At 39.9% G+C, this 60,948-nt stretch overlaps 1 long non-coding RNA gene across 3 annotated transcripts; it reads right to left on the bottom strand.

Annotated features, from left to right (window-relative positions):
* Positions 1 to 26,599: 26,599 nt before the first annotated feature.
* LOC111922945 (uncharacterized) lies at positions 26,600 to 48,779 on the bottom strand. 3 transcript variants are annotated; one of them, XR_015284123.1, is made up of 5 exons: positions 48,659 to 48,779; positions 40,573 to 40,668; positions 31,303 to 31,391; positions 29,766 to 30,005; positions 26,600 to 29,331 (listed from the first exon to the last, which is right to left on the bottom strand). It is a non-coding gene; the product is annotated as an uncharacterized LOC111922945 (long non-coding RNA). The 3 variants fall into 3 exon arrangements; XR_015284122.1 differs by lacking the exons at positions 40,573 to 40,668; positions 48,659 to 48,779 and adding an exon at positions 31,922 to 32,209; XR_002860831.2 differs by lacking the exons at positions 40,573 to 40,668; positions 48,659 to 48,779 and adding an exon at positions 32,141 to 32,193.
* Between the last annotated feature and the right edge of the window lie 12,169 nt (positions 48,780 to 60,948).

The following is a 60,948-nucleotide window of genomic DNA, read 5'->3' on the forward strand; positions in this document are numbered from 1 at the left end:
TGCATGTGCCTTCAGGTACCCAATAATCACCTTTCAAATCATACATGTGCTGCATATCACATTTTCTTTTTTCCCATTTCTAGTGGGTTTCCTACTCATTACAGTGGGATTTTTCTATTCTTGTGTCCATATAGACATCAGGTCCAATCCTGTGATGTTCTTGCTGGCCGACTTTGAAGGCAATGTTGTTAAAGACCTGTTACTCAGATCTTCATCTGAATCCAGCCTTCAGTGTGTTAACCATTAGAGCCCTTATTGTTGTGACATTCTGAGTCCATTTATTGGAGGTGGGTGGATACTTGACAAAGCTGGCAAAAAAAAGCAAAAATATTCCATGAATAATGATTCACATGTATGAACAAATGCACTTTCACTGTGTTACCAATTATCCATCTCCAGCCCTGAAAGTATGCACACCTCAGGAAGACTAAAACAGACTGGATCAGATCCCCTACAGATCTGTGACAAAGGCAAAGACCTTTTACAGAAGGAGCCTGACATTCATATTGCATTTAAAACTCTCAAGATGCAGCTCATGGACACTCTCATGGGGTAATATTTTCAAAAGGCCTCAAAGCTGATTTTAAACGTAAACTTTCAGATGCACACATCTAGGAGAATTAAATCTTGCAGGGTAATTTTTCATAGTGCTTGCTGCAAAAAGCAATGAGAAATAATATGCATCAATATAGGCATCTAAATTCCAACTTAAAATCCACCTCTAGTTAGTCTAACAGCAGGTCCTCCTGTCCAAGTCACTAGGATTCAAGGCTTATTATCTCTGGGTATCCTGACATTATATCCTATAGACCAAATGAGATACAATCTCCTAAATCAGTTGTGTGTGTTTCAGTTATTTTATATCTATAGAATTTAAAAAACCAAACATTATCACTTTTCTTTAGCCACAGGGAAAACAATGTCATAACAATGAATAAACTCGATCCTGCAACTAGACACTGTACGTCACCTTATGGATGATACATAGTTCATATAGAGTTAGAATCAAAAGGGGAAAAGGTCTATTTCCACAGCTTGAAGGAACATCACTGGTAAAGAGTCTGTCTGCCTTTGCAGCTCCCCTGCCAAGCCTCTGCAGGGTCCTGCCCAAATGAGCGCCTTGGTAGGAAGCACTGGTGGGCTGATAGGAAAAGAAAGGAAGAGCTGCTTCTGCAGTTCTGCTGACCTATTTTTCTTCAGGCCTTTAAGCTGATCTGATACTCCTGAGCTTCAGAATGTCATCTGACAAGACAGCAACTTGGAAACAAACAAATGCACATTCATTGTCTGAAATTGGTAAAGAAGTTGTCACAGGATTTGGATCTGATTTGCTGCCCTTAACTGTACCTACAGTGGAGGCCATACAACCTGCTCAACTTGATATAAAATTCAGTAATTCTTTAAAATGCCACACATTAGACATGCTGTCATTTGCCATAGCTAAACACCACCTCATCTGATAGTGCAAAATAACAACTGGATGACTTCTCTGGTTAATCACTTGGAAAGAAAGCAGGGAGGGGAAGAGGGATGAAATCCAAAATCATATTGAAATCATGCAAAGATTGAAGTTACCTCTCAAAAGGAAAATTTATATTTCCCTCCTCCTTTGTCAAACATGCACTCTATATTGCTATTGCTGGACAGACCCATGTTTGTTTGCTCACGTCTCTGCCACTTAGACACATTGCACTAACCACAAAACAAGATGTAGCAAGGTGCTCTGGGAATGGACAGAAACAGAAGTTTCCCATAAATTCACAACAGCTCTCCCACTTACAGCTTGATTTAAAATCATGCTTTAAAGAAGGGAAAAATAAACTGCATATTAGAAAATGAGGTTGCTCAACATCAGTGTGCAGGCAGGTGGAATGAGATAAAATACTGTGCAATATGCATTTTTCTCACTGCAGAATTAATGCTGAAATATAGTAAAATATATGTATGAGAAAATCAAATTGCTAGTAATTGCAGCATATGCTCCAAGTGAGTGATTTTATGCAAAAGGAAAAGACAATTGCTGGGAAATCTGGAAAATCTTATCCAACACTTACAAAGATGTTGGTAAAGGCCAGAAGGCACCAACCAAGAAACAAAAGCTCTGGATCCTGCCTCAGAGGAAGCCTGCCTGGAGCATGGCCACTGTATATCACATACCCTGAGTGCAGCCCCACCAGGCAATGTTGACAACATACGTGATGGTAAAGGGATCAAATTTGTTTGTCCGAATTATGATTTGATGCACTATTCAGCTGGACACAAGCAGCACTATCTTCTTCAGTAATATGAACATAACAGCATACAAAAACATCATCATTTTTATTATCTTTTTCTTTGGAAAAGTGTCACCACCTTACCTGGAATCAAAAGCTTTGTATTACCACTGTTTCTAGCTGACATTAAGATGTCTCAGGAAGCTCCTGATGAGCCATGAAATATTATCGCAAGAAGGAAATCATATTAATGGAACTGCTTAGGTTTGTGGTGAAAAATTAGATAACCTAATTTGTAGTTCAATTTCCAAGGCACCTATTTGTTAGCTAAGTAATTTACCACCATCTTTCATCATTTAAGTCCTTTTCCTCTCTGAAGATTTAATTAGTTTCCTTCTCAGTCTCACACACAATTTTCTTGAACTGTTTCAGGCAGTCCCAACAACGCACAAGAAATGTCCCCATTTCACACAGAGGACAAATCAATAACTTCCATGCCTGTTCAGTAAAAGAACACAGCATTTTCTGATAGCTGCAAACAAGATGGGATTGAGGCCACAAATGTTTCCCAGTCAAGCATGAAAGGAGCACTGATACCCTGCTGGTAAGTAGCCATGCAGCCTGAGAGTGACCAGAGGCAGAACACATCCAGATTCAGGCCTCTTGAAAACAATTTGTCCTGAAGAAATCCCATAAACAATCTAATATGAAACAAAACCATGCATTTCATCTCTCATAATAAGCACACAGCATGACATGTGAGAACAGCTATCAAACTGCTTCCAAGATGAGAGCTCAGTTCAATAAATACCCTTGCATTTATCTGTGCTTTTTTTCTTCTATTATACGTTATCAAGTTTCACTATACTGCCTTATGAATATGTCTCTAAATTAACCTCAAGTCTCCTTCTCCCTTTCAGAGAGGTCAGTGTAAATCTGTCATTAAATTCATTAAATTCATTATGTCCTATCTGTCAAAAATCCATAAAATTCAGCAGGGATAGGTTTGGGTCCAGAATGAGTCACTGTGGAGTGCCCCCACCCAAAGAGGCGGGGATTTGATTTTGGATAGGCAGTGTTAAAGTGGAGGCGTGGCTTTAAGCCCGGGAAGAGTTGCTCCACCCCCAAATCCCTCGTGGGGTGTCAGCCCGAGGTGTTCTGCCCTTCTTGTGCTGCTATTTGTTATAGCAGCTGTTATATTTGTTATATATATTCTGCTGCATCAACCCCTCCTATTGTACCCCTATTGGTTTGTTCCCCTGGGATTCTCCCTTGGTGTGTCCCTGTTGGACCCAGACCCTAAACTCCACCCTGGCTCGACCCATAAAACCCACCACCCTGCTTGTTTCAGGGTTCCCCAGCTCCGGTTTATGCTGGGTTCATTCCTGTGTTGGTAATGCCTCAGTAAATGGATTCCTGAGTTTAACCAACCAGAGACCTGTCTTGTTGATTTCCCACCTCGGTCACCAGTGGCTGAACCCTCCCTGGACATGGCTCTGTTGCAATGAGATGCAACAAGTAACCTTTCCTTACTTTCCTTGTTTGCTATCTTTATTTCACCTTGGCCTAACCTTAATTACACAGTAACTTAATATTATCCTTCCTATTCACACAACCAAGTAATTGCCCTCTTTCTGTCATCTCTGCTATTTTTAACACACCCTTTGTTGTTTTTTGAATACTAATACAAACATTGATACCAATCAAAGAGTATGCAAACAGGCTACTGGGTTTGCACTTAACATTACTAGAGAGGACAATAACTGGGGCTTGGGGGACAAAGTGTCATTCCCTACTCCTTTACATGGTACCCAGCACACCAGCCCTGGTGTGATGAATGCTACCATCTCTGCCTAAAGGGATTTTTTTTCAAGATTCCCATTAATTCAGTCTTCAAGCATCTCATGTCATTTCCTTTCTGTGTGAACCAATGAAGTTACTGTTTTCTCAAGTATTTAAGACATTACAGACTGGGAATGTTTCTTTTGACTTCAAAAAAAGAATCACTTATGACCTATTTATATCTTTCATTTCTACTGGAAGAAAACATTGGTAAACAAATTAAATGAAGAGTCAAAGTGGGTTTGACACTATACACCCAGCTGTGGGGTAGCTCTGGGTTATGGCCTCTTCCATGAGTTCTGCTTTACATTTATGCATAGCACTTATGCCTTGGAATGGCTACCTAGAACAGAGGCTAGACAGAGTTAGAGAATAAATTAGATATTTATTAAAGGCCTTCATTAGATACACCTTGGGCACTGCAGGAGCCTCTTAGAGGCTGCACCAAAATGGACAATGGTCACAAGGTTTTCAGACAGATATAACTTTGATCTACTTGCTTATCAGGGGTTAGTTGTCCAATTATGGCTTCAGGTAATGAAGTCATATTCCCCCACTGATTCACTTGTGTTTGTACTTTTCAGGGCCTGAGGCTGAGGATGTCCTTGGTTCTCAGGCTTAGAAGGATTGTTTAGTCTGACCAAACTGTGAAGAAAACTCACTAACATTCTATATGGAGTTCAGAGTTATAAAGTAATGCAGTACAGGATCTGAAAAATATACAAGCTAAAAATTTAAGGCATCAGCACTCATTAAACATATCAATGGTTATGCATGTTGCTTCTTTTGGATCTCATCCTTGGGCACTTAACTATGCCTTGGCAGGTAGACAAAGCTTAGAAACTTATATTAATTGCATATATTACATTAGGAGAGATATTCGAAGTCAGTTCAATGATCCCTCAAACTCATTCTCTGAGGTTTGCTGGACTGCCATGCTTAATGAGAACAAGACGTGTGGAACTTTGGTTTCATCTTGCTCTTACTCAGCATTCAGAGGATTTTGGACTGTTCTCTGAGCTGGCCATGTAAAAGACAGTTGTTTTGGCACAGAGTACTAAGTACTAGTGTGCTTAACCCTTTCATCTTGGATAGTTTTTGTTCAGATGGTAGAAAGAATCTACAGAAGGATGAAACTCGTACTTGGTACAGCTTGGGACCAGCACTCCCTGAGTTACAGGTGTGGCTGTGGGAGCTTGTCTAGACTACATGAGCTGGTGAGTGTCAACCTGCTGAGATGCATGCTGCTTTCCTAAGCCTGCCCTGTTAGCCTCTGAGTCTTGCTACAAATTAAATAAAAGTGAATGGCAGCTAACTATAAAGTGCCACATGGAATGAAGCTATGGTCGTTATGGCAGGTATCATGCCTGATGTAGAGCAAATTATTTTGGTAAGGGCTGTAAAACCTTCTCCCCTGGGAATGTTCAGGCATGGTACTGCCATCAACACGATTTATGGGCTATATTAACACTCTGCTCATGAGCCTTACTCTCCCCAGAAACTTTTGGAATTGGGAAGGTGGAAAGATGCTCATAAAACAGCAATATATTTGACATGCTGTTCAGTAGGATCAGAAAGCAATCTGCAGAGGTCTGACTTCTGACAAGGAATGCTGTTTAAAAAATCACAGTAACTGTCAAACTTATTCCTTCTACCATCCAGGATACAAGGCCAATTTACAAAAAGACCTTGAACAGTCATCAATCAACCAACACATCTGACAGTCACATCAACTGTATAGCCTGGGCAAGCATTTTGTGTCCTCAGAGGCAGCTTGATGGTTCAAGCTTCAGTAACAGCAGTAGTCAGAGAGGCCACCAGTCTGTGGCAAGAGATGTAGAGGTTTCCCTACATGTCGGGCAGCAGCTTGACCTTCTGGTTTTTCATTTTGCTCCCTACCAGCCTTCTAACACATCAGGACTCAGTTGTGATTTTGCCTCAAGTCCTAATGAAGGTACTTGTCACATGTCCATGTAAAAGACAATGTTCTGGAAAGGCTTTTCTCTCCAGAGTACTGCATGTGATATTGGAAAGTCCTAGGGGAGTCTTCAGATGTTTCTGGTGCTCCCTAAAGGGATGTGCCACAAACACCACATTCCTTCCTCTGCCAACACAGAGGCTGTGCTGTGAGACCAATTTGAGCTAGACAAAAATGAAATTCTTCCATGGCATGTACCTCAAATTGGAGATTCAATGTCACAACTCCTATTTGTTAACCCTCACAATGGCTTGCTGCTTTTCATTCTCTTTCTATTTTTCTTTTTCTTTCAAATTGTAAAAACAAACTTTGCCTAAGAAAATTCACATTAATTTTGTAAGACATTGTACAGAAAGGGGGTATGTCCAGGGAATAAAGCCATTCCTGCATTTGAGATCATTTCACTTCAGCTAGAGAGCTCACATCCCTCCCCAACTCTTTTCCTTTGTTATTGTTTTATTGCTTTCCTTTGAAATATTACTACCATTACTCATGCATCCTCAAAATAATTTCTTCGATGAGCATGCTCTTAATACTTTTTCCCTTCTCTGTAACTTCCTCTCCCATATATCCAATATATCCATATATATCTCATATATTCCATACTACAGGACAGAAGTTTCCTGTAGTGCACAAGCAGGGAATGCCACAGATCTGCTGCAGTATTCCTGAATGCAGCTCATAACATGTATAAAGCCTGTTAATAAGTTCTCTTTATACAGCTTTTGCAAATATCCTTATATGCAAGATAGATGCAAATGTATGATCATACACTAGGTCCAGAAAAATCAATGACAATGACTTGTAGATTTTGGAAAAATTCCATTTCTCCTTCCCTTTTTTATTAAAGTTCCCTCTGAGATATTTGTACAAGGCTCATTCTTTTTAACTGTCTCCTTGCAGTCTTGGAAACACTTTGTCTCAGTCCCCTCACAGTTCCTGATGTATGAGCATCTGACAGGTTCTCAACACACCTGCTCCAGCAAAGGAAAACTATTTCTTCTCAGGGTGAGATTTGTTCTTAGCTATTTCAGGTTAAAGCCTCTGCTAAGCTTGTATAACACTTGGAAATAGAGCAACTTTTTAAAAGGTGGGGGAAAAAAGTAAAACTTCCACACTTTGGGAAGTATACCTTCATCTCATTCTAGGTCAGTACTCTGACCTGAACATACATCCCCACCTTTTGCTTCTTCTTTGCCTTAGCAATGGGATGCTTAATATATTAAAGCATTATTTTTCATCCTCCCTTTACTTGTAAAAAGTTGTCCTTTGTCTGAAAGGTCACCAGCATTTACTAGCAGCTATCTCTGAGCAATAGTAAAGCCAAGGCAGTATTTTTCTATTACTTGTGGTGCAAAATTCTAGTTCTAAGATGTAATGCCTAAAACCCAAGTGACTTCAATATACTGTACCCTTATGATATTTTCTGGTATTACTGTGTGGCAGGAAGGTCTAACCTGCACTGGATGGAAAGAGATATGCCTAACTATGTGTGCACATGCACTTGCTTTTAAATAAACTCATTGGGCTTTTCTTCCTTTTTGAAATACAGCACGCTTCAGGTCCACTTTTCTCTTGCCAGAGATGAAGTAAGCACAATTCAATCCATTTTTCACAAACAGAAATGTCAGGGTCTGCTTTCTGGCACACAGCTACCACAGACAATGCTGCAGAAAAGGCACAAGGCTTTGCCTGTGACACAGGCTGTTGGAAAGGGCAGGAATAGCAGCTTTCCAACTCAAATCATTTCTGTATAGCTGAAAGGCCAGTTGTACTCATTAAGACAACTATACCTCCCAAGGAAAGGAATTTGAAAAACTATATATCTGCCTGATTTCAGTAGAGTCTGGCCAGCTTTATTCCAGTACACTAGTTTCACTCTGGCACAAGCCAATGCTTTATTATTGCATACATACCCAATACTGACCTTTTGAAGGATGTGGAAGCCAGGTGTCAATCTCATGTGAAGATGCTTAGCCATGATTAACATAACATAACATGATTCTCTTGTTGCTAATATATGATTATATTATCATGTGAAATCTCACTGTATCAGAGGAAAACAATTCCAAAATTGACATTTCATCAGCTCACTTGACAGGGACAAAGACAAGGAAGGAACCAGGTGCATCACTGAGTTGTTGCTTCTACAATCATATGCACAGCATGATTAATTCAGAGGGATCTATACAGCTTTTTAGCCTGGAATACCTATAGAATCTTGTTCATATTTTTCATACACTTCTTCCAATTTTCAGAAAAATATAAGTTGTTCCTGGGGTGTTATAATTTGTATCCAGGAAAGATAATTTTTAATAGCCACAGGTACTTAGCTGTTAAAAAGGAAGACACTCTTGGGTTTGTCTGTAGTCTGCATATTTCCCAGCCCTACCTTATTGGGATCACCTGGAACTCTCCATTTGAGGTGTCTGGGCATGACATTCTCACCCCACAGAGATCCATCAATATTAAATTTTTCATTAGCCTGGTATCAGTTTTCAATTGGTAAGAAAAGACATATGAACATTGGTATGACTTCTAAGGAATGTCATAAAGCCAATGGTAATCTTTACATGTGTGAGGCCATGCTCTCTGCAAACACAGCATTTATCAAATACTAACAGCCACCGGCCTCTATTTTACCAGGAGGATGAATATGTTTAGAAGACCAGGAATTTCAAGGTAGCTTTATAGGTTAATATTTTGCAGAATTAATTCTAAGACTTCTGCACAATTCTGTGGTTTATGGACAATTCAGGAAATTAAAGGCCAAAAGATTGTCAAGAAAGAATGAATTACACAATATTTTCAGATATTAGAATGAAATTTCCATTCCCTATCTGGGTACCTGCCCAATTTCTATGGCTGTATAACAGAGAGTACTAAGAAGCATTGCAGGCAGTTTAAAAGTGAATTTCCAGCCTCCCTTGAATTCAAGGAGGTAATTACTCATAACATTAAAGTTGTTTTTAGAAAGACACACTCTTCAATCTTCATGTGTTAGGCCCAAGGTTATTAACAGGCTTGAGTTTCACAACAGGTCCTTTTCCCAAACTCTGCCTTTCAGAGGATAATTTTCTGTGAGGTAAGGCAAAATTCCTCAAACTGCACAGGAAAGTTTACAAAAAGAAACAACTCTACAACAACATTACTGGAAACACTCAAAACTACACATCCCTTTAGAAAAAAAATAGCTTTCTGGAAGCAAACATAAAGGTCTGAAAATCTGGTGCAATTTGCAAATGCAAACCAGGTTGGCAATAGAGATGCCAACTTTATGAATAAATACCTCTAGCAGTAATGTTTCACCTTCAGTACTCAATAGGCCAAGGCAGCTTTCTAGTAGTGTGAGTTCTTCTATGTTTTTTGATCTAAAAATATCCAAAGTTTCAGAAATAGAGTGAAAAAAAAATTTCTAAAGATGGAAATCCTGTTTTCTGCCTAGAATAAAAAATATCAAATGTCTTTCATGAAAAACAGCTTTCAGAAGGAAAAAGATCTGTATTCCCCCTCCATTTTTTTCCTTCCCCTTTCTTTTTCTTCCACTCTACAGGGAAGGTTAATGCTTTATCATGTTGCCAGGTAAATAGGTGCTTGCCCAGGTAGTCAGAAAGAATTAATGGCATTCTGGAACTATCTACAAAATCTAAAGAGTTTACACAATGTTTTGCACATTTATATTGATTAGAAACAGCAGTAACTGCTGCCAGTGATGTGCTTTCAGTAGAACATGACACAGAAGTTTTCCTTTGTGATTCTGACTACAGCACTGCAAGCAGTATTATACTGGCTCCAGTCCATCTCATTTCGTTTTGTCTGCAAGTGCATCAAAATGTAACCACCTAGTCTGAGGGAAAAGAAGGAGAAAATATTTCAGCCTGTTGGAAATAAGTAGCTAATTTTCTTATTCTGTGGAGTGAATTCCAATGAGACCTCCAGAGGCAAGGCTGTCAGATATCAATGTCAGATGTTTGCCTCGCTCCTCCAGCACAGGGAGCTAGGGAGAAGCACTGGATATCTGCTTGGAATCCAGCCCTCCTCCAGGCAAGGCGACCTGTGCAGCAGCGTTGTAAGGCAGACTGATGGCTCCCCCAGAGCCACTGAGAACACTTCTGCACAGCTCAGACAAGAGGAGTGCTGCCTGGTGCCTTTCCTCAGGCTGCAAAGGTTTGATGCTGTTTTTGCTCTCTCAGAAAGGCATCCAAACTAGTCACCTGTATCCAACTCCTATGGAAGCTGGATCCAGGAATGTAAGAGCTACGAGTCAGAAGGTGAACAGATCAAATGGAGCTGGACTCTCACCTGTGGTGGGCAGAAAGAAAGCTCCTAGAACTCCTGCAGTTATTTTAAAAACTGCCTACAGTTACTTTTAAAAAATCCCAAACTGCTGCTGCTCTACCATAAAATGCCTTTGCATTTCACAGAATAGGCTCAGTATCTCCTTCTGCCCACCTAAGTGTGCTAATTAAAGGCAAGCTGGCTATTCCCCTTCAGGTCCCATGGTGTTTGCTCCTTTAAGCCAACAGCAGCACAAAATGAACAGAAGGCACCAGCAATACTCTGCAATGCAGTGAGGAGTTCACTGGCTAGGGCCTCACCCTGGAACTTGTGCTGATACACAGCCAGATCACAGCTCTTACCAGAGGTGATTAAACAAATAGTCTGTCTCTGCTGCTCCATCTCATTCCAGAATAATGTGATCTTGGTTGGAACACCATTTATAAATCAACATGGAGGAGAACATTTTAATAATTGAATTTGAAATATATAAGATCACATATACACACATGCATACATTTTCACACACCTCTGCAGTGACCACCAGTTTACAAGCTACACTGGAATTTCAAAGGCCAAAGTTCAGCCTGTCTCTAAACTGAGGTCTCATTAAGCAATTATTCCACTCCTGGGCTGCCCAGGAGAAAAGACTAGCAAAGTAAAGCCATGATTAAGTAACACCAATTTATAATGCTGTCTTCCAACACAGATTTACTGACTTATTATCCACATTGGCTATTGTTTTTCTACATTAAGTGCAATCTTGCACGCACAATCTTTTCAACAGAAAGCAAGTGACCACATATAGAAAGCAGAAAGAAGACAAAACCTAAAAAAACCCCTAAGGAAAACCACATTTAGACAAACTAGAAAAGAGTCTGAAGAAGGAACAGGCACAGCCAACATAGTTTCTCCAATTAATGATGCAGGCAACTTTGGAGAGAGTAGTTTCATTCTGAAACCCCATTGCTCCCTAGTTGTTGCAGTGGGTGCACTGGCACAGTCCTGTCTTGGTTATCTTATCTGGTGGCACTGATGTCTTGGAATTGTGTGCCCTGTCCATATACTCACAACTAATTCAGGGAGAGATGGTCATTTTTCCCCTGGCATGATGAGAGCACTGGATGAAGATTTTTGCCCTCATTTGGAAGATGAGGAAAATCCACTTGCTAAGATCTCCTAATATTTCATCAAGGCTGTTACTGAAGGAACCTGGGGCTTTGCCCTTTACCTCTTCCTGAAGCACAACTTGGTTGGCATTTTATTGTATTTTAGGCCAGTCCATAAGCTTGCAAACATTTGGGGAAACATTTTACAGCCTTTTCGTGAATTGAGCAGACATTTTAAAATTAGATATTTTTTCATGATTCTCTACAACTTCTTGGGACTGAGATGAAGAATTAGGAAGCCTCACATGTTTTGTTTGTGCTTCCTACTCCTTGGTGCCTGGCTGGTAGATTTCCCACAGAGCATCCCCCAGCCTGCAGAGCAAGGCTATCCTTAGGCTTCCTAGGGCTTAAAGCAACCACTGCAGGCTGCACCTCATCTCAACTACTTCCACCCTCCCAAAAAAATTGTGCAGGCCATGAAATACTAAGGTCTTGGATAGCACACTTTCTGAAATCATTCTGTAACTCTAGGCCTTCTCCACCTTTCTTTCCATACCTCTCGAGAGCTGCTGCAGACCAACTTCTCAATAGTAACTGAAAGAACCAGTGTAAGGACCATTTCTGTGTCATTCACTCACCTGGAACAGTCACAGGCAGGACTCTTCAATGTCTTTGAATGATGAACACAATAGTTTGAAGGATTCTAAGTAGGAGGACAAAAGAATATTTCAGCCACAGCTGAATAATACTAAGGAAATAGCAGATTTCAATCCTGGACCATCTAAGGGAAGGAGAAAAAACTAGGAAAGAAAGCAACAGATGTACTATTGGATAATAATGATTCAGAATTATTTAATGCATTGTTTTGACAGACTTCACATCATAAAAGTAAAATCAGACCTTCTTAATAATAAAATATAGATAGAGACAGAAACACAGCAGAGCAACAAAGAACATAATGGAAGATATTTGAAGCTATTTTGACATTCTTTTTCTCTTTAAACAATAGAATTTACGTAAATTTGTAAACTAGTCTGAATATATTCATGAGATCTGGAAAAATAACAAGAAACACTTTTAAAATAAAGGCTAAACGAACTGTTTCAGCCATTTCACACCAGCACTAATAGAACAAGGACCTGAAAATTGCTGTATAGCAAATATTGACTAATGGCTATCATGTGATCTTCAGTGTCATTGGACAGCATCCCTTTGACTTCTGTAGGATGAAGTTATATTTGAATAATTGTAGAATGCTGGTCTTCTGCTTTTTCTAGAAAATATATTCATTTATATTTAAAGATGACTGTTGTGAAAAGCCTTGGAACTTGAAACACAGCTTTCTGAACAGAAGACTAAATGTGAAAAACCCTGCAAATTCAAGGTGACTTTAGTCAGCCAAGATTCACATCTCAAACTGTGAAGCATCATGGATACCTCCTGTTTAACACCCAAATTGAGAAGACACCCCAACATACACATCTATAAACTATACATCTTTCAGATCTGCAGTACTTAGACTGTCCACTGAATTCTCAACTGACCTCTCCTTTTCATGCCAGCCATCTGCTGACCCACTGCACAGGGAGTCCTTAATGCCACCCACCTCACTGTGATTATTCCCAGACACTGACTGGAGAATCTACACTGCTGGGAAAGATGGAGCAATCAGGGTCCCCTGCCAGTATAAAAGTACTTATAAAAATATATTTAATTCAACCTTGAGTTTATCCAAGTGCAGAAAAGGGCAGACAATCCATTTGGCAGTCTGTATTCCAGGAGTGGGTAACATTAAGATGGGAGTTAGGAAAGACACCAATGAAAAAGTGATAGTATGGTTAATAGGGATATCACTGGGCAATAATAATAATTTGGCCAGAGAAGGGTTAAGCAGCCATGAATGAGGACCTGAACTACAGAATCAGGGGGAGAAATAGGCAGAATAGACCGAGAACAGGAAGGCAGAAATGCACGATGGTGCAGACAGTGGCAAGTCTGGATAGCAGCTACCATATTCTCACCAAATTCATACAAAAGCAAGGGTGACTTCAGAGGAGATGAGTCTGCGTTTCTGAGAAGGCAGTAAAGCCTTCTCACACAACATCCACATATCTGTGCTACAGCTTCCACAATTGTGTATACTCAGACCCCAACAAGCAGCATCACCTCAAACTGATGCCACACATTTTTATTCTTGGAGGCCATGGGAATTGCACAGATATTAACACCATGCCTGCAATTGGCATGAACATTTAGCACATTAACAGCAATTTTCCCCAGCAGATCTGCCCTCTAACTTAAGCCATTTTACTGCTTCCAGAACCAAGATAGAGGTGTGGATGTTTTTGGATGGCGTTTGAAACAGTTAGCAGTTTAGCAAGTTGTCAATCAGTTCACAGATTCGAAGTGGCTGTAGTGGCTGTGTTACATGGTTTAAAGTGATGAAGCTGGAGATCTGGAAGGAACAGTGAAAGTAAAATTTGGATATCAATGGAGATGGCTGACCGAACAGTAAAGGGAGCAGTGAGCAGGAATTAAGTCAGCCAGAGTTAAAAATGCAACGTGCAGCTCTCTGATATGGAATAAAGGACAGGAAAGGTTAGCACATGGAAGAAAAGCAAATATAGGTTCTGTAGGGATGCCTACTGGAACAATTTCTGTGTCTGCACTTCTGGGTTAAAGCAGCCCACCCTAAGCAGCAAGAGAGCACCAAGAGGTGATGTACTGGCAAGGCTTTGAGAGCTTGTGTCTCTTCCCATCATTTTCAGGCTTTCCTGTATCTCAGAAGAGGGCACTGTGGGATGGAGAGCTACTAAACACAAGAAAATTCATCCAAGTTCCCAACAGGAATTTCTATCACCATATAATTTCCAATTAATTGCTTCTTTTGTTTTTATCCAAAGAACCATGTGTGATCTATTTGCTCAAGTCCATGAGCATTCAAATGCAGAGCTTGTTCATTCTCTAATGCTGAAGGAAGTTCTCTACCCTGTTGACATACATCATCCCCAATCACAGAGATATTTTCAGTTGCTGAGGGGGTTTATTACCAAAGGGATTGCATTTCCTTTTTGGTTTTTTTTGCACTTTATTCCTTATTAACAACATACAATGAAAATGGTCTTTATTCTTGCTGAGACATAATGTCTCTTTAGCAATTAAGGTGAAAACAGATGAAATGTCAAAACAGATGAATACCAGATATAGTTCATGGACAATTAAACCCAAATTATATGAATTCAACATATTTTGGAATAACACAGATATTGCACCTGCCTCCCTAATGCCTTGTTCTTTATATAAATATACCTGTACTGCATGGATCTAAACTGCATTATGAATTGCACAGGCCTGGTTTTGTGTGTGTATGTTTGTTTTACACTTCCTGTGCATAAGTGTAAATGAATGCATAAGCACAAAAAGCAGTAGTAAATCAGTCACTGGGTTTTCCCTCTGTACTCTCTCCTTGATTGAATCAATAATAATAATAATCAGGTCAGCTCCTGATAAAGCAAATTTCCACTGCTGGCAAGTTGAAATTAAATATTTTGTAGAAACATGGTTCTTCTGTGAACATTTGCTTGAACAGGGAAAATAGATCATTTTTAAAGGGAATATTTTGGGGTTTGTTTGAAAATTGATTTTTCATTTAATTTCATTTTTCACATAGTTGAAAGTTTCTTACATCCTGTGATACTGTAAAAATCAATAACATAAACATTCACCTGAAACATATCAGTCTAGAGGTAAAAAATGTTAGAGACTGTAGCATACCACAGAAACTTAAAATTTGACATCTCTGTTTCAGAGTGGAAGAGAAATATCAGTCACAAAATTGGAAGACATGCTGATTTAGAGCTAGCCAGGTCTAAATAGTACTCCATCAGAAACTACTAGGATCCCTTTAAAACAGAAATTATTTGGGATCTTCAGTAGGTCTCCCACTGTCACTGTTTTGTTTAAAACCCTGCATTTTCTGGCTTTCTCTTATCTGGAGTTCATGTTCCACTCCATTCCTGGCTTGCCAGCTTCTTATATTACTAGTAGTAGTAGTAGTAGTAGTAGTAGTAGTAGTAGTAGTAGTAGTAGTAGTAGTAGTAGTAGTATTTATCCTTCCCTTCTAATCTTTAATTACTGATAAATCCAGCTTGGATTTCTTTCATTTATTTTCTATCCATTGTGACCTATGTCTCATCTTCCTTCTTAATCCACCAAATGGGAATTTGTTTCCTTGAACATTTAAGACACAGTCATATCCTACCTGCTTATCCTGCAGCTGCACTGTCACATAGAGTTCTCTGGCTATAGCAGTGTTGTGGGACCTCTGCTCCCCTGGGCTCCTCCTCCTTAGCCCACCCCTGTTCAGCCCCTGCTCTGTCCTTAGCCAGGTTTGCTCCTGGTAAAGCCATGCAGGCACGATGGGGGTGCTGAGAACCCGGCTCCTTCCCCAGCATGTAACCAGGAAACTGCAGGGATTGGTGCACGCAGACAGGCAAAGCCATGATGCCAATTCCTAACCTTTCAGTTTCTGGACCAGAACTTGGTCCAGTTTCTGGAACATTACCCAGGTGATGTGTGGCAGACAGAGGAGCTATAGACACCACAAAAATGCAGCCACCAAGCCCAGTTCCCCTGAGGTTTTTGGCGATGCACTCATGGTCCTCTCTCCTTCCTCACCTCAGGATCAGGGTCTGACCCATGGGGCACCATGCAAGATCCAGTCTCCTTGAGCTGACAAAAGGTTCACCCAGCTTCTGGATCACAGCAAAGCATCTGCCTTTTTGGCACTGGCCCAAAGGGTGGGTTCAGAGCTTGGAGAAGTGCAGTGGTGTCTGTAAGGTGACCTCTGAGAGCAGGCAAGAGCAGCTGAGAGCAAGAGCAGGGCCTGAACTGGGAGGAGATTTCAGCTGCTTTGTAATGCTCAGCAACAGCCATAGCTCATTTCAAAGCCTGCTGCCTCTCCACAGAAATTTCTTTGAGGATGCATGTTAAAATTATGAACAAAAAAGGAATACTTGAGTTTCACTAAATCCAAGGAGCTTGTATGATAGTGTAAGTCTGTAATGAATGTTGCAATTAAGGCTGAGGACTGCTGCTGCTTTGGATAATTTATGGGAATTTTTTCAATGGAGCTGTTTTTTGAAGAAAAATAGACAAAGCTTAATCACACCTCATCTTACAGTTCCATTTATAAATGGCTAAGAAAGAATGAATAACTTACTAAGACATTTTGGAAGGGACTATTTAAACCAATAGGACAATAGGACAATCTATTATTTTATATTTACATGATGTATAAGTCTGAAGCCTCAGGCCACCTTCTACCTAAATTAACTTTTATTTGAATTTCTCAGAATTCCTGCATTCCTACTCACAGAATTCCCCTGGTACAGGATTTCTGTCAGTAGGAATGCCAAGTGTCACGTACACCTTGACAGAAACAATCATCTCAGCAGAGCTCAGGTCTGCACACAAGCAGCAGTGACAGTCTGCCAGATTTCAGCAGCAGCAGCAGCTCACCTGGAAAATGCCCTCAAGCTCCTTCTAAGCCTGTTAAAGAGTAGAGCCTTACCTCATAATCCAGTCAGCAGATTACTTGTTTAGGAAGCAAGCAGACAGTTTGACCTCCTGCTCCTGTGGGAAATAAAACTAACCCACAAATCCATCCCCAAGAGACCCTAGTGGAGGAAGAGCTGCCCTCTGCCTCAGAATGAGAGCTCAATGGGGTGCAGAGGCAATCAGTCTTCTCCAGAGGACAGGGGCATCTGTGAGAGGGCATTCAGCTCTGAGGCTTGGGGGAGCACATGGCACTGCAAAAGGAAAAGCGAGACCCAGAGTTTGATGTGAAAGTGGCAGCCACAGGAAGCAGTGACAGAACTGCAGGCACAGCTATTTGCTAATTCAGTCCCAGCTAAATCCCATGCTAGCTGTAGGAATCATCTCACTTAGCTCTGGGCACACAAACTGAAGTATCTCTTCAGACAGTGAAAAGCGCTGTGTCCCTTTGAAAGGATATCTATCCCTTCTTAACCTACATCATCACTGTTCTCCAGCTTAAACTGCCCATATTTACTGTGAAGTAAAGTACAAGGCATGTTCTTGGCCTGATCTGTACTTGGTATTTAATCATTAGGCTGTTACACCAAGGAACACGAACCACAGGATTTACAGGAAATGTCACTTTTCCGACAGCAGTGCTAGGTTACACTTTGCAGAAGTATATCATTAGTAGCCTTCATCTAATTATCTGCATCTTGCTAAGCAATCTCCACATTAAATGCCTTTGATCAAATCTTCAGATGGTTTAATTAGCAGACTTCAGGAGCCCATGTCAGTTGTAAGATCTAAAATTCTGCCCTTAGATTATCATTAATAAGTACATTTTTCTGCCTTTTTCCATCTCACCAATATTACCCTTGACTTCACAGAAGGAAATGCAGCTGAACCCTTCTAACCTACACGCAATAGTTAATTGGCAATTTTCAACTGCATATATTTTGTCTCTCTTAGTTGGCTTTAAAAACAAATATTTATGTCAGGAATGGTGCCAGTGGCATAAAAAATATGAGCTTCCATAATCGTAATCCAAAACTCATACGGCTGCCTCCCCCATTTCTGTACTCACGGTGTTTTGTCCATTGGAAGAGTCTCGGGCCAGTATTTTGGACCTTGTTTTCCATAATCTGAGTTTTGTGTATCTGTGTGACACCAGACAGAATGCCTCTATATCAGATGTCAGCATATAAACCTAAAGTTGTCCAAAATTGGGCTTTTCGGAGGACAAATCTGTTTTACTTCTGTGGAAATTGTCACTCCATTTAAAGCAAATATCTAGCCTGTGTTTGCTGGTTAAATTCACAGAGGTTTAGTCTCTCTCCCTCCATAGGCTAATGAGAGAATTTAAGTGTGAGAACTTGATCCCTCCAGGCCACAAAAGCACTGGACCCTGCAGCACCTCCCGGGGTGATCTCACAGCCACGTCCAGCTGCATTGTGGCCAATGCTGGAGACTGCAGAGCAATCAATGCCCCCTCATCATCCATGCCCTGCTTTGCAGAGGGAAAGCTCAGGCAGGCAGCAGGGGAGCTTCCATCCTCTCCTGCAAATCCCAACATCTTGACAAGAAGGCATGGAACCTCTAGAGAGAGCTTGTCTCACAGGTTAATCTGAGACGCCCCTAATTTAAATACCTGGCATTGTGCAATACAAATGCTTGAGAACCCCACCTTCCTTCCTGCCTGTAGTTTCCTTCTTTCCTAACATTCCCTCTGGAATTGCACACTGTCACAAATATTGTTTTATTTTGTTAAATAAGAGATAAATCAAGGCCTATTATTCCCTTTGTGCTTATTCATTAGCCCATGTGAGAAGTTAAGCACACAAGTGAAATCACAGTCAGAAGCTGATTTGTGTCTGCAGGTTTTATCAACATATATAAAACTGACATTCAAAAGTGTGTCTTACTCTTCCATTACAAAGATTTACCTATCTGCTCCCTTCCTCTCACATCCAACAACAACAACAACAGGGAAGAAGTTTTCTTAGTCGAACAACATTTGACACTCCAAAGTGCAAAATGAGCTTGTGAATGATACTAATTTACCCAACCATCACAGCTCAGGCAGTTTTACTTGCCAAGCAAGTGTGACAAAGAAAATGCAATTGTTCAGGGAATTGTGCAAGCAATAAAATGTTATTTTACTGTACTTAAAGAAAATTAACAAGAGCAGACATAAAATAGTTACACTGATGTCTTTAAAATTACCTAAGTGCAATAAGTGAACAAAGATTGAGATCAAGAAAAAGACTCTTTAAAGCTGATTACTCTGATGACCAATTTTGTTCTTCAGCCCATTTGTTTTGGATAAAATGTCTGTGTTTTCTCTGTGCTTTATTTTCCCATATTACAGAGGTACAGCAATTTTCTACACTCATTTGTGAGGATGATGTGTTTTGGAGGATGGAAGATGTGTCAGGGTCTTGCTTTTCAAAATGCATTGCTCAGCTCAGCAGTGCAGTGCCCAGACTTCAAATGTCTCACCTGAGTCTTCAGCCCCAAGATAGGCTTTTTGTTTGCCAATAAAGTGTAGGAAAGGACAGAAAAACCCAGATGCTAAAGCAAAGCCAACCATGTATCAGTGAGTATGACTGTCTCTCAGAGACTCAGCCCATGCCTGCTCCTATTTAGCTCAACAGCCAAAGATTCCAACAAATGGTTGTACAGGAAAGCAACCGTCTTGTTTACTTCCGTGCCTGTCAATATACTGATCTGACACTGCCTATTTGTCACTGACTTCTCCTGATATCAGCTCACCACTAAATACCCCAGATGCCCACATGCTGGCACACAAAACTGGTGATCTACTGGTCTAGCAGTCATACCACATTTGTGTTAGTGCCTGTGTCAGAAGAAATTAATCTTTAATTTAAGTGAAAGAAGTTTAGACTGCACCCAGTCTTTTCATGCTTTTCATGTATATTTTTAATGTACTTCTTTTCCCTTCTCTTCCCTTGTCTAGTAGTGACATAAATAGCAAATATCTTCATAATTCAGAATGGTTGAAGGATAATGTATAAAAGGTAAATCTACTTGCCCATGTCATATTCCTTGTCTTCACTGGACATACCCTTAAATAACTTCAAGTGGTCCGGATGAGTGGATTCATGCTGAATTCAGTATTACTGAATTTTCTATTTCCAAAGCCAAAGCAATTCTTCAGCATGTAATAACAAGCCTTTTTCAGCCAGAAGCCATTTTGGTGAGTGAAAGAAATTAAGTGCTTTTGTAACTATAAAGGGCAAAAAAATAGAGACATGACCTCTACATTCTGATTTTCCTAAACCTGAAAGGCTTCCTGCTGACTCCAGGTAGCATTCAGATCTCACAGCCTGGACAAATACATTCTCTTTCAAGTGATTGTCTCTGAAAAAGGACAAAATGCTCCAAATCTTTAAAAACATATATATATATACAAATAACCCCCTGATAAAGAGCTGCCAGCTATTATTTTCCAGATGTCAGCACTTCATATATGGCAGGCTGCAGGGCATCCATTCTCTTTCAGACAAGGCAGAGCAGTTACCCCAGTATTTGCAGAAGTGTCTTTACCTCTGCACTACCATTGTCTGATATTGTAGATGTTGGTATAGTCATGTAAAACACACAGCTACAACCTATATCCCCCACACTATATCCCCGACATGTTTTCTGCCTGCTCAGTTGTGTTTTGCCTCATGATTTGCAATCAGCATTCAAGGATTTGCTGCAGAGCTCCTTGGGCTTTATATTGATGGCACAAGTGTTTCCCTTTCTGAGGGACTTTCTTGTCTATCAAAATCTCCAATTACTCCCCAAGAAGGAGATGCATGTAAAAGTATAGTTCAGTTCTTCCGTTTCACTTCCATTACTCTTCATATTGGGAAACTTTCTTCACATAAAATCACACTGGAACACATTTCTACCCACCAGTCCTGGAAACACCTAAAGGTGAAAGGCCCTGTGCTCTGTTAACAACAGATCCTGTAATGTTACAGGAAACATTGGAAGTGGAAAGCTGCTGTGTGGAGTCTAACATGACAAGTTATCAAAGCTGCCAAAGGAGAAAAAGGGCCAAGCAAATTTGCAGAAGTGAGGGACATCCAGCTGGACTTAGAGAAGAGTGGCCAGTGCTCTGCTCCCATAGTGACCCCATGGGCAAACCCCCTGTGGGGGTGGCAATGGAAACAAACCAACTGGCAGCACAGAGGTTGGCAGCCCCGCGTGGGCTGGTGCCAACACATCAGTTCCTGCTAGGTATGATGCAAATGATCTGCGATGAAGGGTGGAGATTGTACCAGGTCTGGCTGGGATGAACTTTGTTCACAGCAGTCAGTATGATGCTGTGCTTTGGATTTGTGGCTAGAGCAGTCCTTGTAACACACCAGTGTTTGGGCTACTGCTGAAACAGTGCTTGCATAATATCAAGGCTCTCGCCTCCTTCTCCCCAGAGTAGGCTGGGAGTGGGCAAGAGGATGAGAGAGGGAACAGGCAGGACAGCCAGCATGAAATGACCAAAGGAATATTTCTCACCATATGGCTGCATTCCCAGCAATAAAAGATCAAGAAAGAAAGGACAGAGGGGAGACATTTGTTGTTATGTTGTTCATCTTACTAAACAAACAATTTCATATGCTGAGAACCTGCTTTTCTCACAATGACTGGACATCTGTGTGCCTATGGAAAGTACTGAATTAATTCCTCCTTTTGCTTTGCTTGTGCACTCAGCTTTTCCTCTCCTGGTTAAACTGTCATTATCTTGACCCATGAGTCTTCTAACCTTCCTTGTGTTTCCCCTCTCCCCTACCCCAATCCCATGAGACAGGAGATTAAGGGAAATGTTGGGTGGGTATTTATCTGCTGGCCAGGGTCAACCCACCCTAGGAAGAGTAGTAAAAATTGTTCAGTCTGGCCTCTTATAACATAGGAGAATTCATACATGGGGAAGATGCTGCAGACAGATTATTAAGCAGCATGAATCCTGACTTCTTGAACCAAGTGGTCAGACAAGACAATTCTCTCTTGTCAAAATTTTAACCCAAGGCACAGTAGCTGCCCCATGACATCAATCAAACAACCACCCTAGGGTAGTAACTGCAAGGTACATATAGATAGTCAAAATACAGAAATCTCCTAGGAGCATTTCATTCAACCTCCTAGGAGTACTTCCTTTCAAAGAGGGGAGAATGAGAAGGTTACACAGAAGGTAGTTCAATGGACTGGCAGAGGCACAAAACATAGGTAGGAATTCTTTACAGATTGCCCATTAGAGACTCAAAATGCAGTGCCATGAGAAAAGAGAAAAGGTTACCATCTGACCACAGTAAAAGGCAAGAGTGTTCAATGGCAGAGAAAAATGCTGCCATTACAGGTAAAAAGCAACCTTAAAAAAAATAAAAAGGCCTAAATGAGAAAAATTTAAAAGCAGCTTGAATGTTAAGAAGTTGTCTGAAAACCTTATATGTGTCTAAATTAGTAGGAAGAAAGATTTTTTCAAGAAGTAAAAAAAATAAAAAATACTAGCTTTTCCAAATAATTTTACCTGGAAGTCTGGCAGTGAAGAAGCGAGGCTGAAAAGTCCTACTTATATCTAAAAAGAGCATGCAGAGAAGACAAATCTGAAGGAAAAAAGCCTAGCTAATTCTTCCCCAGGGTGCTCCTCCTGTAGGAGCTATAGGACTCACTGACACCAAAGCCTTTCCTTATGAGGATGAGACCAGGGAACAATCCCAGCCCACAGTGTGATGAAGAAATTGAAAGAATCAGAAGAAATTGAGAGGATCAGATGGTCTCCAGAGTGAAGGAGCAGAGGTACAACACTGCTAAACTATGAAGCTTGGTATTTAATCTCTGGTCTAGAAGATTATCTGTAGAGGAAAAAGAAAAGGCGCAGCATGGCACCATGATTTCTAAGAGCTGTACTGATGGCGACAGCTCCTGTGCACTGAGACTGAATGGTACAGTGAACTGAATAGTTGTAGTTTTGTCATAAATAGCACATAGATATATTGGAGAAAAGTCAGATCCAACATGGCTTTTTATGGGAAAGAAGTACTTCAAAAAGCTAGAGGTGCTCTATTAAGAAATCAGTGAGCATGTGGAGAGGAGTGACAAGGATATATCATGCACATGAATCTCCCAAAATTGAAAAGTTTGAGCACTTACCACTCTTAAAGATATTAAGCTGTCATGGAAGAAAAGAGACAGAGATCCTACTAATTAATAATTGTTACTTTAAAAGCTGAGCAGTCAAAAATTGTGGCTGGTCAGTTCTTACAGTGGAGGGAGGTTCTCCCACAGGGAGTAAGTTTCAGGGCTACAGCCAGCTCTGTTCACCCTATATTCATAAATCAACTGTAGAAGTCTGTTTGTCACTATTAATGCAATAAATCTCTTTTAGTGAGATGGCAAATATTCAGCTGCTAAAAAAGCATTCAGAAAAATCAAACCTAAGACTGACCTCAAAGACTCACAGAAAGCTCTCATGGCAGAGTAATAAATGGCAGAAGAGATTCAATGTCAATAAATGCAAAGTAATGCACATGGCAAAATTATGATCCTAACTATACATATGCAATGATGGGCTCTACATTAACAATTCATGAAAGAGGTCTCAGAATAACTCTGGATAATTTCCTGAAATGTCAGCTCAATGTTCAGTAGACAGAAAGGCAAAAAAGACAGTAAGGAATAGGAGAAAGAGAATGAAAGCAAGCAGAAAACATCAGTACTGCATAGCATAAAACCACTGTTCATCCACAGCTCTCCCAACCACTGCATCCCAAATCAAATGGGGCAGACCCCTGAAGGGGCAGAGCTGTTGAGAGGCACAGAGACTACAGACCATCAGCTGCATCCTGAAGGACAACAGGTCTTTGCTTCACACCTGGGCCATCCCAGCTGAGCTGCTTCTTTCTGCTTCCTGTGACAAGGAACTCATCTGCTATGTTCAAAGCAAGGGCAAAATAATCAAATCATTAAACTGCACAGCAATTGCTCATGGTTTTTGTGCCCTCCAGAGCTGTGTTGTAAAATACAAATCATCCACCAAAAATGTAAGCATTTAAGAGTCGCTTTCACTTGATGAACTTGCTATTCCCATTAAGTCCTTCATAATGTTTCATGTTGAGATGGAAGGAGAAAGGGACAAAGATCAGAGAAGCTGTAAAATGAATTACAAGTTAATGAAAGAGGGGGAAAAGATAGGAATAACATTTGTATGATGCATACTTTTGAAACTGTAAGGCCTTTCCTTGTTTTAACTAACATAACGATTAAATTGTATTTTGACACCCTTGAAGTAGTTCTGAAGTTATCTGCAAGCTATGAGTTAATCTTGTACCTTTTCTCTGACCTCCTCCTACTACAAATAGTCACAAGATATTAGTTGACTGAGTGACAGAAAAGACATAACATAATCATAATCTGAAGTAGTTCTTTGCTGAATATATGTGACAGTTCTTTGCTGAATATATGTGACAGTAGAATGCAAACCAGAAAGCTGATGTTGAAAAATACCTTTGATCAAAGAATATGTACCTGGACAGTCCATAAAAATTGCAACACATACAACTACATGAGATGGACCCATAAGGAAAATATCTGCTGTTGAACTTTCTATGTGCTGCTACTGTAGATGGCAATGTTGGCAGGCATGGTAAATCTATACTCAGAGGATCATCATGGAACTGCCTCCATCAACATTTCAGAAAAATAAGGCCAGAGACAGAGAGGAAAAGTACTGAATTGTCTCTGCTACATAACAATTTATCTATCCTGTTCACAAATGCTTTTCTTTTTACTTCATTTCTGCCTTCTGGTCACATGTGAGTATCAGCTATTTTGATACTGAAAACAAGAGGACTCTATCAGAAACAGCACGGCCAGCAGGGAAATGACTGTTCCCCTGTACTCAGCACCTATGGGGCTGTGCCTCAAATCCTGTGTCCAGTTTTCAGCCCCACCCTGCAAGGAAGACATTGAGGTACTGGAGGATGTCCAGGGAGGGGCAATGGAACTGGTGAAGGGTCTGGAGAATGAGTCTTATGAAGAGCAGCTGAGGGAGCTGGGGATGTTGAGGTGGGAGAAAAGGAAGCTCAGGGGGGGACCTTATGGCTCTGTACAGCTGCCTGAAAGGAGGTTGCACTGAGATAGGGGCAGCCTCTTCTCCCAAGTAACAAGCAATAGCTCAAGGGGAACCAGCCTTAAGTTGCACCAAGGGAGGTTTAGACAGGGAATTGAGAAAAATTTCTCCACCCAAATGGTTTTACAGCATTGAAACAGGCTGTCCAGGGAACTGATGGAGTCCCCATCCCTGGAAGTGTTCAAAAAACACATGGATGTGCCACTTGGAGACATGGTTTAGTGGTAGATTTGGTAGTGCTGTGTTAACAGTTGGACTTGATGACCCTACAAGTCTTTTCTAAACTAAAATATTTTATGATTCTATTAATCATGATTTCTAATATCTGTCAGTCTCATTTCTACAAATTAATCTTTGTTCATCCAAACAGTCTTTTTTGTGGTTGTAATTCAGGTAGCACCATACTTCTGCACAGTTTCTGGGTTTACCAAGTCCACAGGTTTACCTAACCCTTCAAAGAAAAAATAAAAGCTTGCCTTCTGGAGACTGAGCAAATAACCTAGCCTTGAATATGAGAACATTAGCACTGTATTCATTTCCACATGACATTTAAGACTGTAATCCACGCTGTGCAGAGTCTGGGGGATCCTCCTTTCCCCATGACTCATTTTACTTCCTGCTTGGCCTCTGAATCTAATTGACTCTTCTAGTTAATTTCATTTGGATTGTCATTATGATTATGACATTTAACAAGATTCCTTTCATGTTTAATACATTTAAATAGTAAATTAAAACAAGAGCTAGCCACTACTGACATTTGCAGAATGTAGGCATTTGCAGTCATATTCTATGTACTATGAATTCAGATGGTTGGAGAAGAGTTTTTGGCAGGGGAGCAGTACATTTTTTCGGTTTGTTTCATTTCTTATTTACTTTCCCTCTGTAAATAACTTATAGGCAGTGTAGGAGTCTAAAGCTGAGATGACCCACATACAATTTGTTGATCTCATTAATCACTGAATTAAGTGATTGAATCCATTTGATTGCAATTACAGACTCTACCTCTCTCTCATTAATCATGGCAATAAGACCATGATTTTCAAAGTTACGTGGGTGACTGACTTTTTCTAAAATCAGTGACAAGAGTCTTTTCCTATGTAATTTATTTGAATAACTTTCAGTCCTTTTTTTGTTTCCACACAATTCAAACCTAACAGACACAGGGGTTTAGCTATGGCTTACTGACTCTGCACAGTTCAAGAAATCTGAGATTTATGTGTGTGTATAGATGAGAGGCTGAAACAGAAAAAGAGAATATCTACACAAAACGTACGTCCTAAAATTGCTTCCTCTCAGGAATAATATTTTGACTGCTAGATAAATTACATTGTGTTTGCACTTTTGTGGAGCAATCATGACATCCAGTGGGCATCCCCCTTACTGCAGGGCACCAGTACCTTGACTTCACTACAGGACTGGTGATGATGGATGGGTCATGAGAAGAAAATACCAAAAAAATTTCCAGGGAAATAATATTTTCACTTCTTTTCCTTTCTAATTATTTTTGTGTGGTTTCTTTTTGGGTTTGGTTTGGGTTTTTTTCTGAATGCTTTCCAAGCATTTCTAATTATTACTCTTGCTAATTGCAGTAAGTGTTAAACAGTATTTCAAGACCTAAGGACAACGGCAAAGCACAGAATGCTGATTTGCATGCTGATCCATACAGACCAGTAGTTTTGTCACAAGCTCAGAGTAAAGGGCAGCCAAGTCAGCCCAGAAACGAATTCAGCGCTCACAGGACTGTCACAGGTGCTCCATGATATTCTAGTCTGCTGTGAATTGGATGCAATAGCTGCAGACCCTTTCTTGTCTTTCACAAAACTACTTTTGAAGGCTTATCAGCCTTCATGCAGGGGCAAGATAAAGAAGAGGGACAGAGAGTCCAGACTTGGGACAGACAGTCTCCTTCTTCATGGCAGCAGTTTGGTAACATCATACATCATAATGGGGAATCCATCATATATGGTGGCTGGCACTGTTGTAACAGAGGGATCAATTAAACTGGCAGTGGGTGTGCTGATAATTGTAAAGGTCTTTAAACCTTAACTTTCTGCTTTTGTTATTTACAGCACCATTTAATATGTGCACACATTTTTCTATCTACAGCTGTTGCTACATCCATCACTTCCTACTCATTTCCCCTCCAAAAGTTCACAGCTGCTATACCTGTGCCTTTGCCAGCTGTTCTGCAGCACACAGGTGCCTGCAGTCTGCTCACCATTCTGCAACAGATTTCTCCTTGGTGACAAACGTGACCAACTCACTCCCCAGTTTTTACATTATTGTTTTGGTCAGGATCAGGTCTGGAACAAAGCACCAGACTCATCTTGAGTCCCCAAGTCTGACTGGCACCCTTTGAAGTGGCTATGACTGTTCTGGGTAAAGTTATCCCTTGCATAGTCATCATCAGGTTTCAGCTTTGATGCTGAAAGCAAAAGGACTGGGTACACCTCCCAGATACAGATCAAAGGAAATTCCCAGGCTCAATCCCACTGATTGCTCAGGGCAGACTTTGATTTATTTTTCTGCCATCTGGCAGACATCCAGTGTGACCACACTGTACAGTTTCTCATTTGGAAGTTTATCTTCCCAACCAGACTTAGGCAGTCCGTTAAAAACATTATCGTGTAATGCCTGGAGAAACTGCTGGGTGCAGCCAGGAGATGCTGGTAGGAATCACTGAGCACTGGCTCCAGCTAATCCCTGCAAACAAACCAGCACAGAGGATGCTGTGTGTGTAAAGAGAAAGACAGTGCTAACTAAAACATAAATTCAGGGTTGTCATTCTGTTAGTAACTAAGCAGCAATGGCAAGAGACACCATCCCTCCTCTCCATTCTCACTGGATTAAATGACTGTACACCTTTCCAGCACACAGCATTACTCTAAAGCCTTAGGAAGAAAATGAGAGTAACCTTTCCTTCAGCCTGCCAAGGGACTATGTAACCTTGTAATTATCCAGCTTTAGATAGAGGAGATATATTGTAATTTTGTACAAAAAAGGTCACAGGTTTATGCATCCTCTGACAGGCTGCAGGAAGAGAACTATGGCAAAACCTCTCCAGCAGACCTTTTTAATTTATTTTTCCCAAGTGCATTAAATTTTACTGTCATCTTTCTGACCTGTATGTTAGAGTATTTATGAACATGTGATTAACCGATACCACTGCAGCAAGCCAAAAGTGTCAAAAATTGTTTGGTTTTAATTGATTTTGGCTCCCTTTTCTAAAAAATTATCAATAGTGTACAAAGTAAAACAGATTGCAGCACTGAGAAGGAAGACAAACTTAGATGAACTCATATCAGTGACTGGCATTCAATAAAAACAGACTGTGGTTAAAAACCTACCAGCTGCCCTGTCAGTAAAACAAATCTTTTTATTTTTGTTTTACAGACCCAGGTTTTGAGGAAGATGTACAGTACAAACAAAAAGCGAAAGAGGAGAATAACACAACTGAGAGAGCACACCTGTCATGTGGTGAGTGGATCATCCCAGGCAATATACACACTATGTTAGTCCCCACCAAGGTTTGGTAGGTACCCAGCACACGGGAGGTGCATACTGTGGTGGTCTAAGGTAGCTCAGGAGAAGGTGATGGCTGTCCAAACTCGGAGAAAATTTCTGTTGGCATAACAAGGAGCAATGTGCTGTATGCTCATAATTTGAACTCTGTCCTCACCACAGGTGAAACAGGCTTGGGTGATTCCCTTCTAGTCCGTAGTGAAGACTTCTCTTGCCTGTTAAGGTGTGTATTTCTTTTTCCCCAAGAAAGAAGCAAGTCCTTCCTTTTCTAAGTGTGCTGCTTGTAACAGCTTGGTGTAGACACTTCAGATTCCTGCTGAAATGGCCTGGCCTGAAACATTGCTTCCAGCAATGTAAGGCTGAGGACCAACTCCAACCCATTGGAAGAATAAAGTGACCTTTACCAGTGCACTCTTCTAATAAGAAGTGCTCTGTGTTTGTGTACGCTGTTCTGAGCATTATTCTTAGCAGATATCAAGAGCAGAGGAAAAATAGCTGAAGAACACTTAAGAAAGCTGTTAAATGTGTAACTGGAGCACCAAGCAACCTCAGAGAGCAAATACATACCCAGACAGGCACAGACCAGAATCCAGTTTGTTTGGGAAGAGAAGGTTCTTAGTACAAGTCACATCTTGGACAGCTAAAGTGCTGCCATCCTTCTTCAGTCCTATTTTAAACCCTCTCATGCCACCTATGAAATTGATGTATGTCCTGAAAAGAGGTTGTAGAAGAAACTTTAGTTAGTTACTTGTATGGATGACTGAGTCCTAAGGAGATATTTCACTCAAGTTAATAATCTGTTAGTAAGAGCTACAAAAACTTTTGAATTCTGATTCTTTTGCTTTTCGTGGAATTCAAGGCCTCAGATGCTGACACTTTAGAATTTGGTATACGATTAAATTAGGATGAAAATCTGGAGTTCTAGTTTTGCTTCTAACATAAATGTATTCCCTACGTTAATGTGGAGCAACATCCCTCCCCATCCTCCTCCTCCACTGCCCTGACCTTTTTACTGCTTCCCAGGTGGGAAACATGAAGGGCCAGGCACTGCCCACAGCTCTCCGTTTGCTGCCCTGCAACTCCCAGAGCACAGATAGATGTTCTTAATTTACTCTCCTTTTCCTTCATAGCTGTGTTTAAATTACCTTTAAACATGTTGAAGTGGTCATGGATCTTCATAAACTGGAAGCCAAATTCTTTGCAAGCAGCTTCTGAATGCTCACAGTGTGGGACTGCTTCACCCCTCTTCCACTTCTGAAACTGGAGAGGAGCATCAGTTCATGGTGGAGAACTGGGCAATTTGGGTGAGATGATTAAACTCTGAGGACCACAGAGACAGGCAGGCCTGGCCTTAGGAAAGAAGTGAGCAAGGGCAGATAAATAACCTGTGAAGAAAAAAATCTAATTGCACAACACAGTCCAGGCTTGTCATGCTTTTTGTCATTCACTCCCTGCTCCCACCAACATGGTTTCTTTAAGAGCTGGATTTCTAAACACTTTTTATGTTACTTCAGCAACATTTTTGTGCTGCGGAAGGTAAGAGAGTAAAATGTGCCGAACAGCATATACGCAATTGGTTCATGGGTTAATGTCCCCTTGTTTATTGAAACTAGATGGTCTTTAGGGTACCTTCCAACACAAGCTATTCAATAAATCAGGAACAAAGCTGAAGCTTCTTTCCTCTTCTTTTCTACTCTTAAAAATATAAATTAAATTAAAAAAAAAAAAAAAACCACACACATTAAATTTACTGGGAGTTACAGTAGAGGTGCTTCTTCCTTGTAAAGGCTTTAAAGGCCATTCAGCCATGTTTGCTATCTGTGTGGTGGGGAATTATGGAGACAGCTATGGAGAGGTAGAAGAGGGTAAGGGTGTTTAAACAATGTGTAAAAGGCATCTTTGCTTGCTTGAAAAACCTGTTGTATATCCTCATACTTTTGACCATTCAGCCACCCCTCCCAAGTTCCAGAGATAAATTAGGGTTTAAATACACTTGCAGAAGACAGCCTGGTGTGCCCCCATGCTCTGACTGGCCTGTTCTGACTTTGTGGGCTGAGGTCCTTGCTCCTTTGCAAGGTCTGTGCAGCAGGCATTATCAGATGCTGCTCCTCAGCCAGCATCAGCCATTTCCCACACAGCTCCCAGAGATTCAGAAAAGCAAATCAGACCACACATTTTCAGCTCCAAAGCACCCTTGTTCAAGGGGAAAACTTCTGATCCCTGTGTTATTTAGGGAGTTTGAATATAGCACACAAGAAAGAGATTCTCAGGAATGTCTGTCTGGAAAGCATAAGTGTTGGTAACAGCCTAGCACAAAGGAAGTTGAAAGAGTGGGTAAGACAGTCCACATTTCCTTTTGTGTCTAATCACTAATCAGAAGGAAATTTCTCCAGCACAATTTCTTCAGAATAAACAAGATTGAGACCAGTAAGCAACCACGATAGGGTCAGGCAAAAAAATGTATTATTGCTCAGATTGGTCCGGTTACAGCAAGAGAACTGGCCTTCTTCCTTCACTTCTACCTGCAAAACAGTTTGGTCATTTCAGGGGGGGAAATTTTGCTCTCCATTACACTCTTAAGCTGGTGAAAAAATGTGAAACTAATGCCTGAAAATGGAAGGTCTCACACAAGGCATTTGAGGGAGTGGGAAGATGAAGGGCATGAAAAAACCAACATTTTACCTTATCTGAGTCTCAGCCAAACTTTCTGCTTGTTGCTGGTCTTGGAGCCTCTGGGAGTATGCTTTTCTGGCTTTCTTGTCTAAACTGAACTGTGAAAAATACATTCTTTAAAGTTTTATCTCCTCTGTTAAAACTATTCACTTTAAAGTCTTTTTCTCACATGTAAAGGCTTTTCATGAGATTTTTTATTTAAAAATAAGCAAATTGTATGTGAAAGATAGTTTTGCTTTTGACTTTAAGCCTTTAAAATGCAAACCAAGTCTGCTAAGGTCTTCTCTGTTAAAATATGGAAAGGGTTTCTACTTTTTTCCAACAATTTTAAAAAAGTTTCTCTACCCTGCTGGGTGCATTTGGAAGTAAAAAAGAAATTATATAGAAAATATTATTGATCATTCCTGGTGGAACACCAGCAATGATAAATCATACAGAACTGCACAGTTCATTAGACATTGACAGGGTGAGGTACTGTCCTTCTGGAGCATTTGGTGCAGACAGCAAGCAGATGCATTATAAAATGCCCTATTTTTATTTAACTCTTCAGGGGCCCTTAAAACACAAAATAATTTATTTCAGAAAAGGTGCACTGTTTTTAATTTGATTAGGGGTTTATTGAACATACATTGAAGACTGGTGGAACTTTGCTTTCACAGAGTTCACTGGAAAGCCAACAGTTTGCTTTTCTGGAAAAAACAAATTTCCCTGTATCTACAATCTGATTTCCTTCACATATAAATCCCATCTCTATCAAGTCTTTAAAGAAAGAATAATAAAAGTTAGAAATTCAAAATCTGATGCTAGCATTGAAAATGGACAGTCATTTTTGCCTGTTATTGTTTACATATCTGATGATGTCTTTGTCAGCATTACTGATGTAATTGGTACTTGCTTTTCCTGCTGCTACACGAATAGTAGAAGCAGGCACTGGCTCCCATGGATCACTGCAGCCTGTGACGCCCACAAATGGATTAATCAGCTCTCATTAGTTGCTAGGTAACAGTGCCTTGACCTTAGTGCCTCTTCAGCCAGAGGGACTGGGATGTGGAGATGTTTCCCGTGTGTGCTGCGTGGCCAGACACACATGGTCACCACATCTGCTGCTGGCCAAGCTGCACAGCTCATCCCCAAGTGCAAGCTGCACTACACTGCTAAATAAATTAGAAAACAAGGTGACTGTTCACCTCGTGGCATTTCTTACAATTTCTGTCAACACATCTTGTGCTTCTCTGCGTCAGATTGGGTGACATGCAGGCACGATTCAGAAGAGCAGTAGAGTCACTCTTCCTGTTTATTTCTGTTTATAAATAATAAGTATGGTTCCACCATATCTGGTATTACCTGGCTTAAATTACACAGCTGATGTGCACCATACAGCCCTTCAATATCCCAACCCAAATTGTAGAGATCATAAATGCAGATTTAAAAAAAAATAAAATAAAATAAAAATTAAAAACAATATAAAATGAATTGTCTCTGCTCTGACACGTTTACATTACAAACAGATGAAACGTAAAAGCTGAAGGGAATGAAGTGAGATCCCCATTTAATTGAGTCAAGAGCAGGCAGTGAGGCACAATCAAATTAAGAGACTTGTCTGGAGACTTAGGATGAGCTGTAGCAAAGCCAAGGAAAGCCAGTTTCTGCTTTGTTACTTCTCTGTAGTCCAGAGGGAATATTCATGGTCACCGCCACTTGACCCAGAAGTTGCTTTTTCACATGGAAACTTTTACATGCATTGCATTCTGTCCTTGGAGTAGGACCTAGGAACAGTGTAATGGACTCTGTTTATTTCAGTTAAAACCACAGAAATTCTTGAGAAAATGAATTGTTTTATTCAGGATTAAAGCCCAATCTGCTATATTAAAAACATACAGACTTTTATTAGAATGAAGACACACATTAAAATTCAGCAAATAGATAACAACATCTAAAACTACTGTTTTACTTTTCTTTTTTTCTTAGACTAAACAGACTTTAATTCAATAGTGACATCAAGATGTCATTAAAATTACATCAGGAAATTAATGGAGGAACATTAATAATAGGTTAAACCACCAATTAGTCAAATCACCAAATTAATGCAGCAGGAGATTGAATCATGAGATTAAAATAACAAAGAATCTTTACTTGCCAATTCTTCAGACTGAAGGGAAGTAGCATGTTTGCTTTAGCTTAAACCCACATCTAGAAGATTTGCCCAAGGCAATAAAAGTAATTAATTTGGTCTCAAGGAGTTACAGAAATCAAGTTGTGGTTTATTTTGAGTGACAATTTAGTGCTAACTCAAGAGTTTTCCTTATAGCTCACCACTCCTATGATGACAAATATTTCCTTTTTTTCACCCACCTTCTCAAGACGTAGATTTACCAGCTTATTTAAAAGGTGAAATATTGATGGAAGTAAATGAATATTTTAAACTTTGTGTCATTTTTGCTAACCCAGGAATATATGTCTGTGAAATATGCCATGCAAAATACAAGTTTTGGTTTTTTATACCTTCTTTGCATGAGAGGTACACAAGGACATTCAACCCATGCCCTAATTGCAAAAGACATATTTCTTTTGAAAATCAGTAAAGCAAACAAAAAGGAAAAAAAGGAGAAAACATGAGGGGTTGAAACTCTTCTGCACCAGGGGAAACACTGTTCACAGATATGGCTTGCAGTTAAAAGGACCTAAAGAAGAAACATTTGGGCCTGAAGCACTTTTTCAGAGAGGATCTTTCCAGACTGCAAGTGTCCAGCTGAACTGCCCTGGATCATCAAGAGCTCCCTCCTGCTCTATCCCCTCAAGTGTCACGGATGCCCCTGCACATGCCAGGCCAAAAGACTTTGTGTGCTTTGTACTTTGTGCCCTCTTTGTTGCTGGGCCAGTCTTTGCAAGCAGTTGCTTGGGACCGTGCAAGGGCTGCAAACAGCACAGTTCAGCCCACCTAAAGAGGCTTCTGTCCACAGCCCCCCACAGAATGCCTGTTGAAGGTTCCTGCTGCCTGGAAATGTCTGCCATTGCAGTTCCAGGCAGTAAATAATTTTCCCAGGGAACAAACCCAAAAGGACAGTGTCCCGACCCTTCTCTCAGGTGGTGGCAAGAAGATGCCTTATGGCACCGGTCTCTGGCAGCATGTGTGTGTCACACAAGTGGCTGGGGCCACAGAGGCATTCCTGACATGGCTTAACATGACCAAGACAGTTGAGTGTGACATCCCTCAGCCCAGAAACCCAGGGAACTGTGAAATGTGACCATATTTGTGCAAATGGTTCTATCTGGCTTCCAATCATTTCTCCTAGGAAGTGAAAGCTTCTTCAGTGTAAATAGCTGGTGGAGGTTCATGAAGAGTAAGTTTCACCAAACCATGTCGGGAGACCACTAGCTAAACTGCAGTGTTCATTGAACTGTTTCTCAGAACAGCCATTTCTGGAGTGTACCCACCATCTGAAACAACCACACTGAATTTCAGAAGGGATTACGAGGATAATATCTGATTCACCATTTTCATATAACTCATTTTGGTTTTCCTTTTCCATAGGTAGGATCACTTGCTGCGTCCTCTTGTATCTATTTTGCAAACTGCTAGCAGTTTTTAATTACTGGCAGCACAAACCACAAGTAGCACAATTGCTCTTGAAAGAAGGAAGTTTCCAGGGTGGGTTTGTTTGTTTTCTTTCTATAGGTCAGATATACTTTAGATCTTGGTAATCCGTGGGCAAGTGATTAAATAAGTTAATAGTGAACAAATACTCCTTTGCTGAACAGAACTCTTTACTAATGGGCTTTTTAAGATGTTGGAAGACTTTACCTCAATGGACATAGATAAAACTAAACAGATTTGATTTAGAGAAGAGAGATAAAGTGAAACAGGAGAAAGATTTAAAACTTTTTGGTGTGCTTAAAAATAAGGATAAAAGTCTAGCTCATTATCTCCTTAATATAAAAGTCTGGGAAAACAAAAAGCTAGATTGGGAAACTAAATCCAGCTAGCTCTCTTTTTTTGTTTTTTACATGTCCTAACAATAATACAGCAGGGTGAAAAGATCAGGACCACTTTATACACATTGTGCTAATTACTGCAAGTACTTAAAGTTGTAATTAGCTTATTATACTGCAGAGAACCTAACATGGCATGTCTTTCAAAAAAAATTTCTCTCCAGATCATTAGTGGGAAAGCTAACAACATCTGCTTCAAATAAAATCAACCAATTAGCGCAGGCAACTTCGCATAGTTTGCAATCAGAGAATTATATTGTGCCAAGTGCTAATTTCAATGTGAATTCTATCTCCTTCTTATATCCCACGCTTATCTGCCAGCACAGCTGGTGTTTAACACCACTGACTTCAGTGAAGTCTCCAAAAACTTATGTTAATTTGAAGTAACCTAATCAGAAGTGTGCAATACAGACTGGGCTTGATCTCAGCTTAATTAAAACTGACCTTGTCATTTCACTGCATATAAAACAGCAGAATCTTACCGTTTATCACTCAGCTATGATAAATATGCAGCTTCTGCGAGAATCAAGGAAGACAAGCACTGTACCAAAGGAGCTATTTTCAGATATCAAAGCTTGGTTTTAACACACTGTAAAATGCCACTCGCCTGTGGCTGCCAGTAAATAATTCAAATAGTTCAGAAAGCCCAAAGTAAGCTCCAAAACCTCCTTCTAAAATTACCAAACAGGGCATCACTGCCAGGCTTTCTCATTTTGATGCTATCAGAATTACACATCAAAAGCTGGCTATTGTCACTGACAGTAGATGTGAAACACAGCTTGTTTTTAAAATGAAGTTTGTCCTTGTTCCTTTTTAATGTTACAGTTTCCCAAGCAGATAAGGTGAAAAATATGAACTTGAAAATGAAAAAAATGTTTTGGCAGAGTCCAACATAGCAAAATATAGCAGTCAGAAACTAACTTGAAATTACTTTTTTTAAATTTCATTTTATAATTTAAATCAAATAATGACAACTTGGTTTACTTGAGTGTGTTTATCAGTTACATTCGCTCTCAGGTATACATGGTTGCCAGGACCAAACTTGAGACATTCAAAATTACGGTTTCCTGTGGAGTTAATCCTGGGAAGCAAGTTTGCACTGTGTGTTCTGACTCTCTCTAAAGGACTCTACCCCTCATCCCCCACCCATCTCATGTCTGATGTTACTTTATTCCCCTGGGATCCTCCCAGCACATTCCTGCACTGATGTTTCCACGGGTCCCAGATGTGAGCCTGCACACAGACACAGCTACAGGGCCAGCTCCTGTCAGAGGCTTAGCTTATAGCAGTGAAAAATCTAAGCTGCTTTGTCATGTTGGCTGATATTCACTCATGTAGCAGAAAAAGTAGTAATGGAAGCAACTTTTCCTGTCAGGATAATTGCATCACACATGACAGCTTCCCTCAGCAGAACAGTAGTGACCAGCCACATGTGCAGGCACATCCTACTGCAAATGCAAGGTAAATTACCCTAATCCAAATCTTTCACTGTAGTGCTGGCAGTACAACTAACCTCATGCTTACTGTGGGCAAAAGGAAGCACAGCCAGCTCCCAAAGCTCAGTTGAAAGTCATTTGATCCAGCACAGACATCTTCAGCATGTGCTGCAGGTGTCCTTAGGAGCAGGGTCCTCACTGCAGGGAGTGGAGAGGGGAAGGCACAACCACAGTGCCATTCATCTTAAAGCAGATACCTAAAACCAGCCGATAAATTCTTTTTTGAGCTCAAAAATGCCTTGGCTACTTGACTATTGGAGCTCAGTGTGATTGATTCAGAGATGTCCACACATACTGCAGATGGCAAGGTGGGGTGAGATGCATCAAGACCTTATGCTTGGGCAGCTTGTCCTGCCTGTCCCCAGCAACATAAAGCAGTTGCCTGAACCAGACAAGCAAACACACACACCTTAATCCTAACTTCTATGGCTCTAGAAGGAAGGTCTTCTATTAGATCTGGTCTGCTTTTCTAATTATTGTGGTCCAGTCTCACCTGTCTATAAAGTGCTCTCCCTGTACTGTGTTCTTGGTTATTTCCTGATTAGTTGCTCATGTACTTGCAGGAGGCTAAATATAGTTTCGTCTGCTGGTAGGTATTCAGCTTTTTATTTTAGATAGGATTTTTTTGACATTTCAGCATGTCCAGAGTCAACCCTTCCTCCTCCTCCTCTCTCACATCCTGTTATTCATGAAGTTGCAGCTCTGGCATGGAACAAAGGCAAGCAGCCTAAGTGACTATGCAAGGATAGGGACAACTGTGTGTGAACAACCTTGTCATATGCAGCAACAGGAATAAATAATGAATAATAATCAGACCAAAGATACTGTAGTTCCTCTTGGCAGCTTCTCAATGTTTCCTTTTTATCCTTCTGTCTTCAAGACCCTGTGAGTCTGTATGCATACTAATGCAAATGTATATTTGTGAATATATGCACACCTAGGAAACAGGTATAAATCTAATAGAGCATGTATCTGTTCTTATGCATGTAAATGTATCATCCTTGGTATTCAATCCATAATAAAAGCTCCCTCTAGAACAATGACTCACACAAAGCAATTGAAAATGTATCCAACAGCTCTTTTGAGTGAGGCTGCATATTACACAGACAAGTCAAGAAGGTAACAGTTTATGACAAAACATAAATTAAATTAAATTGATCATCATGGACTCATTGTTAGGACTGGATCACTTAGAGAATAAAGCCCAAAAAAATTCCTTCCAAGTTAGAATTCACTAAATACTGTAGGTGGCAAGATAAAAGCAGAGAAACCTGGAAATCTACTTCTAACAAAGACTCAGTAAATACTCTCACAAGTTAAGTAATAATAGAAGCTCTGAAAGTTACTTAATATGGCATACTGAAATATCAAAGCTACATCCTAGTCAAGCCTTTTTATAAGGTCTGCCTGGTACAAGCTCTGTATGAAAGGGCTGTGAAGCTCAGTGCTCTGAGATTTAGCTGGTTTTTAAGAAAGCCTTACTAATTAAAATGGAAAGATGGCTGGGAGTAAAATTATAGGAAACTGAGAGGTTATATTCACATCGTAACAGAAGTTATAAAAGTACAGAAATTATAGGGTAAAATACAGCTGCTGCTCCCTGGATAGAATGTGGTTGGCACACTGGAAACCTATCCCATGGTGATTCCTTGTGCCTGCAATCTGCAATGGTTGCACCTGCTAAGAGGGATGGAACGGAGCACAGAGCAGAGTGGAGACACCATGGCCAGGCTCTGTTGGAATCCTCATGGGGAGGGGAACTCAGTGGTGCTTTGTAGCTGATAAACCCCACAACACCTGTCAGCCAGGGGAGAGAGGAGGAGATGTATTGCTGCCAAGGCAGCAGCTGTGGTGAAATCACTCTCCTCAGATAAACTTGGTTCATTATAACCTAACTGTAATATTAGCACACACCTACATCCTAAAGGTACCCCCTCCAAGGTACAACCACCCCTCACTGTGCATGTGCTCTATGTTTTACTGACCAAACCTTTAAGAGCAAAGTGAGTTACACCAATCAGTAACCAAGGTGTGCATGACTGGAGTGACTCAAGCTCCCATTAAACATGAAGAAATAGTATAAAACTAAATAGGGACTGGGGAGAAGTAAGGGAAGACTCCATTGTAATTTCTGTGATCCATCAATGAGCTGAACCTGTCTCCTCCCCCATAGGGATGCCTTTTGGGTAAGAACCACACTCTGTGACTGAATGCTCTTGTTGGGTATTGGAGCTTGTCTGTGCATCACTTTGAATACATTTTTACAGTCAGATACTATCGCCAACAGACACAATCAAACCTTCACCTGTTACAATTTTCTATTAATAAAGAGTGTTATTCCATGAACTGTGAGTGTGAGTCTTTCATGAGCAGTCAACAGCAGCTGGGAACATATTTGAATAATGTGGAAGACCTGCTGAGGGATCTCCCTTATGCTGTTGGTGTGTGTTCCTGGACAAGTCAGTCGGACCCAGCAGGACTATTCAGAGAAGGGTGCCCCTAAGAGGATGCTGACAGACTGGTCAGGCAAAGAGTCTTGGCTTTCCTGGGCCATAGGCAAATCAAACACTAACAATCAAACATCAAGAAAATCTCCCTTTTTCATGTGACAACTAGAAAATATTCTGAGAGGCTTCTACAGTCTTAATTATGTTTTAGTAAATACCTTCTACTTCCTTTACACTTCACAATAATGGGCTGGAACTAGAGAAGCCCAAAGATGTTTGCTATGATTTACATCCCTGCACAAAACCATATAAAACTTAGTCTTGGACCTAGACCAGAGGCTGGCATTCAAAACTGATGAAAAATTACAGTAATCGGGTAAGACAATTGCTTTAAAGTTAAATAAAATATATTTTAGCTGGATTCAACATCTCAGCCCAACATCAGGGAAAAAAATTGTTTCAAAGCTTTTTATAGTCTGCTAATTATTAAGGGTTATGCATTACTTCTTCAGCAATGGCTACATGGCTGGTTTGCAGGAAAAGTGCACAATTAGACAAGGTTGTACCCAAGGCTAGGTAACAATATTAAGAGAGAGACAAGCTTAAGAAGTGACATGGATAAAAACATGAAGAGATGTATGGAAGAAATAGAAAATAAGATTTTTATGAAGGAAGTCAGAGTGGAGCAGTGAGGTAAAGAGAAGCAGGAATGTAGCAGTAGGAAATAAAAGTGGAGATAGAAAAATAGTAGCTTGGAAGGAGGTGAAGGGCATAATTTAACACTCATGGGAAAAAAAAAAAAAGCTAAGGCAATTCTCATGGTTCAAAGGGCAAAAAATTAACAAAATTAACAGCTAAAAAATAAAACCACCTACAGCTTTACAATTAACTTTCCCACCTCATCCACAGTTATGACCTCTACATCAGTGAGACTGTACACAACAGAACACATACTAACAGAAACTCAAGCAAATTTTGCATTTTTCTTTTCAAACATAATTGCCTTGCATAAAGACTCAGCCATCATCCTGTTGCTGGAACAACAAAATCGGGACACTAGACCAGAGAAGTGGAAAATAGCTTCAGGATCATATGTGAACTGACTGTGCAATGGGATAAAAGCCATGAGCACAGAGGTCTCTTTCTGACAAGAATAGGAAGAGACATATGACTGAGGGAGTAAAATTCGGGCCAACCCCTCCAAAGTTGACACCACCACACTCATCTAACTCTTGAGCATCCCATTCTTCCTCTCCCCATAACTGCAGATTCTAGCAAGCCAAGAGAGTCAGGATTCAGATTAAAGGAAACATAATGATCCTGGTGGCACCAGCATTGTTGCTCACCTCATGTCTCTTGATCTCTTCCTCCACATGGTGGATTGCAGAAGAGAAGAATGGCATCTTGCTAAATGCATTGTATTCTACTGCTTTGAATGTGTACTGGAAAGGAAAAATTGCTGTTGATCATACATGTAATGATTACAGACATATTAATCCACACATTTAAAAATATTAAAAGTCATGTATCCCATTTCCTAAGAAAAAATGTAGTCCAGATCCAAATAAATTTATATTTATGTTTTTATATAAATGTATATGTAGATTCAATATGTCCTGTTCGCAATGTATTTCTGGCAGGCATGAAAATCCTTTTCCAGCTTTTTAGGAAGTGTGGACTCTGCAGGTCTACATACCACATCCCTGTAGAGTGCAGAGCACAGCAGAGGTTTGATTACCAAGCAGCATAGTCATGCTACAAAAGAAATGCACCACCTCAGTAAGAAGGAGACCATAAGGCTCATAGTATTGTTCAAGAGTTACTTGGTGTGTTAAGTGCCTCAAGTTCATCAGACTTTTTATATGCATTCATTTTACATGTATTAGGTTTCAGCTTAATCTTATCATGTGCTTATGAGCCATATGTTTTATTTTATACAGATTATTTATATGTAATAGCTTATATTTTATTTATTTGATTTTAATTTCTTCATCCATATTTCAGATGTGTGCAATCCAGGATGCCCACATTTCCCAAGAAAGTTTTCCAATATCTCTCTCTCTCACCCACCTTTAGAGAGTTCTTACCTTTTCACTCCACGATTGCATTCAAGTGGCTCTAGTGCCTTGCAATAACAAAAATTTAGGCTGGCAATACTCACAGCTTTACAGCAATGCACCATTGACATTCAGGTATCATGACATTGAAAAACTTGATGGAAATCATCAGACCTATCAGCTCTGAGTTTAATAACGCTACATGAAACTGTTCTTCAATTTGCTATTGGAGTCTATGTAAAAAACTGATGGGAGAAGTCTAAACCCATAGAGTCTATTCATATAAATACAACTCAGTACAAGCTGAGCTCTAGTACGTAACTTAAAATTGAGCTTCAGTCAGTTGCTGGCACACGCTTGAGGATTTTAAAAAGTACAAAGGCAATTCTCCAAATTATATACCTACTGACAGCTGACTTGAATTATTCAAAAGCAGAAGCTTTTGGCAATCAATGCATCAAGCTGAACAGATTTAAAAAGCAGAGTACAGAAGTTGTAAGATTTAAAATGTATGTCACCTGAAAATGTATTGTCCTTGTGCCAGACCAATAATGCTTGATACAAAAAAAGTGTAGGTCAGTGTCAGAGTTGAGGGCATCTGAGTAACCCATAGTGCCAACCTGAAGATGGGCAGAGTGGTCAGGGCAGCTGTGTATTCTTCCTCAAATTCAGCCTGCCTTTCCATTAGCTACCTTTAATTTTGTTTTTAAGAAATTGGTTCCAATAATATTATTTCTCCTCCTGCATTCACAGACGCTGAGTTTTATCCTTCAAGTTCTGGCACAGAAGTCCTCTTACCAGAGGCCATAACATTCTCAGAAAAAGTTGTTCAGTTAAGAGACATTCATAAAGCTGTCCCCTGCAAAAGAATGTAACATCTTGGCTTTCAGTCATACTGTGTGAGGACTGCTACAAGAGAGATCATACTTAAGAAGCACAGAGTGTTTATTGATACGATTTTATAGCAAAAAAAGAAAAACCAATTATGATTGCCGTATGATTATAGAAACACAGTTTTGAGTATGATGTTATGTAGCATTCAGGAAGTTTTATTTCCTTCTGGCTGCTGCTTTGTCCCCTGTTTGAAGGCTTCTCTAATATTTAATGTGAACTCATAACAGTTTAACCAGCTTTCACCATTACTAAAACATAATCTCTTTCACAGTGTATATTTACAAATTATGCGAGGAGTATGATCCTACAGCGATTCAATTTAAAGTTTTACCCCTGTGGGACAGAAAACAATAGGCAAAGAAATAGTACTCACAGCAACAGATGAACACCATACAGTGGGGATTTACTTAAAGATATTTTCCTTTTTCTGAAAATATTGTTATTACCATACTCACCAAGTAAATACCTTCACTATTGGGTATATTGTCATTTATCCTAAAATTATTTAAATATCTGCATTATAAATAACTGTAAATAAAATCAGAAGATAACTGTCTTAGGTTTGAAAATAGCTAATTAATTCTAACCCTTTATTTTTTATCATAAAAATGGAAGAGATTCATGTTCCCACTTACATGAGTTCTATTCTGTCAGTCTTGTGATTCACCTGCTTCCTGTCACTGCAACAAGTAAAACAAGAGCTGTGCTAGGAGGATGAGGCAGGGCTCTCAGACTGGGCCAAGCTTTTACAAACACACAGCAGTCCTTAAAATGCCAGCTCCCTCTTCAGTGATATCCTGTCTGCAGTGACAACTACTGCTGCAATTCTTATTCAATAGCAACTGTGAGGCTGCCAACAGGTGTCCTGAGCCAAGGTTTCCTTTCATCTATTGTTGCTTAATGGGAACAAAAATTATTATAAAGGATCTGCCAACATGATAAAATGCTACAATTATCCTAAGAGTCATACCTATAGGCACTTTAGCAAAGGAAGCAGAACTATTCTCCAGAAAAGCTAACCTCAGTACATCATTTACAGTTCTTTTTCTGTCATTGCTTTAATGTTTAAAGAGAAATAGAAATATAAAAATACTTAATTTCTCTAGAAAATAAGAATAAATGTACCACAGGGAAGACCAGCCCAAAAATTATGTTTCCTATTTCTCCTCACTTCCTTTGTTTTAGAACTTTTACTTCCCATGAGTTATTTTCCTCATTCTCAGAAGAAAAGATCATGTTTGGGAAAATACTTAAATTCTCCCAAAGTTTGGCAATACACAAATACAGACTTTGCCAGGATAATTTCTGCATTCGTGATGATCAGGTATACTAAGTATAACTTTATTAAACCTGTTAAGGGATGCCAAACCCAGTAGACCAAAAGAGGCAAGGCTGCTGCATCTCCATGCTTCCAGATCCAGCCAGGATCCATGTATTCCCAGCAGATCCCTGCACACATGCAGGTATGCAGCACATGCCTATGTAAAAATTAACAAGCCACACACACATGGAATGGGTCTCTCAGGGCATGTTCACACTGTGTCCCTGCAATTTGTCCAAGAGCCTCTGTTCCCTCTAGAAGTCAAGTCTCAGTCCCTCTGGTCACTCTGGTATCTGGCCCAGACTTATGGCTGCTTAAATATTTGATCACTTATCTATGTCACCAGCTAGATTGACACTGTTTCCTAGAGGTCACTCCCTCACATTCCCCCATGTGCCTGTATCCTACTCCAGTTGGTGGAGCAGACCTACATGCACACACACACATACACACAAAATAAGAATTCCTCATCCTCAAAAACAGTAATGGTGAGAAGACCAGCAACCTTTTTACATGGAACCAGCCTTTTACCTCCTTCCTTTTCACAAATTCTTTTCTTCCCCAAATCAGCTAGGTACATCCCTTTCACCACTTTTAATTCCTCTCCAAAACATCCCATAGAAATCTTGTGCAGTCCCAAAATACACTTCCTGAGTTCTCATAATAAGTTTCATATTCCCAAAGGCAATCCAAAAGGTAATCCAGACACTCTTTCCTCTGAGGCATTGCCATGATGGCGGTCATTCGCAGACCATAGAACAGGTCACTGTTTCAAAGAAGATGGGGAAGGGGTTAGAAGGGTATTGAAAATGTTCTACATTGCCATTGTTCTTCTGTGTTCCCATGTCTGTGTGGGCACAAGGTTTTTTTTAGCCATTACCCAACAAAACCGATTGCCATGTCATCAGAACACACAACGTGGGATATGCAACAAGAGGGAATAAATGCTGCAGGCTAATTCAGAAAAGATGTTCAATGCTACCAGCTGTGTGATGAGCCAGTATCGATCCTACAGAAAGTACATCCATTATACAAGATGCAGTTGGCTCCATGCTGATAAGTCATTGAGGAGAAGGCAATGATATACAAGAATCAATACAGGCCCCCTCTCTTCTTTTTCCTGCATGATAGCACAACAATATTGGGCTTTCCCATACCAACTCAGCTCTCCTTCACCCACCCACCTTTGCTTCCTAGGAATAATACTTTTCTTCATGCACAATCCTCGTCTTTCTTAATTTTTACTTTTCCCATACCCTTTTCCAGATACATACTTCAGTTTGGCCTGATGTGGGAGCTAAGAACTGTACATTACTATACCTGTTAGCTGCCTCTACCTGATCCCCAGGAGGTTTGGCTGTTTTTTGCATTTGAAATGCAAAATCATGTACACACTTGGACATGCCTGTGGTATGTTTGGCACCGTATCTAAATGCTATCAACATGTTCCTACCATCCTCTACTTCAGGAAAAGAAATCATTATAAACATTTATGGCAAAGGTGATTCCTTCAGGGTTTTCAGAACTGGTAGATCTGAAACAGTCTCTTATATTACTTAAGAGAACAGGTAAGGATTTCAAGGTGTCTGTGGGAGGAATGACAAGTAGGTTAGAAGATGACTGCAGAATCCAGATTTTTTTTCAGGGTGATGTAAATTCTTGAGTAAATCACTATGCCTTGATCACCATGACCCTTTCCTACTAATGAGACCATACACTTTCACAAAAAATTCAGATACTATGTCACACTGTGAGAGAACCAGAGAATTGCTGATTGAAATGAGTAGAAAATGTATAGCATCTGCTACATATGGACTTTCCCAATCATGTTATGGATGTCTGAGTGTTCATGTGGCAGACATGTAGCAAACTTAAATATTATATCTACCAATAGTCCTCTACAATTCCAACAGATAGGTCGATATAAAGTCATATCCAGACAGTGGATGGAAGCCAGTTGTTTGTGAGATGAACATCACCAAGTCACGAAGACTATGATGACAGCATTCCAGAGACAGACTTGATAATATCCTAACTAGATGTTATTATTTTGTGGAAAAAAACCTCTGAATTTTCCTTGGGCTGTTATATTTTTAAAGCTCTTTCTCCATATTTTCCCCCATTCTGAAAACTTATGTTCTAAACAAGTCAAAATCAAACAAACTTGATCAAGCACAAGTTTAAAAATTCCAAAAGCAGGTCTTTCTTCATCTGTCAGCCTCAAATCCCTTTTAAACTACTCAGTGTTTCTTTCTGTTAAAACAACTTGGCTTCTCCTAAAAAATATGTTTGGGAAGAGGGGACACCCAGAGCTGACATTCTGTTCCCAGAACAGGCAGGAATATAGTCAGACATATTGCTTTGGCAGCTGAGAAATTTATTCCCCCTCCATGCTCATTCTTTCATTAGTTTCCCTTCTGTGACTGCCAACAACATTGCCAATTAGTGCTAATCATGGTATGGACACCTGTCCACAAGAAAGGAGGTTGAGAACAATTACACAGTCATTTTCCAAAGCACATGAAGCAGCTGTCAAAAAGTAATGACTTGCAGTCACTGCTGGCATTGGCTGTATTACAACAGGTGGCCAAAAGGTAAAATAACATTAATACCATTTTCTGCTTTCTTAGTTGCTCTATCCTGGACTTTCATTCTTCCTCTACATTCCACAGCATTTAAGCTTGCAAATTATAGTGACAGCTATAATGTCTATGGGTGTATATCTCATGTTCTTTTACTGAGTATAAGGACTTTGAAAATATGAAGGAATTTATATTTCTCTACACTAAAAGAGGATGAAGTGACAGAGATTTAAGCACAGGGAGCTTTAAAATTGAAATCAGAAATTGTAAATTGGGATTCTATGAGTTTCATACAAGCTGATCTTCCATAATCTCTACAGTTATGCATCAACTAATGCATTCCAAGAATCCTCTTCTTATGGACAAGTTATAGTGAGCTCAGGAGGTGCTGTTTGTGTAAAATCCTCTGCAAATCAGGAATCACAATCACTGCAAACTTAGGATGAGAAAATGCAGACTGTGCAAATAGTAGCCAAATGTGGAAAAACAGTTTGACAATTTTTCCGTCACTTTAAAGTAACTGTTTGACAGAAACTGAAAATCCATTTCTCCATAACAGCACATCACAAGCTGCACATTTGAAGTGTCCCACCTCTTCTTGCAGTCCTTTGCCTCAATTGCTATACTTTATTTGATGTTGACAAGTCCTACAGACAACTACTTCCTTAACACAATTGATTCATTGTCAGAACAGTTCTGTGATATCCATCGTATGGGCAGAGAGCCTCAGGAAGGATAATGTGCAGGAACAGTAGGAGAAATTAAACTGGTTCAGAAAGATTTATTGTAGCCTGTAGTAACTCTTCACTACCGATCCTTGCTAAGTTACTGTTCTTTCCACAGACTCTGCATGTGTGATTTCCCACACTTATTTTAAAAGTGAAATGCAAAATCAGCTCTGCAGAAATCTCTAGGCAGTCACTCAGTGATAATCAGCAGGCTTTATGTTATTAGCTGCACTGCACAGATCTCTTGAAATTCAAGTAATAGGGTATTTCTACTATGAATTATTCTCATGGAATGGGATCTGAAGAAGAGAGAGATAAAGAAGACCCTTCATCAGGTTTGAGGCCAGATTCTGAAGTCAGATACCTCAAGCCTTGCTGCTGCACTCTCACAGCTGGTGCCGCTTGGCTCCATCTTCTCTGGTCTCGCCATATCCCAGGAGTATCTCTTTCCCATAGCATAGGCTCTATCAGAGCAGCTTTCCACCGTGCTCTGTTGTTCTGTGCTTTCTCCAAGGCGCACCACAGCCACCTTTGCCCAGGCACAAAAAGGCCCTTCCTGCTCAGCACGACCAGCTTGCCTCCCTTTGGCAATGAGCCATGAGCCGCTGCCGTCCGGCCGTGCCCGCTCCCGCCGCCTGCCCTGGCGTGGGCGCTGCCCGTGGTGCTGAAGCCTTTCCCTCCGTGCCGCTCTGCTCTGGATGCGGGCGCTGTGAGTCCGTATTCCTGCAGGAAAACCAGTTCTGAAGATGTGACCTGCCCTAAACTATCAGCCAAGAAGCTGCACGATACGGTTTTCTCCCAGAAGAATGAGAAAAACATTTCAGATAAATATTGATTCAAGAAATGTCTCACCCACTTTCTTTCTCTCTGAGACTTGATAGTCTTCCAAAAGCCTCATTAAGTTGTCACTTTGTAATCTTCAAGTTACCCATCTGTCTGTCAGACTTAACTGGGGGTATTGGTCATCTTTATCACAGTGAATCTGGTAATTTCAGTCCTGTTTGCTAAAGCCAGGCTGTTTGACTTCTTGACAATAAAGGCCAAACTATATGATATTCTATGAAAATATTTTGTGGCAGAATGAATCACTAAACTTTTCATAAGGCAGATCGGATACCTGCTTAATCCACAGATAAGTCAGAGTTTATGAATCGCTGAGTAAGTCATACAAAACTAATATGATGAAAACATAGATATTTAAGTATTAACATTAATGTTATCAGTTCTCCTAAATACAGGGCAGATTATTCCAACCATTAATATTATTTTGGAGTTTAGTAACTGTACATTACAATCTGTTTGTTATTAAGGACACCCTGGCACTATCACTATTTCAAAATTATTCCTTGAAATTTCATTCCACTTCACGTAAGATGTACATGCAAGTTGCCTACATAAAAAAAACCACAATGTAGATGAGCATAATTATTCCTTCTGGAAAAGAATACAAGGGAAACCTAATGATTCTGACAATTAAAAATAAGAAGCAAATTCTGACAGTTCCAATTTCTTGTGGATTTCTGACAATCAGAAACAGCTTGACAAATGTACATTTAAGAAAGATATTTGCATAGAAGCCTAGAAAAATTGATGCCCTTGGACTCCACCTCAGGCAAAATGCTTGGTCATTGTTGGGGAAGGCTTGTTAAACTCAGGGATACTGCTCAGAAGCTTCATTCTACACACAGGCCTAAGTACCTTTCTCAGTGTCATGGAGTTACTTTACCTTTAAGGGAGTTGGAGTTGCTGGGAACTGCCTGGAGCCTTTTCTCCTGACCAATTATCGGTCATTGCTGAGAATTGACAGCAGTTTAGGCCATTGAAAAGTGGGATCAACTTGTGAACCCTACCTTAAAGTGTAAAAGCAGAGCTCTCTTGGTTCTCTTTGTTTTCTGGCTGTGAAGGGTGGCTGAGCTCCAGGCCTCCCGTCCCTGCCCAGGCCATGCGGCCGGGCGGGGATGGGGCCGGGCCCAGCGGCTCCCAGCCGGAAGATGGGGGGGCCTGGGGGAGGTTTTCCTCGGGCTCTGGTCGGGGCGAGCCAGGCCCGATCTCTGGCTCGGCTGCAGGTTTTGCTGTAACTAAATTCACAAAAAGCTGCCGAGTAAAGAAGGAGAGAGTCTCTGGACCTGCAGCAAGCCGGAGCAGCGACTACACTCTCCAGAACAGCTATGAAGATCCTTCCATCGCAGACGGCTCCAGCTCCTGTTCGGCAGAGATCACTGAACCATCTACAAAAACCTGGGCAAGATGTTAACGCTTTCATTACCCAGATGAGACTTGCGGATTAATCTTTTTATCCAGAGAGAGGGAGAGTGATCAACATGAAAAGAGACTTTATAAACTACCAGTGACAGGAAAGAAAAGAAGCTTCAGAAAAGGTAGAGAATTAAGAAGATGCTTCAATTAAGCTGAAATATCTTTCTGTTAAAACTATGGAAATGGACAATAAGGTCTTGAAAACACTCCTTTAATTCATGACAGTATATAGGGAGGAATATTGTTCAAAGTGTAAATTTTGAGTAAAAAGTAGAGTAATTATGGTACAGTGAAGTGCTGGAAGATTTGAAGCCTTGAGAGGCAATGAGAAAACTGTTTTCTAGTGAAGCTCACAGAAACAGATGAAGAAGACTTTTTTTGCCTTTGAATAACTTATCCTTAAAAATCCCATCCCTAGACTCATGGCCCATACACACTCCAGATTGATGTGAAAATGGGAGGAGAGGGCTCTAATAATAGCACCTCTGGGCAGCTAACATTAGGGCAATGGAAAACTATAACAAAAATAGTTTTCTTGTGAGAAACTCCATAAATTAACAGGAAGAAACTTCTGTTTCTCTACAAAGACTGGTAAAAAGACTGTAGCAAGAATTGGGACTGTTTTAACCATCAAAGTTCCAAAGTTTTTGTCTCTGTTGTCATGTGAACAAGGGACTAGTGGGTAGATAGGGGATGGAAAGGTTTTTCTGGAAGTTTATTCTGGTGTTCTTATTATTGTAGTTTGTCAATAAACTTTCTTTTTTTTCCCTTTTAAGTTTTATGCCTGTTTTGCTCTTGTTCTAATCCATATCTCACAGCAAGAAATAAGTAATTTTCTTAGTTATTGGTTTAAAACCACAACACTCAGTTAAATTCTTGGACAAGTTTAACCAAGAGAAATCAGCAGCCCATGAGAGCCAATGTCCCTTTTGCACTTTCAGCAAACAGACCTCAAAATCCAGATGATACCTGAACTATCCTTGAGGCAGATATGCATTCACCATTAAAGTAAAAAGTTTTCCTCCCACTACCATGTTAGCAAAAACTTGAGTTTTTCGATCTCCAAATATGCTGGTCTAACTCTGTAATCCACCACCAAAATCCCTTTTTAAATTGTTTTGGAAACAAGAGTGACTTTTACCATATAAATTCCTTCAATGTGCAGGCATTCTAAAGTATTATATTCCAGTTTGAAAAATAATAGTGAGTGTAGTACTTTAATTTTCAATCAATTCAGCCAAATTAGGCAATGAAGCGAGGGGGAAAATGAAAATTGTGTGATAGTTGAGATTATATCAAGTCCAGAACTTTCCAGAATGTGTTGGTTGAAGACCAAAGGAAAAAGTCTGACAAGTAGTCTGATTTGTTTCAAAAGTTCAGTTATTGCCTTGTATCTAGATCTTGCTTGGAAACAAAACATTATCTAGCAGAAATAGTAATTTCACAGTTGGCAAGACTTGGCATTCAACAGCAGTTCTTATAACACCACAGCAGTACAGAATGTGACTCATCACTCGTCTTTAGGCAGCATAGGTTCATTCTCTGACATCCAACAGCTTCTCCTTTATCTTTGCTGGGTAGGAACATTAAGGTTCTCAATTTTCCAATGTATTTCAGAGTACTTTACCTAAAAACCTAAATTTAGCAAAATTTCAGCAGTCATTCAACAATGAGTGGAAAGCTTACTAGACACTAGAGACAGTGATTCTTAGAGTTGGTTGCTCAAATACTTCATCCTTTTCTCCTACAGTGATGCTCAGGAAGGCCACTTGTTGGCAGGATAAAAAAAGGTTACTAATCTCTGTTCAGGTGACAGATTTATTTGCAGTGCAGTTATACTTCAAAAGGAAGCAGCCAGGGAGTCAGCCAACAGAGATCTAAACCACAGACACATCAATTTAAAAAAAATAGAGAAAGAAAGGGCTTTCTGAGAGCTTTTGTCATCAGATCATTTCATGCCAATTGATTTTCTTTGTCCTTTGAGGGAGATTTTCTCAGATACTGGGTATTTTCACATGCAAATATGGCTACTACTGAAATTGCAAGGAAATATCCTTCTTCTAGGGAGGATGTATTCATTTGATCTTTTTTAGGTCTGCTTTTAGAAAGAAGACAAAAACCCATGCATTTCTCACAAATGACCATCAAAGGGAGTTGATGGTAAGCTCAGATGAAATCCTCAGTGTTACAAGGAGGGTAAAGCAAGACAGACAAATTCCATCCTGGGATCCCTCAGGCTGAAGACACATGGTTCTCCCACAAGATCTAAATATACAAAATAAAAACCACTCTTAAAAGAAAAAATAAAAAAATCTGGACACTAAGGACACTAATGAATGACACTTCACCTGTTCAATAGCAACTCCACTCTTTGTACAACCAGAGCACAAGTATGACTATGCTAGGGAAGTCCAAAGCAATAGCACTGCATCTCTGTTGCTCTTCTGCATAGTAACAAGTGCTTGGCACAACTCAGCTCCTTCAAGCTGAAGCTACTCAACAAACCCAACATTCACATTAATTTAAGGGTAACATTCCCTTTGTAACTAAAAGTCACAAGATTTGATCATTCTGCATCTGCACAGTTGTCTGGAAAAAATTTATTTGCACAGTGAAAAAACAAAGAATATTTTAATCATTAGCAGCATTGCCCCCGTAATAAAAATGTGATGCTTCCCCCAGCTGAGAAAGTCATTCTAGTTTCCCCTAGTGATATGATAAGCTCTCTACTGTAAAAAAATCTATGAACCTCAAATTGATTATATGAACCAGAAGGACTGCTGTGAGCTTCCAGATTGTACTAAAACTCAGAAGATGAGCAGAGATCATTTGGACCATCAGCATGGCTTTAACAAAGTAAAACAGACCAAACTGAAGGGGGAAAAACTGTCCTGATCTGCAAGTTTGCCTGCTGAGAGCCTTGAAATGATAGCACACTGCAGATTCCTTTCTTCCTGAAATTACTGCAAGCTGACCTTATTCAGATATGAGAAACACTGCAGAAAAAAAAAAAAAACAAAACGTGGCACTCCGCAAAATAATAACACACAGTACAGAAATTAGGGGAAAAAATGAGTTACAATCACATTCTAACCACATTTTCTTCTTTGATACAACAAATAACTTCCATTTTCAACAATAGGAGTTACTCACATACAACAAATGGAAAATAGGCCCCAGTCTGCTCAGAAATTGGTGTGAATGGAAAACACAGATTACAGGCAACAATAAAATATATTTCTACTGATAGCTCACTTTTCTTCTGTTGTTCTCATTCAGAGTCAGGGAATATGTCTCTGTATTTCTTCTTTCTTCTTTCTTTTTTGGATATATTTTCCAATTTTTATATATTGAAATTCAAACTCCAAATGCACATATTTGGCACCTTGAAAATTCTTATCTTGAAGAGTTTTTGGTTAGAAAGATGAAAAGCATCTGCATTTTCACAATGAAGCATTAAAAAAGCATAGAGGAAATAGTGGAAGTCATTATCAGAATACTTCAGCTTACTGTTTATGCTTCCAGAAAGCAAACATATAAAATGAAAGCAAAGTGTGTCTTGATACAATGTAGCAACAATTGCAACAAAACTTTTCAAAACTTACAGTAAATATTTTAATTCCATTTTAAAATTCTATCTCTGGTTTCACAGCATTATGCAGCACTATCAAGCATAGAGCTCATAATGTGATCTAAAGGGGCACAGCTGAAATAAAAATCTATAGAATGTTCTTGGGTCTTTCCTGTTCCAGAGAGAAGCCTGCAGTCAGAAACATGTCAGCTTTCTCCCTGGGGAGATGTCAAAGTCTGGACAGAGCCACTCAGAAACAAAGGCAGCTCTTTATGGAAGACTGTGTGTAAGCCAAGCTTTCCCCTGTGCTTGTTCAAGTTCTTTTATTGTTTTGTTTTTTTAATCCTAAGCACAGCTATCCCCAGAAGCCACTTCACAGCATAGTCAAGGAGACATCTACTCCCCACATCAGAAATACCCAGTTTATCTGCTCTGATGAGGATGAAGCTTTGTCCCACACAGTAAATATCAGGCTGAGCCGCAGATGAGACACACCAGAGCCCAGCTAGCAGAGCTGAGACTTCTTTCTGCCATAAAAGGACGTCATTTCTTCAAAGTGAATACAATTTTCTTTTTCATTTTTCCTTTTTCTCTAGTCCCATACCTATTTCATCTCTGCATATAGCCAATTATCCATCTCAAGTCTAAAGAACACCTTCCAAAGTCTTTGAAGGAAATTTCTTTCCATTTAATTTTCTTTTAAAAATAAATAATTTAAATTACCAAAAAACAAACTAACAAAAAAACCCAAAAACATGAAAAATATTTCAATTAACTTTAGAAATTTTCTCAGAAGCAATCTGAAATGTTGAACAGTAATTCAATATGACAGTGTCTTGGAGTGTGTCATTTTTAATGACTTAATATTAAAAGTACTGACAATCTCACAAGATTTAGTTTTCTTTTGTTTCTCAGCAAAACATTCAGACATTTTATGCCTTGCATGGTGTTAGACTAGACTGAACAGTCAAATCTTTTCTGATCACACTTTCCAAACTGCACTATTCCAAGGAAAAGCTTAATCATGTTATGACATGTCTGTGACCAGTAATGTGATGAGGGAAAAAGGAGAAAGAATTCATCAGCTAAGAGGAGAAACTAGTACAGAAGAATAAAGGAGAACTAAGAGAAATCAGCAACAGAACAAATATAATCAAAGAGAAAGCTTTTTGGGAAGTTAAACATGTGGAACAATTTCTTATTCTGAAATTTTCCTGCTTCAACATTTCATTACTAATCCCTTGGGGCTGTCCACACAATTGCTTAGAAACCATACTTATTTATGCATAACTTGGATCTTAGTTCAATAAATCAAAATAATTTGATTCCAGTCATAATCATTTTCTATAACAGATGAAACTATTCCAAAAGCCTATTCAGAGAAATATAAAGAAATTTTTTTGTCACTTATACTTTTGCCATCAACTCTAAAAGAGCTGCAATGACTTTTGAAATTTTATGTCTGCCTTTAAAAAGATGACAATAGTGAGCCCATATATCATACATTTATCTGTCTTCTAAGGTGAAATTTTGAATATAGCTCCAAATTAGGATTTACAATCATTGTCAATAAAGTTTGCACATTACAGAGATTAGTGGAGTAGAAAAAAATGAGGAAGACACTTGTCCTTACAGAGGGTTTTCAATTGCATGGTAAAGTGGCTCGATGCATTGAAATAATCTCCTGAAATATGACAAAGTGCAAGAGGCAGATCCCAACTACTGGGTAGGAACTCAGGGATGGTACGTGGGAGCTGTCCATCTGAGTAGTGTGAAGGGTTGCTTTGGTGTCAGGCCCTGACACCAAAAAAGGGAGGATATTAAACACTAGAGTCAGGATTTTGCTGCTGTACAGGGGGTTGGCTAGCTGGGAGTAGTATGGTTCAGTTTTCCATGGTGATATCGAACACATTCAGAGAAGACAGGAAAAAAATCTGAAAAGCTTGAGAAAAAGCTTGTGTTATAAGCCTTAAGGTCTCAAAATATACCTTATGAAATACAAAACAGAGAAAAGCTAGGCCTGAAGGATCAAACAAAGAACAGACCTGGCAGAGAGCAGCAAATACGTTGACTAGAGGCAAGGTCAGACAAATGAAGTAAGATCTGACTTGCCAGCACCAAGATGTAATTATCAGAACAATTTATCGTCAGAATGAGATGTGGTCATTTGTATATTACATACTGAAATGAGAAGTGTGCTGAACAGCCAAGGTGGTGCTTTCTAGCCTCGGCAATCACACTTGGATAGGAAAAGCAGAGCCAACTATCATGGTTTAATTCCAGATGACAACGAAGCACCACACATCTCCTCATCCACTCTTCCCTAGTAGGAGGGGGGAGAGAACAAGAAGGGTTGAAGTGAGAAAACTCATGGGTCAAGATAAAGAAATTTTAAATAAACAAAAGACACATGTGCAAATAGAGCTAAAAGGTTTTCACTCCCTACTTCCAGTGAGCAGGCAAATATTCAGACATCTTCAAGAAAGTAGGGCTCTACCACTCATAAGAGTGGCTTGTGAAGATGAACACCATCACCCCAAAGTCCCTCCCTGCTTCTTCCTTCTTCTTCCATGCTGAGCATAACATCACATAATATAAAATATCTCTTTAGTTATGGGGAGTTAACAATCCCATCTGCGTCCCCTCTCTGACCCTCCTGCCCTTCCTCTTCCAAGACAATTCTCCTCTGAGCACATGAACTATCTGCTTGAGCTACACCACAGCAGTGCTTACTTTTCATTTCTGCCTGCAAAGAGAGCTGATGTGTAGACTACCACAGATGTGCAGTCTCAACAGCTGGGTTCAATTCTATGAATTCTATGTCTTGTGACATCTAGGTTTATTTTTTTAGATTTGCCTTCAAACACTGTCCCAGGGCCAGAAGAGTGCAAATGTCACTGGCACAAAATAACACAGGGAAGGGAGAGTAATTCTAAAACATACTTATAACAAACAATTGCCCCAGGCATACCTGTTTTTATTTAGGAATACTGATTTCCTGCTTGCCTTTCCTAAAAGAAAGTGTGAAAAATTCTACCCTGGTTCGTCTGTGATAGCAAATTTGGCTTGAACTCATGTACCTCTGTTTCTACATCAAGGAATAATAATTATTTTTACCTTTTTTAAACCAGGACATTTGCAAACAAATGTTCACAGTCATATGTAGCATTTGTCCAAGAAGCCAAGTATTTAGCACCTTCATCCTATGACCTTCAGTGAAAATGAAAATGCACACTACCTTAAAACAGATACCAACCAGCTCAGCAATACCCACACCGTTTTTATCACCTTACTACCTTAAACACAGAGTAGCATTTAGTAAAAACAGAAATTTTGTGAGGAATGTTTAAGCTGCAGTTGGGGGCTTATTTTTAAAAACAATAAAAATGTCAGTGATCCAAGGATACAAAGATATGTGGCAGGATGCCCATGTCTCAGCCAAGGAAGCAGGAACAGATGACACCAAATATGCTATAGGCTGTTAGCTAGAGGAGCGTGCCAACAGTGCAATGTGTTACTACACAGGAAGCCTGAGTTCAGAAGCAACAAGAGCTTGTTGAAACTGCAGCTGAAATGGTGTTCTACAGAAAATAGCTTTTTCAAAAAACAGATACAAAAAAAAAAAAAAAAAACACAGAAAAGCCACAAAAAATTATTTAAAATACATTAGGAAATAAACACTGTTTTCTAAATAGAAAATAAACAGGTTTTGATGGTTTGCCAAAAATGAAAGGGACGGCTGAGTGTCGCATTTATTTGTTTCCTGGCTTGAAAATTTCTCTTGTCAGTGATGCTACAGAAATCAAAAATGTTATCATTTTTCTGCTTTTCATTTTTGTTAAGTTTCTGTGCTGGAAATTTGCTTTCATCGACCTTCAACAGGAAGCAGTTAATTTTCAAATAGCTCTAGCAACATTCACCTGGGTGTCTCCTTTCTTCTGTCACTGGATATGACAGGACTACATAACATTTAAACCAGCAATAGCACCAAAGGCAAAAAGCTGTGTATTGTTTTTCTTCAAACTTGCAATCATGGACAATTCCACATGGAATTAGAAACAAAGCAGTCTTTAATTAACTACCATTGAAATATACCCTCCTCCCACGAGCTCCTCTCAGAACAACAAAGCAAAAAGAATCTCAAAAACAGCATTTTCATGCTATTTTATAAACCTGCCTTACAGGAATGGTGCACTTCTTGCCTCTAGGTACAGATTGTGTTTTCTGGGTCTTATACAGCTTTCTGCTATTCCCAATTCTTCCAGAGAAAGAAACCTTTATAAAGGCTGGCAAGGATGAATTTGGCCCCTGGAGTCTGTGGCCTGAGCTGGCTGGAGCCCAGCCACACCGGATGGGGAGCGGGCAAGGGCAGTAGCTCAGGCAATGCACTCACAGAGATGGATCAGCTCAGCCACAGCCATGTGCCTGTGTCTCATGCATGGGGGTCAGGAAGGGCACAGATTTCTCTGCCTCAGTCTGTGAAGAAGCCCTGAAAAGTAGGGGGGTGTGTGGGAAAACCCAGCCTGATCCTACTGCCATCCCATCTACAGGTCTCCAGGGCCTGGGGTGGCTTTGTAGGGCAGCTGTAGGGCAGTTTATTTGAAACCTATTGTCTAAGAGTTTGTTTAATTGTATGGCAGCATTTGTTGTGCCTGCTGTGGAAATAACAAAGACACACTTTGATAAAGAGGCTGGTATTTCTTAAAGTAAATTTATTAATGATCTTGATTTCATAATCCTTACAGTATGAAAAAGGTTAAGCACTTGCTGGCCTAAGTGCAGATGACAGAAAACGAATTTGTACAAAACATGGATGGTGCAACTAAGCAACAGTTGTATGTAGTTAATATTCACACTCAAAAATAAGATACAAAAAAGCTGACTTTCAAAGGCAATTTAGGGGGAAAAAAGCCATTGCAAAATCAATCTGTCTTCAGTCTCTGATTAAGTCACTGTTCCCAGGGGAAGCATTTTCAAGATTAAAATTAAAAATGCCATTAGGAGCCCAGTCATGATGGAGATACGACCCCAGTATTGTTGCTTCCCTGTCCCACTAAGGACTTAAAACCACCAGTTTATAGATTTCCTGTAGGATGCTAAGTGATAAGGAGCATTAAGGAAAGGCATTGGCCATTTGGGGTCAGTTGCCTTCTCCTGGAACAATTCCTTGAATCTCTGTGGTACCCTTTTGTCTGGGCCTAGGGCTACCTTGTAATTCTTTGCAATACCAAGTATCCTTCTTTTGATCCATCAAGTCTGTGGGGTCCTAAAATGGTCTCTCAGGATTGGGGGATGCCAGGCACTCACAATTCCTCTGCTGCTCCTGAGACAAGTGGCAATCTAGTGAAACAACAATTTATGGTGATACTTCTATGGAAGGATTCAAATAATGGACTTTTCCAGTGTAATCACATTATGGGAAATTTTTTTGTGTCCTTCTGTGATCGTATCAGGCATTAGATGGAAATATAACTGAAAAGTGACTGAGTTTTTAATCTGGGAATGTGGAGCTTGGAATTCTCACAAATACAGTTATTGCATATTTATAAGATAGCTTAAAAAAAATGAGTCAACAAAATCTATCCCTGGTGTGCTTATTATGATGCACTGATTTTTAAAAATGGGTTGAGAGACAGCCTGCGGAGTGGAAAGTGTATTGTACAGAAATGAATAGGTCTGTTTAGACAAGTAGATACAAGGTGCATTTGTGGTGATTTCCTTCTATTTGGGCCCAGGCAGGTTTTCTTTCCACAAAGAGTTATATATTCTTTTATTCTCTGCATCATTCAAGTAGTTGTGAACCCAACTTGTCCTTAGTATTGTGTGACAGCCTGCTGAGGAAATGGCCCCAAAATAATGAGGGATGGGATTCAGTGAAATATTGTTCATATTTTTACTGCCACACTGATCTACACAAAGGCTCCACAATAGCAGCAGCATTCTGCTGATCTACTGATTTTCTTCTGTGTAGACCCCACAGTGGCACAATAACAAGAGCAAAATAATAAAGAAGCCATATAAAGCTTTGTGACTGTGCTTGTTATGACTGCTTCTTTAAATAAGGTAGACCATGAGAACATAATGTGTCCATACAGTGAGGCATTTTATCTCCTCACAGAAAAATAATTCATGAAGAGAGCACTTCAAATCTATTAAAATATTCCCACTTCCTTTTCCACCAGCTTCCATTAAAAACAGCAAGAAAGGTTAAAGATTTAATGGATGTTGAGGTTGAACTTGCTGTCCTTTTCAGACCCTCCTGGACAGAGCCAATGGCCACCACACACACTGTGCATTACCACTGCCTGAAGCTTCCTATGTTTTGCCTGACTTTTTGATAAACAAAGACTTTCAGTCTCTAGGGCTCTGCAACTCAAGACAAGATCTCGTTTTCAATAGCAAAAATATACCTTGATTTATTCTTCTCTTCAACCAGGGTAATTTAGTTTTTAAAACTTGTATTTCCATATTTTGCAGAACTGGGTAAAGCTCTCAGGACTACACCTGCACTAAATATAGGTATTCTTCCATCTCCCACCAAGGCATGAGATTCAATGGAATGTGACTTTTTTAATGCTGGCAAAAAATGTCAGTATTTTCAGGACTCTGAAATATTTTTATATGGAAAGTAAAAGCTGGATATCACACCAGTGAGTTCTGGCTCCACAGGACTCAACAAACTGCTGTCACATTATCTGAGCCACCCAGGGAGGCCATACAGGAGTATAGCATCCCCCAGAGCCCCTTTCAGGGCAGGTTTTTCTGGACCTTAAAACTCATGGCAATTCAATCTGGAGCAAATCCCAAAAGCAGAAATCTTCCTATTATTCACTGAAAATGCATTAAAGAAGAGAGACATCTATAAAGCATTTAGATTTTATAAATTGGCATTTTTCAACAAAGGCATGCTTTGTCAGGAAATTCCTGGCCAGCTCTAATCAGGAATGCATTTGGGAACCAAACATTTTGTCAGATCTATGGGCAAGATGGATTTAGCCAAGAAAGGAAAGGGATGTGATCAGCGATCCATAAGATCAAAGGACATGGAAAATCAGAAGAGGACAGAACCAGCCAGCAAAATTCTTTACTTGCAATTAAAGTAGTTTAACACCAGATCTGATGAGAAGCACAGTGTTTACTAGTGAAAACCACAGTTCTGGACAAAAGGGGCTGCATTACTGGGAGCACAGTAGACCTAAGCAACCATAATCACAGTGCACAACTTTGATTACACACTTTGGGGCCAGAGGCAATGGGGGGAAAGCAGGGACCTCTCCTTTTCTAGTACAAATTTAATGATTCATTACCAGCACATGAGAGTATTTATCCTCAAGAAACATAAGTTTGTTTTCAAAGAAAGTTTCAAAATAAAACCAAACAAGCAAACAGGACTCTGTGGGGCCTGGGGAGCAGCCACAGTTCAGTTGGACAGTAAATTTAATTTCTCAGAAGTAATGTTGTTTATATTGTCTCCACATTAACCTCTAAAAAATTAGAAAAATAAAAGCTGAGATCCCCTGAGCATTATTTACAGGAAGGCAGAGTCAACAGGCAATAGTTCTGTTGTCCCTATGAGCAGGGGCATTTTGAACTGTATGTCCTATTTTTCCAGCCACTAAATGGTTATGACTTCTGGTATAAGACTGAAGATGCAATTTTAAACCCCCTCAAGCAGAGAAGGAGCTGAACCTGGCTAGGTTACTGACTGGCTGGATCACTGCCCTACTAGCCAAGTTACTGTACAACACAGAGAATCTGTGTCCGTACTGCTCCAGTGGGAGTAGCTCTGGGACTTCAGCCACCTTCTCAATAAATTAGGCTCCAAAACAACCATATTCCCCAGTGCTCACTGCACCTGCCCCATACCACAAGTTCCAAGCTATCTGCTTTCTCTCAGTACCTCCCTGCTCCCTCTGCCCAAACCCTAGCCACCACCCAGAAGGTGGTAACAACAGTCCCTCTACCCTGGAGATAAACCCCTCTGTGGAGGTACTTACCTGAGCCACAGGACAAATATTTCCATGCAGATGTTGATTGCCAGAAACCATTCACTTCAAACCAGTGACAGTGCCATTAAATTCACAGACTAGAGAATTGCAGTCTGTAATGCTCCTCATCCCACTTGGATTACCAGCCAAACACTAAGCAGAGGGAAGAGAAAAAAACTTTTTTAGAGAAAATAGTTCTTGTTTAAATGTTTTCCCACGTGGAACATCTGATGCATCAGAACTGCTGACATATCTGCAAGTTAAAAGTTGTTTCTTCCCAAAAAAAATAAAAAAAGTAAACATGACATTTTCTGTCTAAACTAAG

Source organism: Cyanistes caeruleus, chromosome 3 (assembly GCF_971803275.1).
Source record: "Cyanistes caeruleus chromosome 3, bCyaCae1.hap1.1, whole genome shotgun sequence".
NCBI lineage: Eukaryota > Metazoa > Chordata > Aves > Passeriformes > Paridae > Cyanistes > Cyanistes caeruleus.